Genomic DNA, 65,321 nt, shown 5'->3' with positions numbered 1-65,321 from the left:
TCAATGTTGTGTCAAGTCCACTTGACAGGACAGTAAACATTATTGAACAATTGATTATGGATTGATTACCAGATTATAATGATTGGTTTGTCCCCAAGGCCAAGGCACAAGAACAACAGTTGATAGACTATTAAGCAGACATACAGTTTGGCCATTTAGAAGTACAGTAGGTCACCTCTTTGGTAATAATACATTGATACAATAATAGCCTGAGTGACAGTCTGTGCTATTATGCTCCTTGTCACTCCCGGTCACTCCTTGTCATGCCAAACATGTTTGGTTTGCCAATAAGCAATGGTGATAGCACACAGATCTGGGACCAGGCTAGTAAAATAAGTGTATTCTGTAACTGTTTAGGTAAGTCTGAAGTATAGTGTTTATTCCAGGGTTATACCAATGTAATAACCGTGTTTCGTGTGTGTTCGTATATTAAACTGGAGGATTACATTCTAATCCATAATCCATCCAATCTACATGAACGTCTGTCTGCATCCCAAATGGCACCCTATTCCCTATATAGTGCACTACTTTCGACCAGAGCGCTATGGACCCTGGTAAAAAAAAAACAACGCACTATAAAGGGAACAGGGTGCAATTTGGAAGTCAGCCTGTGTTGTCAATCAGTCTCATTAACCCTATATATACTGAGAGGAGTAATGGACCACTGGAAACTAGGATAAAGTGATATCAGACAGAAACAGTCATGAACACATTCGGCCGTGTACGAAAACTCACACTAAAAGTACTAAACAGTATGCGAACAAAACATGTGTTTTATAGTTTGTGAAATTTTGAAAATAGTACTCAGAATCTATCTAATATACAGTATAATCTATAACTTCGCCTCTCTCCGTGTTGTGTGTGTGTGTGACTCTCTCCGTGTTGTGTGTGTGTGTGACTCTCTCCGTGTTGTGTGTGTGTGACTCTCTCCGTGTTGTGTGTGTGTGACTCTCTCTGTGTTGTGTGTGTGTGTGACTCTCTCCGTGTTGTGTGTGTGTGTGACTCTCTCCGTGTTGTGTGTGTGTGACTCTCTCCGTGTTGTGTGTGTGTGTGACTCTCTCCGTGTTGTGTGTGTGTGACTCTCTCCGTGTTGTGTGTGTGACTCTCTCCGTGTTGTGTGTGTGTGACTCTCTCCGTGTTGTGTGTGTGACTCTCTCCGTGTTGTGTGTGTGTGACTCTCTCCTGTGTTGTGTGTGACTCTCTCCATGTTGTGTGTGTGTGTGACTCTCTCCGTGTTGTGTGTGTGTGTCTCTCTCCGTGTGTGTGTGTACTCTCTCCGTGTTGTGTGTGTGTGTCTCTCTCTGTGTGTGTGTGACTCTCTCCGTGTTGTGTGTGTGTGTCTCTCTCCGTGTGTGTGTGACTCTCTCCGTGTTGTGTGTGTGTGACTCTCTCCGTGTTGTGTGTGTGTGTGACTCTCTCCATGTTGTGTGTGTGTGACTCTCTCCGTGTTGTGTGTGTGTGTGACTCTCTCCGTGTTGTGTGTGTGTGTGACTCTCTCTGTGTTGTGTGTGTGTGACTCTCTCTGTGTTGTGTGTGTGTGACTCTCTCCTGTGTTGTGTGTGTGTGTGACTCTCTCCGTGTTGTGTGTGTGTGACTCTCTCTGTGTTGTGTGTGTGTGACTCTCTCTGTGTTGTGTGTGTGTGTGTGACTCTCTCCGTGTTGTGTGTGTGTGACTCTCTCTGTGTTGTGTGTGACTCTCTCCGTGTTGTGTGTGTGTGACTCTCTCCGTGTTGTGTGTGTGTGACTCTCTCTGTGTTGTGTGTGACTCTCTCCGTGTTGTGTGTGTGTGACTCTCTCCGTGTGTTGTGTGTGTGTGACTCTCTCAGTGTTGTGTGTGTGACTCTCTCTGTGTTGTGTGTGACTCTCTCTGTGTTGTGTGTGTGTGACTCTCTCAGTGTTGTGTGTGACTCTCTCAGTGTTGTGTGTGTGACTCTCTCTGTGTTGTGTGTGTGACTCTCTCCGTGTGTTGTGTGTGTGTGACTCTCTCAGTGTTGTGTGTGTGACTCTCTCTGTGTTGTGTGTGTGACTCTCTCCGTGTGTTGTGTGTGTGTGACTCTCTCAGTGTTGTGTGTGTGACTCTCTCTGTGTTGTGTGTGTGTGACTCTCTCTGTGTTGTGTGTGTGTGACTCTCTCAGTGTTGTGTGTGTGACTCTCTCTGTGTTGTGTGTGTGACTCTCTCTGTGTTGTGTGTTCTCCGTGTGTGTGTGTGTGTGACTCTCTCAGTGTTGTGTGTGTGTGTCTCTCTCCGTGTTGTGTGTGTGTGACTCTCTCAGTGTTGTGTGTGACTCTCTCAGTGTTGTGTGTGTGTGTGTGACTCTCTCCGTGTTTTGTGTGTGTGTCTCTCTCCGTGTTGTGTGTGTGTGTGACTCTCTCAGTGTTGTGTGTGTGTGTGACTCTCTCCGTGTGTGTGTGTGACTCTCTCCGTGTTTTGTGTGTGTGTCTCTCTCCGTGTTGTGTGTGTGTGTGACTCTCTCAGTGTTGTGTGTGTGTGTGACTCTCTCCGTGTGTGTGTGTGACTCTCTCAGTGTTGTGTGTGTGTGTGACTCTCTCAGTGTTGTGTGTGACTCTCTCAGTGTTGTGTGTGTGTGTGTGACTCTCTCAGTGTTGTGTGTGTGTGTGACTCTCTCAGTGTTGTGTGTGACTCTCTCAGTGTTGTGTGTGTGTGAGACTCTCCGTGTTGTGTGTGTGTGACTCTCTCCGTGTTGTGTGTGTGTGACTCTCTCCGTGTTGTGTGTGTGTGACTCTCTCCATGTTGTGTGTGTGTGTGACTCTCTCCGTGTTGTGTGTGTGTGACTCTCTCTGTGTTGTGTGTGACTCTCTCCATGTTGTGTGTGACTCTCTCCGTGTTGTGTGTGACTCTCTCCATGTTGTGTGTGTGTGTGACTCTCTCCATGTTGTGTGTGTGTGTGACTCTCTCCGTGTTGTGTGTATGTGACTCTCTCAGTGTTGCGTGTGTGTGACTCTCTCAATGTTGTGTGTGTGTGACTCTCTCAGTGTTGTGTGTGTGTGACTCTCTCCGTGTTGTGTGTGTGTGTGTGTGTGTGTGTCCGTGTGTGCTGAACTCTCCCACCCCAGCCCACTCTGTCTTGTCTTCACACTTACTTAAGCAGCAATCTGTCACACAGCAGCAGGCCAGGACATTGGGGTCACTGTATTCTTCTCTCTCCACCAATCCCCATTCAGAACCCCCTGACAGGAACTTCCATAGGTAGCATAGTGTATTCAATCCAACATCTAGACAGGATGCCCCCCAGTGTCAGTATCACAATGGGATGTTCCTATCGGACACTGAGGCAGAGACAATAATACGGCAACAAGAAACATTATGAAGTCACATTTATTTTCATTAACAAGTCTTTTAAAACACAAATTGTGTGCTTATCCTCTAAGTAGACTTGAAGAAAGTAGTATGCATTCATCTGAAGACATGAAGCATTAAAGAAGAGCGACGCAAGGAGGGTCCGACCAATAAATAACTGTATAAATATCAAACTAAAACTTTTAAAAAACAGACTCCCCAAATATAAAATGACATTCCTGAGCAACTTAATAAATACTGAACTCTTCTCACACAACTCAGTCAAAATAGCTTGAATAGAAAAACATAAGTCAAATTAACAAACTAACGCCCCAAATAAATACATGAATACATTAATGAGAAACATGGCAACTTCATAAATACTGGTCTTCTCATACAGATCAGTCAACATTTGCTTGAATAGAAATGATGTTCACTCTTGTGAACTACACTGAGTATACCAAACATTAGGAACACCCCCCCTCCCTTTTGACCTCATAACAGCCTTCTTCAGGGCATGGACTCTACCAGGTGTCCACAGGGTTGCTGGCCCATGTTGACTCCAATGCTTCCCACAGTAGTGTCAAGTTGGCTGGATGTCCTTTGGGTGGTGGACCATTCTTGATACACATGGGAAACGGTTGAGCATGGAAAAACCCAGCAGGGTTGCAGTTCTTGACACACTCAAACCGGTGTGCCTGGCACCTACTACCATAACCCATTTAAAGGCACTTCAATCTTTGGTCTTGCCCAGTCACCCTCTGAATGGCACACATACACAATCCATGTCTCAATTATCTCAACTCTTAAAAATCCTTCTTTAACCCGTCTCCTCCCCTTCATCTACACTGATTTGAAGTGGATTTAACAAGTGACATCAATAAGGGATCATAACTTTCACCTGGATTCACCTGGTCAGTCTATATCATGGAAAGAGCAATGTTTTGTCCTCTCTGTGCTTGGTATTGTAGTATATGACAGGATGTTATGTCTGACTCCTACTGGTGGCTCTTCCTGTGTTGACATGTGTTGTTGACCCGGTAGCTGCTGGAAGAAACTAGGTACCACTGGATTGTTGTCAGTAGAGACGACACGCAACAAAACGCTCCCAAACTGACACAAACAGGGAGGGTACTATCTGAACTTGTTTTGTTTTCCACAGTGTACCCTAATAAACATGATGTAGACGTGGCCAGGTTGAACCTCATATCACCTTAGTTGAGCGCCTTCTACTCCTCTCCAAGCTGGGGTTAGTTAGGGTTAGCTACGGATAGCTAGGGTTAGCTAGGGATAGCTAGGGATAGCTAAGGTTAGCTAGGGATAGCTAGGGATAGCTAGGGATAGCTAGGGTTAGTTAGGGTTAGCTATGGATAGCTAGGGTTAGCTAGGGTTAGCTACGGATAGCTAGGGTTAGCTAGGGATAGCTAGGTTAGCTAGGGTTAGCTAGGGATAGCTAGGGATAGCTAGGGTTAGCTACGGATAGCTAGGGTTAGCTAGGGTTAGCTAGGGTTAGCTAGGGATAGCTAGGGTTAGCTAGGGTTAGCTAGGGATAGCTAGGGTTAGCTAGGGATAGCTAGGTTAGCTAGGGTTAGCTAGGGTTAGCTAGGGATAGCTAGGGATAGCTAGGGTTAGCTAGGGTTAGCTAGGGTTAGCTAGGGTTAGCTAGGGATAGCTAGGGTTAGCTAGGGATAGCTAGGGATAGCTAGGCCAGTTTGTCCCAGGAGTCTTGGCTGTAGAGACACACTTGATAGAGGATCGCCATGTCCACCAGTACCTGAGCCAGCCCACATAACAGGAACTGGAGCGGGCTCTCCTTCAGGGTGAAGTAGGCCGTCTTGAAGCTGTCCCCGGCCATCCACAGCAGGACCATGTTCACACTGATGGGAGAAAACATGTCAATAAGAAACATGACCATCACTTTGAATGACACAGTCACTGAGAAGAGGAAACATCGTGCTGCGACTGTTTCCCTCCAGGTGAATCTTGCACCTCAACTTTTAGATCGGTTTGAGCACCGTATTTTTACTGAAGACGTATTTATTGATCATTCATTGTTAAATAGGTCACCACTGACAGGTGTCTGAGGCAGCCCAACCTGGCCCTATAGTCTTATGACACCCAGAAGGTTTATAGGCCAGGCTGCCACAAATATGCCTCCGCAACAGGCGTCACTTCTGCCCAACAGGGTGCAACTGCAGCCGCCCGCAATTCGGGGTGTTCCTGCATGTGGGCATTCCTGCATCTGCAAGAAAGCCACTCCCCCTCCCCTCCTCCCGAGCACTCCATTGGTTCCTGCATGAACGCCCCCCCCCTCGAGCATCCCACTGGTTCCTACAGGAACGCCCCCCCAGTCGAGCAGGACATCTTCATGGTTGTGTGTGACACTGTTGAATGTGGGTCAAAAGGGAAATACAAGTATTATCTGAGTTTTTCGCCCCAGCCTGCTGTGTACCAGAGTCCTCCTTGCTAGCTAGCGGGGGGCCCCAGCCTGCTGTGTACCGGAGTCCTCCTTGCTAGCTAGCGGGGGGCCCCAGCCTGCTGTGTACCGGAGTCCTCCTTGCTAGCTAGCTAGAGGCCCCAGCCTGCTGTGTACCGGAGTCCTCCTTGCTAGCTAGCGGGAGGCCCCAGCCTGCTGTGTACCGGAGTCCTCCTTGCTAGCTAGCGGGGGGCCCCAGCCTGCTGTGTACCGGAGTCCTCCTTGCTAGCTAGCGGGAGGCCCCAGCCTACTGTGTACCGGAGTCCTCCTTGCTAGCTAGCGGGGGGCCCCAGCCTGCTGTGTACCGGAGTCCTCCTTGCTAGCTAGCGGGGGGCCCCAGCCTGCTGTGTACCGGAGTCCTCCTTGCTAGCTAGCGGAGGGCCCCAGCCTGCTGTGTACCGGAGTCCTCCTTGCTAGCTAGCGGGAGGCTCCAGCCTGCTGTGTACCGGAGTCCTCCTTGCTAGCTAGCTAGAGGCCCCAGCCTGCTGTGTACCGGAGTCCTCCTTGCTAGCTAGCTAGAGGCCCCAGCCTGCTGTGTATCAGAGTCCTCCTTGCTAGCTAGCGGGGGGGCCCCAGCCTGCTGTGTACCGGAGTCCTCCTTGCTAGCTAGCGGGGGGGCCCCAGCCTGCTGTGTACTGGAGTCCTCCTTGCTAGCTAGCGGGAAACAGGGGTAACACCGGTATACCGTGTCTTTCCATCTCGCCTGCCGAACACCTGCCCTCTCCGTCGTTAACAGAACTGCGGGAAAACCGTGCCCGACAGGCAGGGGCGAAAGACACTGTTTACCGGTCCCGCCTGCTGTGCTAGCGGGAGGCAGGGGCGACCGGTAAACAGTGTCCTTCGCCCCTGTCTGTCAAGCACGGTTTTCCCGCAGCACAGCAGGCGGGATGCTAGGACAGTTGGGGTCGAAACCGTGTGCTAGCCAACTAGCTAGCTTGGTAGTTCGCAACACCGTGTGCTAGCTTGCTAATTAGCTAGCTAGCACACGGTGCCGGCTCCCGCCTGCTGTGTACTGGAGTCCACTTTAGGACTAGCGAACAAAGCTAGCACACACAGTGTCCTTCGCCTCCGCCTGCCCTCGCCGTCTTTAACAGAACTGTCTTCAATAGTGTCCTTCGCCCCCGCCTGCCGAACACCTGCCCTTGCCGTCTTTAACAGAACTGTCTTCAACAGTGTCCTTCGCCCCCCACCTGCCGAACACCTGCCCTCTCCGTCGTTAACAGAACTGCGGGAAAACCGTGCCCGACAGGCAGGGGCGAAGGACACTGTTTACCGGTCGCCCCCACATCCCGCTAGCACAGCAGGCGGGATGCTAGGGAAATTGGGGTCGAAACCGTGTGCTAGCCAACTAGCTAGCTTGCTAGTTCGCAACACTGTGTGCTAGCTTGCTAATTAGCTAGCTAGCACACGGTGCTGGCTCCCGCCTGCTGTGTACCGAAGTCCTCTTTAGGACTAGCGAGCGAAGCTAGCACACACAGTGTCCTTCGCCTCCGCCTGACCTCGCCGTCTTTAACAGATCTGTCTTCAACAGTGTCCTTCGCCCCCACCTGCCGAACACCTGACCTCGCCGTCTTTAACAGAACTCTCTTCAACAGTGTCCTTTGCCCCCGACAGGCAGGGACGAAGGACACTGTCTACCGGTGTGTACTAGCTATAGCTAGCTACAGTGGGGAAAAAAAGTATTTAGTCAGCCACCAATTGTGCAAGTTCTCCCACTTAAAAAGATGAGAGAGGCCTGTAATTTTCATCATAGGTACACGTCAACTATGACAGACAAATTGAGAAGAAAAAAATCCAGAAAATCACATTGTAGGATTTTTTATGAATTTATTTGCAAATTATGGTGAAAAATAAGTATTTGGTCACCTACAAACAAGCAAGATTTCTGGCTCTCACTGACCTGTAACTTCTTCTTTAAGAGGCTCCTCTGTCCTCCACTCGTTACCTGTATTAATGGCACCTGTTTGAACTTGTTATCAGTATAAAAGACACCTGTCCACAACCTCAAACAGTCACACTCCAAACTCCACTATGGCCAAGACCAAAGAGCTGTCAAAGGACACCAGAAACAAAATTGTAGACCTGCACCAGGCTGGGAAGACTGAGTCTGCAATAGGTAAGCAGCTTGGTTTGAAGAAATCAACTGTGGGAGACATACAAGACCACTGATAATCTCCCTCGATCTGGGGCTCCACGCAAGATCTCACCCTGTGGGGTCAAAATGATCACAAGAACGGTGAGCAAAAATCCCAGAACCACACGGGGGGACCTAGTGAATGACCTGCAGAGAGCTGGGATCAAAGTAACAAAGCCTACCATCAGTAACACACTACGCCGCCAGGGACTCAAATCCTGCAGTGCCAGACGTGTCCCCCTGCTTAAGCCAGTACATGTCCAGGCCCGTCTGAAGTTTGCTAGAGTGCATTTGGATGATACAGAAGAGGATTGGGAGAATGTCATATGGTCAGATGAAACCAAAATATAACTTTTTGGTAAAAACTCAACTCGTCGTGTTTGGAGGACAAAGAATGCTGAGTTGCATCCAAAGAACACCATACCTACTGTGAAGCATGGGGGTGGAAACATCATGCTTTGGGGCTGTTTTTCTGCAAAGGGACCAGGACGACTGATCCGTGTAAAGGAAAGAATGAATGGGGCCATGTATCGTGAGATTTTGAGTGAAAACCTCCTTCCATCAGCAAGGGCATTGAAGATGAAACGTGGCTGGGTATTTCAGCATTGACAATGATCCCAAACACACCGCCCGGGCAACGAAGGAGTGGCTTCGTAAGAAGCATTTCAAGGTCCTGGAGTGGCCTAGCCAGTCTCCAGATCTCAACCCCATAGAAAATCTTTGGAGGGAGTTGAAAGTCAGTGTTGCCCAGCGACAGCCCCAAAACATCACTGCTCTAGAGGAGATCTGCATGGAGGAATGGGCCAAAATACCAGCAACAGTGTGTGAAAACCTTGTGAAGACTTACAGAAAACGTTTGACCTGTGTCATTGCCAACAAAGGGTATATAACAAAGTATTGAGAAACTTTTGTTATTGACCAAATACTTATTTTCCACCATAATTTGCAAATAAATTCATAAAAAATCCTACAATGTGATTTTCTGGATTATTTTTTCTCATTTTGTCTGTCATAATTTACGTGTACCTATGATGAAAATTACAGGCCTCTCTCATCTTTTTAAGTGGGAGAACTTGCACAATTGGTGGCTGACTAAATATTTTTTTCCCCCCTGTACCATTGTCGCCTACGCCTCTTCTTCTTCTTCTGTTGGGTTTATTGGCGGTTGGCATCCAGCATTACCGCCACCTACTGTAATGGAGCGCACCTGCCTCCCGGAGTCATAGCTTAAAAATGGACCAAATGAATGCAGGAACGCCCCGAATCGCGGGCTGCAGTTGCACCTTTCTCCCTCTGCCAAGCCACAAACTGGTATCTGCTTGGCATCTGTTCATGTAGCCTTATCTTTAATGATTATTTACCTTATCCAGTTTAAACAGAGGAGCACGGCTGACAGCCTCACATCACCGTGACCACAACTCTACAATGGATGTTGACTTAATAAAGCTTCTTCATGATCCTAACCAACACGTTTTGGAAGACAGCCTGGTGTCATCGGAGTATTATTAGGATGCATACCAAATGTCACCTTATTCCCTATATAGTGCGCTGTGTAGGTGCAGAGCGTTATATGTAGGGAACATGGTGCCATATGAGACAGAAATGTAGTTATTTTAGTAGGTTAGTGTGTCTCAGGGTACGGCTGGAACGTGTTTGGGAGGATAGCTCTCATCAGAGTGAACACTCATCAGCTTCACCTCGTGATGAGAAACACATTCAGCAACTATTTGCCTTTAAAAAAACACTTATTTCTTATCATAACCTAAACCGGGGACACCTTTTTGTTATAGAAAATTCATCAAGGACCCCCTCAATCAGAAAACAACTGATACAAGGACTATACTAGGAGTAAAACTCCAAGCATACAAGGAGTTGTACTGCTGCAGCTCATGGTCAAGTCTCAGGCCCTGGGAAAGGACATTTTAAAGGCCCCCCCCTCTTCGAATTGGAGAGAGAATTTTGTAGTTTTCATGTTAATTTCCTGCAATTCTACACATTTTGCCATGGGACAGAGAGAACATTTGCAGTTTTAAAGTTCATTTCCTGTAATTGTACAAATGTTTCCATGGGGCAAAGATAATTTTGCAGTTTTAAAGCTTAAATTACAGTACTAAACAAACATTTTAGGGAATACAAGAAGTAATGAGTTGAAAACTGGATAATTGACCTACTGTGGATTCCTGTGAGCCTCCCATGCCCCATTGTGCATCCAAGAGTAGCCTATATTATACAGTGGGGGGAAAAAAAGTATTTAGTCAGCCACCAATTGTGCAAGTTCTCCCACTTAAAAAGATGAGAGAGGCCTGTAATTTTCATCATAGGTACACGTCAACTATGACAGACAAATTGAGAAAAGAATTTCCAGAAAATCACATTGTAGGATTTTTAATGATTTATTTGCAAATTATGGTGGAAAATAAGTATTTGGTCACCTACAAACAAGCAAGATTTCTGGCTCTCACAGACCTGTAACAACTTCTTTAAGAGGCTCCTCTGTCCTCCACTCGTTACCTGTATTAATGGCACCTGTTTGAACTTGTTATCAGTATAAAATACACCTGTCCACAACTTCAAACAGTCACACTCCAAACTCCACTATGGCCAAGACCAAAGAGCTGTCAAAAGACACCAGAAACAAAATTGTAGACCTGCACCAGGCTGGGAAGACTGAATATGCAATAGGTAAGCAGCTTGGTTTGAAGAAATCAACTGTGGGAGCAATTATTAGGAAATGGAAGACATACAAGACCACTGATAATCTCCCTCGATCTGGGGCTCCACGCAAGATCTCACCCCGTGGGGTCAAAATGATCACAAGAACAGTGAGCAAAAATCCCAGAACCACACGGGGGGACCTAGTAAATGACCTGCAGAGAGCTGGGACCAAAGTAACAAAGCCCACCATCAGTAACACACTACGCCGCCAGGGACTCAAATCCTGCAGTGCCAGACGTGTCCCCCTGCTTAAGCCAGTACATGTCCAGGCCCGTTTGAAGTTTGCGAGAGTGCATTTGGATGATCCAGAAGAGGATTGGGAGAATGTCATATGGTCAGATGAAACCAAAATATAACTTTTTGGTAAAAACTCAACTCGTCGTGTTTGGAGGACAAAGAATGCTGAGTTGCATCCAAAGAACACCATACCTACTGTGAAGCATGGGGGTGGAAACATCATGCTTTGGGGCTGTTTTTCTGCAAAGGGACCAGGACGACTGATCCGTGTAAAGGAAAGAATGAATGGGGCCATGTATCGTGAGATTTTGAGTGAAAACCTCCATCCATCAGCAAGGGCATTGAAGATGAAACGTGGCTGGGTCTTTCAGCATGACAATGATCCCAAACACACCGCCCGGGCAACGAAGGAGTGGCTTCGTAAGAAGCATTTCAAGGTCCTGGAGTGGCCTAGCCAGTCTCCAGATCTCAACCCCATAGAAAATCTTTGGAGGGAGTTGAAAATCCGTGTTGCCCAGCGACAGCCCCAATACATCACTGCTCTAGTGGAGATCTGCATGGAGGAATGGGCCAAAATACCAGCAACAGTGTGTGAAAACCTTGTGAAGACTTACAGAAAATGTTTGACCTGTGTCATTGCCAACAAAGGGTATATAACAAAGTATTGAGAAACTTTTGTTATTGAACAAATACTTATTTTCCACCATAATTTGCAAATAAATTCATTAAAAATCCTACAATGTGATTTTCTGGATTGTTCTTTCTCATTTTGTCTGTCATAGTTGACGTGTACCTATGATGAAAATTACAGGCCTCTCTCATCTTTTTAAGTGGGAGAACTTGCACAATTGGTGGCTGACTAAATACATTTTTTCCCCACTGTAGATGAATAATATATGATTGTATTGTATTGCTCCCTCTAAACTTGTTCCACGGAGCCCTTGTCCAAATTCATTTAAATCGGTTGTTGCTTGCAATTATTATTTATTTTTAAATGAAATTAAAGAAACACTTGTTTTTGTTTTCTAAATGTTCTGTGCATAAAACATAAAACTGTCACTGACATTCACACTTCTACTCAATACAACACATATTGATTTAACTTCACACTGTATAACAGAATACTGCATAGAATGGCTGATTTGCTCATATTTCCAAAGGCCTAGCTGTGATTTGGCTGGAGGAATGGGAGAAACACACACCACTCTCTGTCTCCCTCACTCTCAGAAACACACACCACTCTCTGTCTCCCTCACTCTCAGAAACACACACCACTCTCTGTCTCCCTCACTCTCAGAAACACACACCACTCTCTGTCTCCCTCACTCTCAGAAACACACGCCACTCTCTGTCTCCCTCACTCTCAGAAACACACACCACTCTCTGTCTCCCTCACTCTCAGAAACACACACCACTCTCCGTCTCCCTCACTCTCAGAAACACACACCACTCTCCGTCTCCCTCACTCTCAGAAACACACACCACTCTCCGTCTCCCTCACTCTCAGAAACACACACCACTCTCCGTCTCCCTCACTCTCAGAAACACACACCACTCTCCGTCTCCCTCACTCTCAGAAACACACACCACTCTCCGTCTCCCTCACTCTCAGAAACACACACCACTCTCCGTCTCCCTCACTCTCAGAAACACACACCACTCTCTGTCTCCCTCACTCTCAGAAACACACACACACAGTTAGCAGGTTGTTAGCTCGCTAGGTAACATGACTGAACATGACGTTGTTTGTTATCAAACCAAAAACGTTTGACCCGGGATTAAAACCGCCCGCGACATGGTTTGAGAAATAATATAAAATGCGCACGAAATCGCGCAGAAACAAAAGGTAGCTCCGGTAATATGAGTCTGATTTTTTTAGACAAGCCACTTTCTTTGCTGTGCTCCATTTTTCCTCTGGCACTCAGAGGCTGTGTGACAGGCTAGCGAACTTGCAATTGCAAAGCCTACTCAGACTGGCCTGTGCTCTAGGTTATACCAGGTGATTCAATTATACAATGTATCAACTTCGCTCGCTCTGCGCGCTGCTCCAATGTATACAAGTATCAACAGAACACTCATCAGGGTCTGCATCCCCGCTCGCCATCACGGCTAAATGATATTTTATAAACTGAGGGAGAAATAGATGAGCAGGAAGAGCAGATGGAGAGAAGCAGGTGAGTGATGGATGGAAGGGGAAGCAGGTGAGTGATGGATGGAAGGGGAAGCAGGTGAGTGATGGATGGAAGGGGAAGCAGGTGAGTGATGGATGGAAGGGGAAGCAGGTGAGTGATGGACGGAAGGGGAAGCAGATGAGTGATGGATGGAAGGGGAAGCAGGTGAGTGATGGCTGGAAGGGGAAGCAGGTTAGTGATGGATGGAAGGGGAAGCAGGTGAGTGATGGATGGAAGGGGAAGCAGGTGAGTGATGGATGGAAGGGGAAGCAGGTGAGTGATGGATGGAAGGGGAAGCAGGTGAGTGATGGATGGAAGGGGAAGCAGGTGAGTGATGGATGGAAGGGGAAGCAGGTGAGTGATGGCTGGAAGGGGAAGCAGGTGAGTGATGGCTGGAAGGGGAAGCAGGTGAGTGATGGCTGGAAGGGGAAGCAGGTGAGTGATGGCTGGAAGGGGAAGCAGGTGAGTGATGGCTGGAAGGGGAAGCAGGTGAGTGATGGATGGAAGGGGAAGCAGGTGAGTGATGGATGGAAGGGGAAGCAGGTGAGTGATGGATGGAAGGGGAAGCAGGTGAGTGATGGATGGAAGGGGAAGCAGGTGAGTGATGGATGGAAGGGGAAGCAGGTGAGTGATGGATGGAAGGGGAAGCAGGTTAGTGATGGATGGAAGGGGAAGTGGCTGGCTGATCACTGCTGCCACACGTTATATGCGCATGAAAAAAGTGGACATTATTGGACTTCCAAATTCAAGATATTAGTGGCTGCTGTTTAATTTTTAATTTTTTATAAAGAAACATTTTATAACAGCCGCCAGCTGGTTCTTTAGATCGGTAGGGCCAAAACATTTGGTAATGAATCATATGAAACGGTACGACGGTATTCTAAACTGTTGGTATCATAAGGTTTTGGTACTGTGATATTACCTGTGGTATCGGTATACCGTGCAACACTACCCTGCAGTTTGGGAACCCCTGACATAAACCACATTTTCTTCATTTTGGGGGGGGGGGCAAATAACTGTCATCCGAGTAGAACGGGTCAATTTTCTGAAGAAAATGTGTGTGTTTGCTTCCTCAGCCTCACCTCATGCCGGTGGTGGAGTGGTTGCGTTGGTTCTGGAGCAGCTGTGGCAGCCCCAGCATGGCCTCCACCAGCACAGCCAGGGAGCCCAGGGTCTCCACAAACAGAGAGGAGTCCAGGAGGAGAAGGGTGGTGAAGGCACAGGGCAGGGTGAAGGCCAACAGGAAGATGAGGTAGTCCTCGAAGCCGTCCCAGCTCCAGAAGAACCGGGGATCCAGATCTGATAGAGAGATAGAGATAGAGAGAGAGAGAGAGAGAGAGAGAGAGAGAGGCAGACAGAAGAGAAGAGAGAGAAAGAGAGAAGAGAAGAGAGAGAGAGGGAGGGAGAAAGAGAGAAGAGAGAGCGAGAGAGAGAGAGAGAGGGAGGGAGAAAGAGAGAAGAGAGAAGAGAAGAGAGAGAGAAGAGAAGAGAGAGAGAGGGAGGGAGAAAGAGAGAGCGAGAGAGAGAACATAATGGAGGGTATTGTTTCTTCTTTTTACCTCTCCAATATCTCCCTCTAGTGGTAAAACAATGGAACAGCTGCAGAGGTGGCTATGACTTTGGACGTTAGATGCTTGATAGATAGCTGTCTTATGGTTATTAAATGGTTTATAGATGCTTGATAGATAGCTGTCTTATGGTTATTAAATGGTTTATAGATGCTTGATAGATAGCTGTCTTATGGTTATTAAATGGTTGATAGATGCCAAAGCCTGGAGCCGAGTCTAGATGGTTGTTAGATAGTTATTCTATGGGAGCCATATGGTTGCTGTTACCTGTGATGTGGTGCTGTCTGGTGCTGATGCGGTTGGTGTTCTGGACAGAGCAGCAGAGGTTGAGCATCACCAGCATGGTGAGAATCATCACCACACTCTGCAGGACCAGAGTGACCTCAAACTGCTTCCCAAACCTGCAGGTGTGAAAACACACACGCAAGTGCACATACACACAGACAGACACAGAGGCAGACAGACACAGACAGACAGACAGACACATTAGAGGGGAAACTGACACTGCATTAACTCCAGGTAAGCCCCCCCCCAACACCCAAACACACTCGCCAGAAGAGGATGCGAAGGATGTTAGCGACCAGCAGAACCAGGCAGACGCGTGTAGAGAAGCCGTCTGTGTTCTTGGTCCGGAGGATCTGCTGGTACTGTGGGGCGTAGGGCAGAGCCCCTCCAACCACCATCACACAGGACGCCAGCCAGCCCAGAGAGGCCCACAGGGTCCCCACATCTCCCTCCTCATCACCCAGACCCAGTCTGCTGTCCATGGCTCTCACAACTCATGGGACACCACAGCACAGCTTTCCACCAGTAGGCTCTGATCCTATGCACCGAACATAATGTCAGACTTTAGTTCCGTTAGTTAAATTGTGCATATAGACGTGTCATGTGAAGTAGGCCCTAAATAGCATCTGTAAGCTTTTGTTGTTGCTTTGTTCTTTTTCCCCCACCCCTCTTTTTTTTTTTTTACTTCAAATCAGTCAGACAGTAAACTGTAACCAATTTTAAAACAATAAAACCTATTTCAAAGTTGAAACTTCTGCTGAGCTCTTAGTCTGGCATGAATGACAAATCAACACGAGGAGAGAAATAAAACGGACTTTAGCCAACCTACCTAATTGATAGGGAGGCTTTTGTTCATCAAGGCCAGGATAAGATAAAGGCAGTGTTGAGTGAATTCAACCGGCAGAAAATAATATGAATGGCGATTAAATGTGCGTTTCATCAACCAAATCGAGGAGGATGCAGTTTCCTTTCAAATAGATATTTCCTACTAAATGCTTGTTCACCATGCATCATGTTCCGAGTTCTGCTCTATTTCTACCAAATACTCGATAATATTGTTGCATTAATTTATAAAGCATATTAAAAACGCTTCTAATACCGTTTGCTTGTTTCCGGTTTTGGAAAACTCGCGAGATTTAGCATGCGCATGCTTCACTTTTTACCGGTTGGGGGTCTGTAGCTAGTCAGTGAGGGATTCGATTAATCTGCTCGGGCGCCCGTTTATGCGTATTTTGCACCGGCTGGAAGTTGATTGCGTTCGATTTGGAACCGGGCTGCCCAATGGGCATGAGCCAGGTGTCATGCTCTGACCGTCCGACGGCGAAGTCGGCTCAAAACAAACGTTTGGTAATCAAGCACGTGTAGTAATTAGTAAGATTGTGTTTTTCCATGTGATTGCTTTTGATAAAAACGCTTTATCTGCCATCCCAATGAAAACTAGTTTGAAAATTCAAACATGTATTTTATTGGAAAAATATATGTTGTATGTTTCTGGACGATGCACCATGCCGCCTTGTTGACAACATGTCCAAGTGGTGCAGATTACTGTCCGATTTGTGACGAACGCTTCTCCCTCCCCGCTTTCGCCCGATGAGGTGACTGGCCATCGTAAAATAACTCCCTCAGTCATTGACGGTTGTTTCGCTTCGCCTGCAGAGAAGGAAGAAAGACGTCTCTGACTAACCCGCGGTGGTCTCTATCGTACAGCAGCGCCACGAATTTAGTGCAATGTCAGAGATCCAGGATCCGAAATCTGTACAGGACCTGACTGGGGTGGTGAGTCTTATTACCTAGCTAGCTAGCTAACGTTTCCAAATCCTTGCCATATCCTATCCGACTTGAAAACCGTCCGCAGAACAGGCTAGCGTTAGCTAACTTAACTACCAGCAGGCTGGCTAACGTTATCTAAAGTTCTGCTATAACATATTTTTTTCCCCATTCGTTTTTGTAGCTTATCAAACAGTAACTTCCCAGAATGAAATAGTTGCAGTCGAAAATTCTGTTTAGTTACATTACCTTTGTTTTAATCCTGTTTAGCTAGCTAGCTACAGCTATTATTCTTGAAATGGAACTGGAATTAGCTAACTTGCTATCTAACTAAATGTAATTGTGTTCCGACATGTACATTTTACATTTTTGTTTGTTGGGGACAAACTGCAAGTCTCCATGGTTTCCATGGTATCAGCGGTGGAGGCAGCACCCTGTTGAGTAGGCATCGGAAGCAGCTTAACGCCCACAAAGTTCAGTAGTATACATGCATGCACCACGATTCTGCAATGCTACAGGATAGAAACGTGTCTGCCCACACATTGCAACAAACAGTAGTGACAAAATGTTCTGTCCACCTCTCCTCTCTCCTTCTCTGCAGGTCCAGACACTGCTGCAGCAGATGCAGGATAAATTCCAGACCATGTCAGACCAGATCATTGGAAGAAATATCCTGCCTTCACAATTTCAATGCTATTTTTCTATGGTTCAATCAAAGACAGACTTTAAGAATGACACAGTTTTACGTTACAATTTAATTTGATTTCTCATAGCCTCATCTAATGATATCAATGATTGCATGGTTTGATCATTCAGATACATGTAATGCACTCAATCCTGGCAGTCTTGTCAGCCGGTTTGAAGCAATTGTGTAAAATAATCAATCACATTTTTATTTGTCACATGCTTCGTAAACAACAGGTGTAGACTAACAGTGAAATGTACAACTTTTGCTAACATTTCAAAAATACAGAACTGTAAAAAGCAGACAGATTGGGTCAAAGGAATTGGTACTACATAGTTCTATGGATGGGAGTTAGGGATATCTTGTATACTAGGCATGGTACCTGAATGTTGTTCCCACTTCCTTGACGAGAGTACTCGATGAGATGAGTGGCCGCATCGATGACCTGGAGAAGAACATTGGTGACCTGATGACCCAGGCTGGGGTGGAGGAGATGGAGGCAGAGAACAAGGTCAAGGAGGAACAGGGCTCTGCTTAAAGGTAATCAACATGGAGTCCACTGAGCATTCTGCTTGTGTTTGTCATCTATAGATCCCTGTGTGTGTCTGTGTGTTGAAAGGGTTTTCCCAATGAAACTGTCCAATATTTGTCAACAACACTGTATGTTTTCAGATTGTAACTACTGGAGCCTGAACGATATGTTTTTTTTGGGGCCCGATACCGATTTTTGGGGGCAAAACTTACCGATGCCGATTATACTGTTTTAGAGTGGGAAAATGAAAGTCTCATCTTTCTACACTGAATTCTCATAAATATCCATTCAAAAGAGCAATTGTCCAATAACTATGCCTCAAACGTTGATTTCATACATTGTGACATTAATGACATCATGAGAATGGCCGCAGGTGTTCAGATTAGCGTGAGATTACCTTTTTCATCCTATTTATTCAATATTGGTTATCGGTAGAATTATCATCCGATACCGATATAGCGGTAAAAGGTCAATATCGGTGATAGTATTGGTATCCCTTGACTTATTCCACAGTTTGTGTTACAGCCTGAATTCAAAATGGATTCAGTTGATTGTTTTTTCTCTCACCCATCTACACACAATACCCCATAATGACAAAGTGAAAACATGTTTTTAGACATTTTGCGAATATATTGAAAATGATATACAGAAATCTAATTTACATACAGTGCCTTCGGAAAGTATTCAGACCCCTTGACTTTTTCCACATTTTGTTACATTACAGCCTTATTATAAATTGATTATTACCCATAATGACAAAGCAAAAACAGGTTTTTTTAGAATTATTTTGGTAATTTATAAAAAGTTTTAAAAAACTGAAATTACATTTACGTAAGTATTCAGACCTTTTACTCAGTACTTTGTTGAAGCACCTTTGACAGCGTTTACATTATCGATTCTTCTTGGGTATGACACTACAAGCTTGGCACACCTGTATTTGGGGAGTTTCTCCCATTCTTCTCTGCAGATCCTTTCAAGCTCTGTCAGGTTGGATGTGGAGCGTTGCTGCACAGCTATTTTCAGGTCTCTCCAGAGATGTTCGATCAGGTTGAAGTCTGGGCTCTTGCTGGGCCACTCAAGGACATTGAGACTGGTCCCGAAGCCACTCCTGTGTTGTCACGCCTACTTAGGGTCGTTGTCCTGTTGGAAGGTGAACCTTCGCCCCAATCTGAGGACCTAAGCACTCTGGAGCAGGTTTTCCTCAAGGATCTCTCTGTATTTTGCTCTGTTCATCTTTGACTCGATCCTGACTAGTCTCCCAGTACCTGCCGCTGAAAAACATCCCCACAGCATGATGCTGCCACCACTATGCTTCACCGTAGGGATGGTGCCAGGTTTCCTCCAGACGTGAGGCATTCAGGCCAAAGAGTTCAATCTTGGTTTCATCAGACCAGAGAATCTTGTTTCTTATGGTCCGAGAGTCTTTAGCTGCCTTTTGGCAAACTCCAAGCGGGCTGTCATGTGCCTTTTACTGAGGAGTGGACTTTTACCACCCAAAATGACTGCGTTTTTGTCTTTTGAGCTTCTAATCATGAAATCTATGCAGCCTACTCAATCACTTTTTATAGCTACTGTTTACAGGCCTCCTGGGCCGTATACAGAGTTCCTCACTGAGTTCCCTAAATTTCTATCGGACCTTGTAGTCATGGCATATAATATTCAAATTTTTGATGATTTTAATATTCACATGGAAAAGTCCACAGACCCACTCCAAAAGGCTTTTGGAGCCATCATCGACTCAGTGGGTTTTGTCCAACATGTCTCCGGACCTACTCATTGCCACAGTCATATCCTGGGTTCTAGTTTTGTCCCGTGGAATAAATATTGTGGATCTAAATGTTTTTCCTCATAACCCTGCAATCGCAACAAATGATCTGCTCAGACCCCAACCAAGGACCATCAAAAGCCATGCTATAAATTCTCGGACAACCCAAAGATTCCTAGAGGCCCTTCCAGACTCCCTCCACCTACTCAAGGACGTCAGAATACAGAAATCAGTTAACGACCTAACTGAGGATCTAAATGTAACCTTGCGTAATACCCTAGATGCAGTCGCACCCCTAAAAACAAAAAACATTTGTCACAAGAAACTAGCTCCCTGGTATACAGAAAATACCTGAGCCCTGAAGCAAGCCTCCAAAAAAATTGGAACGGAAATGGCGCTCCACCAAACTGGATGTCTTTTTATACTAGCTTGGAAAGACAGTACAGAGCAATATCGAAGAGCCCTCACTGCTGCTCGATCATCCTATTTTTTTCCAACCTAATTGAGGAGAATAAGAACAATCCAAAATGTCTATTTCATACTGTCACAGAGCAAACTAAAAAGCTGCATTCCCCAAGAGAGGATGCCTTTCACTTCAGCAGTGATGAATTCATGAACTTCTTCGACGAAAAGATCATGATCATTGGAAAGCAAATTGCGGACTCCTCTTTTGAATCTGCGTATTTCTCCAAAGCTCAGCTGTCCTGAGTCTGCACAAAACTGCCAGGACCTAGGATCAATGGAGACACTCAAGTTTTTTTTATCCTATATCTCTTGACACATTCATGAAAAATAATGTGTATATATAGATAATAAATAATGCCTCAACCTTGAAGCTGCATACTGGACCCTATTCCAACTAAACTACTGAAAGAGCTACTTCCTGTGCTTGCCCCTCCTATGTTGAAGATAATAAATGTCTTCCTATCCACTGGATGTGAACCAAACTCACCTAAAAGTGGCAGTAACAAAGCCTCTCTTGAAAAAGCCAAACCTTGACCCAGAAAATGTTTTTTTTTAACTATCGGCCTATATCGAATCGCTCATTCCTCTCAAAAGTTTTTTGAAAAAGCTGTTGTGCAGCAACTCACTGCCTTCCTGAAGACAAAAAATGTACACGAAACGCTTCAGTCTTGTTTTAGACCCCATCATAACACTGAGACCGCACTCGTGAAGGTGGTAAATTACCTTTTTAATGGCGTCAGACCAAGGCTCTGCATCTGTCATCGTGCTCCTAGACCTTAGTGCTGCCATTGACGCCATCGATCACCGCATTCTTTTAAGAGAGATTGGAAACCCTAATTGGTCTACACAGACAAGTTCTTGCCTGGTTTAGATCGTATCTGTTGGAAATATATCAGTTTGTCTCTGTGGATGGTTTGTTCCTCAACGTTCCGTTTTAGGACCACTATTGTTTTCACTATATATTTTACCTCTTGGTGATGTCATTTGGTAACACAATGTTAACTTTCATTGCTATGCGGACGACACACAGCTGTACATTTCGATGAAACGTGGTGAAGCCCCAACATTGCCTACCCTGGAAGCCTGTGTTTCAGACAAAAGGAAATGGATGGCGGCAAATGTTTTACTTTTAAACTCGGACAAAACAGAGATGCTAGTTCTAGGTCCCAAGAAACAGAGATATTCTGTTGGATCTGACAATTAATCTTGATGGTTGTACAGTCGTCAGAAAAAAAAAACTGAAGGACCTCGGCGGGACTCTGGACCCTGATCTCTCTCTTGACGAACATATGAAGACTATTTTAAGGACAGCCTTTTTCCATCTTCGTAACGTTGCAAAAATCAGAAACGTTTTGTCCAAAAATGATGCAGAAAAGCTAATCCATGCTTTTGTCACTACTAGATTAGACTACTGCAATGCTCTACTCTCCGGCTACCTGGATAAAGCACTAAATAAACTTCAGTTAGCGCTAAACACGGGCTGCTTGATCATATTACTCCAGTGCTAGCCTCTCTACACTGCCTTCCTGTTAAGGCTAGGGCTGATTTCAAGGTTTTACTGCTAACCTACAAAGCATTACATGGGCTTGCTCCTACCTATCTCTCCGATTTGGTCCTGCCGTACATACCTACACGTACGCTACGGTCACAAGACGCAGGCCTCCTTATTGTCCCTAGAATTTCTAAGCAAACAGCTGGAGGCAGGGCTTTCTCCTATAGAGCTCAATTTTTATGGAATGGTCTGCCTGTCCATGTGAGGAGACGCAGACTCGGTCTCGACCTTTTAAGTCTTTACTGAAGACTCCTCTCTTCAGTAGGTCCTATGATTGAGTGTAGTCTGGCCCAGGGGTGCGAAGGTGAACGGAAAGGCACTGGAGCGACAAACCGTCCTTGCTGTCTCTGCCTGGCCGATTCCTTTCTCTCCATTGGGATTCTCTGCCTCTGACCCTATTACGGGGGGCTGAGTCACTGGCTTACTGGTGCTTTCCATGCCATCCCTAGGAGGGGTGCATCACTTGAGTGGATTGAGTCACTGATGTGATCTTCCTGTCCGGTTTGTCGCTCCCTCTGGCTCGTGTAGTGGAGGAGATCTTCGTGGGCTATACTCAGCCTTGTCTCAGGGTAGTAGGTTGGTGGTCTGTTGATATCCCTCTGGTGGTGTGGGGGCTGTGCTTTGGCAAAGTGGGTGGGGTTGTATTCTGCCTGGTTGGCCCTGTCCGGGGGTATCGTTGGACGGGGCCACAGTGTCTCCCCCCCCTGTCTCAGCCTCCAGTATCTATGCTGCAATAGTCTATGTGCCGGGGGGGCTCGGGTCAGTCTGTTATATCTGGTGTTATTCTCCTGTCTTATCCAGTGTCCTGTGTGAATTTAAGTATGCTCCCTCTAATTCTCCCTCTCTCCCTCCCCTCCCGGAGGACCTGAGCCCTAGGACCATGCCTCAGGACTACCTGGCCTGATGACTCGTAGCTGTCCCCAGTCCACCTGGTCGTGCTGCTGCTTCAGTTTCCACTCTTCTGCCTGCAGCTATGGAACCCTGACCTGTTCACCGGACATGCTACCTTGTCCTGACCTGCTGTTTTCAACTCTCTCTCTCTCTACCACACCTGCTATTTCAACCTCTAAATGCCCGGCTATGAAAAGCCAAGTGATATTTACACCTGATGTACTGACCTGTTGCAGCCTCTACAACCACTGTGATTATTATTTGACCCTGCTGGTCATCTATGAACGCTTGAACATCTTGGAGAAAAATCTGGCCTTAATGGCCATGTACTGTTATAATCTCAACCTGGCACAGCCAGAAGGGGACTGGCCACCCCTCAGAGCCTGGTTCCTCTCTAGGTTTCTTCCTTGATTTCTGCCTTTCTAGGAAGTTTTTCCTGGCCACCGTGCTTCTACATCTGCATTGCTTGAGGTTTGGGGGTTTAGGCTGGGTTTCTGTATAGCACTTTGTGACATCTGCTGATGTAAAAAGGGCTTTATAAATAAAATGTGATTGATTGAAGGACCCCAAGCATACAGCCAAAGCAACGCTGGAATGGCTTCAGAACAAGAATGTGAAAGTCCTTGAGTGGCCCAGCCAAAGCCCAGACTTGAATCCCATTTAAAATATGTGGGAAAACTTGAAGATTGCTGTTCACCGCCGCTCCCCATCTAACTTAACAGACCTTGAGAAAAAAATTAATGTAATCCATTTTGAATTCAGGCTGTAACACAACCAAATGTTGAATACTTTCTGAAGGCACTGTATCGGTCGGGCTCTAGTGATTACTTTTTTTCAATTTATGGTGGTAGGGATAGTAGCCTAATTTTAGGGCTTTTATCTTTGTGATTTGAAAGATATCTGGATAATTTAACATATCCTCTTCTTTCCACCCCCAGGTTGCCAAGTAACAGGATGGTGGTGACTGAAAGGGCAACAGACAGTTTTTCAAGAGTATTGTGTATATATGTTTTGTTTTTTATTTATTACAGTATTTTGATTTGCTGTGTATGTAACATGTTTTATATTTACGGTCATATTAACTCTTGTAATAATGTTGTCTTTACGTTTTTGAATTAAGATTTTACTTAATTTGAGACACTAACCTGAATAATGGCTCACTCAGGTGACTCACTGGGCCAGTAACTGATTATGTCAACTAGCCAATTGAACATCAAGAATATTTCAACACAAAACATTTTACTGCTTTTCAAATGTCCTAAAATGTTGTGTGCTAAGATTTCTTTACTTTCCGTCTTTTCACAATAAACCAGGGCTTGCGTACACTTTGGTCCTCTTCTCTCATACAGGTTGAAAACGGCAGTGCCTCGATGGACATGAGTTGTGCACAAAATGTGAATATTTTTTGCAAGGCACTGTATATTTACCTATTTTCAAAGATGCTGTGAATATCTCTGAATAAAATGCCCCTCGAAGGCTATAATGCTCTGGTTTAGCAACGGTTCAAAAGCAGTGAACACGCTCATCCACCATAATCAAGGAGTAGGGTTTTAAAAATGTAACCGAGCGAAGCGTGAAGTGGAAATGCATACTTTATTCCAACGTTTCAATCGGAAGGTCAGTGTGTGTGTGACACGTTGCAAACCGGTATATGTTACAAATGTGTCATTACATTAACTACCATGGAATTCCCAAAGTTTGGGCACTGATATACACTGTCAAATAAGAAAGAACAACAACCCTGAAATATCTTGCTTCGTTTGAAAACTTCGTGGCAGAATGTCTTGCAAGTCCACCAGGATGGAGCAATTCACCCATTCTTAGCCAAATCGGCCCAGCTGTGTGTGTGTGTGTGTGAGAGAGAGAGAGATAGAACTTCTTACAGCTGATAGTGTTAGCTTTTTATGCTAGCATGTATGGATTTAACTACAACTACCTTACAACCATAGCTACCGCACATCAACTTGTGCCATAGATAGGTCGACCGGTAAACCGGTCTCTGAACAACTGTTGAAATTATACTTGAAAAGAGTAGTGTGAGAGTCAATGTAGTATTGCCGTCCAGAACAGTCCCTTGTGCTCAACTGGCTATCTTTATGCAGGCACGATATGTGCTGCTCTTCTCTTGCTTTCTATCTGAGTGGGACTGCAGAAGAGTGTAGATCCTATCAGCTGTCGTTCAATCCTTAGGAAGCGTTTTTAGTGGTTTGTTTATGCACCACTACTTTTGTGTACATCCGATTATTTTTTTTACAAAGTAAGGAATTAATGGCTTTTTATTTCTCGAAAGCATCAGTTAACTTAATTTCAGTGTAAAAACGACTTAATGTCTGTTTAATCCTAAACTATTGGACAGAATGGCTGGAGTATTCCTTGGGTCTATTTCTTCTGGATGGCAGTGCTGCGCCTTTCTCCTCGCTCCTGTGCTAGCCGCCATCTTGAATTTTAATGTTCATTTCTGAAATGTTTTGTTTCCGACGATATTTTCGGTTACAGTGTCGTGCCAATTCTGGACTTTTTGAAGGATTATCTAATGTTCCTGCTCATCCTGGAATACATATTTAGTGAGTATTTACGTTATTTGTTTAGTCGTGATGGTCGTTGCAAGACATCCTGACACTTTTCTATGGGTGATTTTTTTTCTTTTTTGAGAACGTACCTAGCTTACAACTGTGCAGTTTTGTAGCTAGCTAGCTACTGTAACGTTAGCCAGATAATGTAGCTAGATAGCGCGCTATTAAAAATGCAAACTCGGTTATGATAGCAAGTTAACTAATTATAAAGAAAATGATGAGATATCGATAAGGTAGCCAGTTTGTCTGAACTAGCGTTAGTGATACTAGCTAGCTAGCAAACCTCGATTATTGGGCCTGGGCGAGTATTTGTCTCTGTTGCTTTCAAAACAGTTAGCTATGTGTTTACCGTACATTGTTTGTATATTGAAGGGAGGTTTATTTACGCTCGACTTTGTATTGAAAATAACGTACCACTAGCTATATTGTGTCAGTACCTATCTAACTTGTAGTTAACTAGTAGGTACAAAGCTAGCTTACTTTAGCTAGTCAACATGCGGGTTTTACTTACTGTTATTAACATTAGCTAACTAGCTAGCTAACGTCACTTAACCCTGTAACTTACGACCAATGCATTGAAACGAATGTTAGCATAGTGCCGGTGAGTGAGATGTGTATGTCAACTTTCTGTAAATGGTCAGTCGCTTTCAAGTTAGCCAATATTTGTTAAGCTAATGGACCACCTACATAGCTATGTAACATCGTTAACCGTTCTGTAATGTAACGTTACACCCTCTCTGACAGGCAACTAGGCTATATTAACGGCGAGTTGGCTATCATCAGGCCCCTGTTTGAAATGCAAAGTTGGCTAACATTTATCAGTGGTGTCCTTCCGGGTTCCTCGTTGAACGCTTTTCGCAAAACAGTCAACTAGCTAACTAACGTTAACTCGTGCATGATGTGGTAACGTTTCTGACTGATCTACCTAATGGAGGGTACCCTCAGAATGAGGTGTTGCACTAATTTGCCAGCTGGTTTTTGACAAGGCCCTATCAGTACGACCACTGTGTTGTTGTTAGCTAGCTAGCTGGCTAATGCACAGTACTGCCGTAGCTAGTTAGCTAGCAACACTCCACCGGGGCGTATTGCTAGTGTTTCAGGGTGTAACTAGCTCAAGAAGTGTTAGCCATCCATCGTTCCATAAAATAAATGCATGGCTTCTATTGCCCCTTAGTTTAACTTCCGATCAATATTTAATTATAATGTGTTATCTGGCTGCTAAATAAGACATCATCACGCACGTCTCATACGAACGTCAGCTAAAGCGGCTTCCCTCACTCGACCACTAAGGGGCGCTGCAGGTAAAATCAGAATCTGATGATTCTACACCATTTTAGATTATTATATAGATTTTTTGGGGGGGGAACTCAGTCGTGGTATCAATTTACTGTTGAGAGTTAGAATAATAAAAAATAAATCATATTTTATTTGTCACATGCTTCGTAAACAACAGGTGTAGACTAACAGTGATGTTAACTTATAGCCATTCCCAACAATGAAGAGAGAAAAATAATAGTAGGACAAGTAGAACAGATTTTTTTTCTAACAAGGAACCACTTTACAAAATAAAATGCATTGCTATCTTTCTTCCCGTAGAGCATCAGACAATGTAGGTCTCAAAATACAGCACTGCCCCTTTAAGGCTCTCCTGGAGGTTGGTTGGCCACCCTTGGTAGGCTATGAAATATTGCAATGTTAGAATTACAACCAAATAATTTTTTTATTTTTCTAAAATAATACCCTCCAGGGCTCGAAATTAAGGGTGTCCCGTTGTCCCTGGGACGATAAGTTATATGTCTAGGACGGTTCAAAACAGACTTTGGGACAGTTCTGGGAAGACAGATCCAAAGTTCATACGACCACTGCACATCAAAAATTTACAAAGCAATGAGACTGATGCAACCGATCAGTCCGTTTTTAAAGCTTAAAACGTTGATTGTTTTTTTCCCTCTAATATTATACGTTCAGCAATGCTCACATGGCTGTAGGCTATGCGCGAATGTTCCAAAATGCGGAAAACGCTGTTCTCAAAAGTTTCATGTGACAGAAAATTAAGAAAGAGGGGAGATCTAAAGATGCATCAACTATCATGGGTTACTATTATGACTGGGGTTGTGCCTTTGGCTGCTGGACAATAAAATAAAGTTGATTTTGAAAACCAATAGATAATGTGAGAAATGCTGGTTTCAATGGCATATGAAGTGTTTTTAACTATGCAAAACACTTATTATTAAAGCTCTTATTAAGTTTAAGTTTATGGGTAAATTTAAAGTTTTATGGTCGAATAGTTTCAAAATGCTGACCGCCTCCGCTCAGATTCAAGGTGGGTGATGTGCGGTGCGCAACAGGCATTGTCCTTCGCTCTCCGGTCTTGTGACCATTTGATCCGAATGAACCGTGCCTCGAGTATGTCAACAAAATCTAGCCTTTAAAAGTTAATTATCCTTCATTTTATTTATCAAACATGACTAGCATTTAACCTATATTTATGTAATTAAAAGTGTGTCATTAAAGATTGACTACATTTTGTGGCGCCGCCCTCATGTCAGCATCGGTTTGGACATGAGGCTGTATGCATATTGCCTACACTTTGAGATGTTGGCTTTGACATGTTGGCTTTTTTTATTTACAGTGCATTCGGAAAGTATTCAGACCCCTTCCCTTCCACATTTTTGTTACGTTACAGCCTTATTCTAAAATGGATTAAATAATTCCCCCCCCCTCATCAATCTACACACAATACCCCATAATGACAAAGCGAAAACAGGTTTTGCAAATGTATTAAAAATAAAAAACGTATTTACATAAGTATTCAGACCCTTTGCTATGAGACTCGAAATTGAGCTTAGGTGCATCCTGTTTCCATTGATCATCCATGAGCTGTTTCTACAACTTGATTGGAGTCCACCTGTGGTCAATTCATTTGATTGGACATGATTTGGAAAGGCACACACCTGTCTATATAAGGTCCCACAGTTGACAGTGCATGTCAGAGGAAAAACCAAGCCATAAGGTAAAAGGAATTGTCCGTAGAGCTCTGAGACAGGATTGTGTCGAGGCACAGATCTGGGGAAGGGTACCAAAACATTTCTGCAGCATTGAAGGTCCCCAAGAACACAGTGGCCTCCATTCTTAAATGGAAGAAGTTTGGAACCACCAATACTTTTCCTAGAGCTGGCCGCCCGGCCAAACTGAGCAATCGGGAGAGAAGGGCCTTGGTCAGGGAGGTGACCAAGAACCCGATGGTCACTCTGACAGAGCTCCAGAGTTCCTCTGTGGAGATGGGAGAACCTTCCAGAAGGACAATCAACCCCATCAAACATGTCTGGGGAGACCTGAAAATAGCTGTGCAGCAACGCTCCCCATCCAACCTGACAGAGCTTGAGAGGATCTTCAGAGAAGAATGGGAGAAACTCCCCAAATACAAGTGTGCCAAGCTTGTAGCGTCATACCCAAGAAGAATGGAGGCTGTAATCGCTGCCAAAGGTGCTTCAACAAAGTACTTAGTAAAGGGTCTGAATACTTATGTCAATTTCAGTTTTGTATTTTTTTATAAATGTGCAAAAAACGTTTTGTTTTGTCATTATAGGGTATTGTGTGTAGATTGATGAGGGGAAAAAACGATTTAATCCATTTTTAGAATAAGGCTGTAACGTAACAACATTTGGGGACAAAATTATGGGGTCTGAATACTTTCCGAATGCACTGTAGGTAGGGGTAAAGTAACTAGGCAACAGGATGGATAATAAACAATACCAGCAGCGTATGTGATGAGTCAAAGGGGGGTGGTCAATGCAGATAGACCAGGTAGCTATTTGGTTAACTATTGAGCAGTCTTATGGCTTGGGGGTAGACACTTCAGGGTCCTGTTGGTTCCAGACTAGGCTTGGGCAGTATACCACACGGTCTGCCATCTGCCCGGTACAGTTGAAACCGGGATTAATCCGTGAAGAGCAGACTTGTCCAGCGTGCCAGTGGCCATCGACTGTGATTATTTCCCCACTGAAGTCGGTTACGACGCCGAACTGCAGTCAGGTCAAGACCCTGGTGAGGACGACGAGCACACAGATGAGCTTCCCTGAGATGGTTTCTGACAGTTTGTGCAGAAATTCTTCGGTTGTGCAAACCCACAGTTTCATCAGCTGTTTGGGTGGCTGGTCACAGACGATCCCGATGGTGAAGAAGCTGGATGTGGAGGTGCTGGGCTGGCGTGGTTACAAGTGGTCTGCGGCTGTGAGGCCGGTTGGAAGTAGTGCTAAATTCTCTAAAACGACGTTGTAGGCGGCTTATAGTAGAGAAATTAACATTCACTTCTCTGGCAACAGCTCTGGTGGACATTCCTGCAGTCGGCATGCCAATTGCACGCTCCCTCAAAACATGAGACATCTGTGGCATTGTTGTATGACAAAACAGCACATTTCCGTGGCTTTTTATTGTCTCCAGCACAAGGTGCACCTGTGTAATGATCATGCTGTTTAATCAGCTTCTTGATATGCCACACATGTCGGATGGATTATCTTGGCAAAGGAGAAATTCTCACTAACTGGGATGTAAACACATTTGTGTTCAAATTTGAGCTAAATAAGCTTTCTGTGTATGTGGTACATTTCTATGATCTTTTATTTCAGCTCATGAAACATGGGACCAACACTTAACATGTTGCATTTTATATTTTTGTAAAGTGTAAAGACAAAAAGCACCACCCGGTGGACGAAGTGCACGGAAGCTGTTACCATACACATAGCAAAATACATGTTTTCAATCCACACGGTGGAAAAGAAGGCCTTCAAGGACATGATCCACACATTAGACCCATAGTACAAGCTGCCTGGGAGAAAATACTTATCAAAAACAGCAATTCCAGACCTTTACAACAGAGTCCGACGAGAGGTTGAGGTTTTAGTGTCCGGCGCGGATCACATTTCCTTGCCCACAGACGTGGTCCAACACCGTACATTTCTCTAACAGTACACCTTAATGAAGACCGGAAACTTCATTCTAAATGCCTGCAGACAAGCTTTTTTTCCCCCAGAAAACCACACAGACGACCACCTAGCTGAAACACTCCGTGAGGCACAAAAATAATGGACATTTGAAGAGAGAAAAACTGTCCGCAATAACAACAGACAATACTGCAAACATTGCAGCTGCAATCAGAAAACTGGGCTGGCAATGGTTGAATTGTTTTGGCCACAATTTAAACCTCGCGGTAACAAACTGTTCCAGAGAACAGAGGGAGAGTTGGGAGTCTTGCCACGCTACTACAGGATCTTAAACCTCGCGGTAACAAACTGTTCCAGAGAACAGAGGGAGAGTTGGGAGTCTTGCCACGCTACTACAGGATCTTTAAACCTCGCGGTAACAAACTGTTCCAGAGAACAGAGGGAGCCTTGGGAGTCTTGCCACGCTACTACAGGATCTTAAACCTCGCGGTAACAAACTGTTCCAGGGAACAGAGGGAGAGTTGGGAGTCTTGCCACGCTACTACAGGATCTTAAACCTCGCGGTAACAAACTGTTCCAGAGAACAGAGGGAGAGTTGGGAGTCTTGCCACTCTACTACAGGATCTTAAACCTCGCGGTAACAAACTGTTCCAGAGAACAGAGGGAGAGTTGGGAGTCTTGCCACGCTACTACAGGATCTTAAACCTTGCGGTAACAAACTGTTCCAGAGAACAGAGGGAGAGTTGGGAGTCTTGCCACGCTACTACAGGATCTTAAACCTCGCGGTAACAAACTGTTCCAGAGAACAGAGGGAGAGTTGGGGGTCTTGCCACGCTACTACAGGATCTTTGTCACACAGCTGGCCTAAAAAAACAAGACCTCCTGAAAGCACAGGCTGAGCTCGGCCTCCAAGAGCATTGTCTAGTAATGGTAAATAGAACTACATTTCAAAACAACATATTATAATCTGTGATGCGTAGTAGCCTTGGCCATGCACAAATACATTCACATTTGAACGAATAAATGACCATTTGAACAAATAGTATTATTATTACTGTTTTGTTACGTTATTGTTACAAGCGGTGGTGATTTTAAAACGTTGTAATGTCACATTTTATCCACACAGGACAGTGCGACAGAAAATGATAGAGAATACTAGAGCAGTCTCCAGCAATTCGACAGGTAATGGGGAAAGACCGATGCGCTACCCCCCCCCAATTCGCTATTTTTACTGGCCTATTTTACAGGGCATCTAGGCTACTGGTAATTTCGAAGGCCTATCTTGTTGCTCAAGGTGTAAAATATTCATGCTGCTGAACAAGTCTTATTGTTGTAGTTGGTGTTATTTCTTATTGAATTGTTTTGTTATATTTTGTTTGTGTCGTAGGCTACACTGTTTGTCCTATTTTGGAAGCAGCAACTGCAAGTCATTTCGATTCCAGGAGGCCAAAAGTTTTTCTGACTTAGTTTTTTCGTTATGAAATATTTGCCATCTTATTGCACTCGGAAGTTGTTTGTTTATATTTGAAGAAACGCAATGCTCTTTGTTCATTTGCCGGCATGCGGAGTTGAACGCCTCAATACCCACCCTATCAGCGATTTATTTTATTTTATATAAACATTCGGTAATACCGTAATCCCAAGGATGGTATGAAGGTAGTGGAAAATGGATACCGCCCAAGCCTATTCCAGACTTGGGTGACTGGAGTCTTTGACAATTTTGAGGGCCTTCCTCTGACACCGCCTGGTATAGAAGTCCTGGATGGCAGGAAGCTTGGCCCCAGTGATGTACTGGGCCGTACGCACTACCCTCTGTAGCATCTTGTGGTCGGATGCCAAGCAGTTGCCATACCAAGCGGTGATGCAGCCAGTCATGATGCTCTCAATGGTGCAGCTCTAGAGGATCTGAGGGCCCATGCCAATCTTTTCAGCCTCCTGAGGGGGAAGAGGCGTTGTGGTGCCATCTTCACGACTGTGTTGGTGTGTGTGTGTGGACCATGTTAATTGCTTAGTGAGGTGGACACAGAGGAACTTGAAGCTTTCAACCCGCTCCACTACAGCCCCATCGATGTAGATGGGGGCGTGCTCTGCCCTCCGTTTCCTGTAGTCCACGATCAGCTCCTTTTGTCTTGCTGACGTTGAGGGAGAGGTTGTTGTCCTGGCACCACACTGCCAGGTCACTGATCTCCCTATAGGCTGTCTTATTGTTGTTGGTGATCAGGCCTAACACCGTCGTGTCGTCAGCAATCTTAATGATGGTGTTGGATTCGTGTGCGTGGCTACGCAGTTGTGGGTGAACAGGGAGTACAGGAGGGGACTAACGCCTGGATCAGACCGACCGGTGTCATTGCATCAATGCTGCGTAATAAATTCTACATTTTCATTATGTAATCCAAAAATGTTTACTGCATGTGTGTGCAACAAAAGTTAAACGTTCAGCTTTTGCTACTATATCTGTCAAGTGTACGCATACAATTTGATACATAGGTTGGAAATATCCAATGGATGCCCCACACAGAACGCACTGCAACTGCGTCTGCAATGCAATGCAAGGCAGACGCAGCATTCCATTGGAAATGAATGTACTTCTGGTGTACCAATAACCCAAAGCACACACCCCTGAGCCCCCCATTTTAACAGAAGATGCAAGTTGAGGATGCAGTGACGTGTCCTTACCGCGCACTTTTGAAGCCAATAGGACGAGTAACGAACCGCAAAATCACTAGCCGGTGCGCGAATTTCAATTTTGGGGGAAGGTAACTTACACCATAAAAATTACACCTTTTTTTTACAATAAAGCATTCCATGCGTCATAGAATTTGCAGACTTAAGTAAGAGCCTACTATTCCTAATGTGATGAGTAGATTGGATAGTCGTAATTTAGGATAATAATATAACTCAATCACTGTTCACAAAACAAAGACTGTTCATTGCATGGCTGAGCTCCTATAGCGTAGAGGCCTGGGCTATGGGCTCTATCAGATACGTTGCGTTTTTTTTTGCACGGCAAAAACACATTTCATGCAATTCTACTACACTTTATGATTGGATACATTAGCATAATATGTTTTTAATTACGACAAATGACAGGGTAGCCTACTCTGCTGACACTGACAAACAGATCAATAAAAACAACGTCGTCCATATAATAGGCCTAGGAGAAGGGGAGACGCTAATAGAATGTGACATCCATCTAAAAATGATTGTATTATAGGAAATTATTGTCCAAAAAAACAAACTTTTTTTAAGTGGAACGGACCCAACAACGATGAAGCGTGAATATGCACAGTGCGCACTCACTGGGGTTGTGGCTGATGCTCTCCGCTGCTGCTAATAAGATGGGCTATAGACCTACTGTTGTTGTTCAATTAAGTTGAGCATTTTTATAACTAAAAGACAGTTTAGTCTTTTTCATTTTGTTCTCTTTTTTTAAAAGCAATAGCCGTTTTCCCGCGATTAGAATTTTGAAATATTGCGATATGCCTGACTGGCCCTCTCTACTTTTCACTGACAGTCGCAACTCAACCATAATCTATTTGGTGTTTGTCGCGCGCAGCCTTTCCTTCCATCTGTAGGCGATGCGCGCGCAGCCTTTCCTTCCATCTGTAGGCTGCGAGTTTAAAACAATCCACAACTTATTTCTTTAAGGCTAGGGGAAGCTGTTGATCCTCTGTGGCCAAATCATGCTTTAGGAGCATATTTGAATGACTGTTTTTCATTCTGTATAGACAGGAGTGGGCTAATTTAGGCTATGTAATTTTGGCAATTTATTTACATTTACTTAGGCTAGGGAAAGCTAAGCTTTCCCTATGTCAATCTACTATCCCCCATTTGTAGAAAAGTTGACTTATTCTATGGTCAGCTTGTTGAGAAAGAAATGTCCCAGACAGACTCCGGGACAGTTGTGGGATGATGGATCACATTCATACAACCAGTACGCCTCGGCTACATAAAAATTAAATATTAAAAAGCAATGGATCTGATCCAACAGATCAGAACGTTTAGCTTAACATTTTTGATAAACTATTATTTCTTCACATTATTAGTGCAGCAGCCATTTGGCTACCGGACAATGAAATAAAGTTGAAAACCAATAGAACATGAAAGAAAAAGGCTACAGGTTTCAATGGCAATAAGGAAGTCTTTAGAAAATATTTGCCTCCACGGAGATGGTCGGGTTTTACCCTAGGCTACTTTGAGGCAAGGTAAAAGATGCCTCGTAGTAAAACGTAAAAGGTTTCAAACCATTTTTAAGTAGCTATACGTTTTCAAAATGCATACTGCCTCCAGCTCATTGCAAAGTGGTGTGTGACGCGCTGAAGCCTGCCTTCTGTTGCCGACGCATTTGAATGGCGAATGAGAAGTGCGCTTCAATTACCAGTTGAGAATTATTATTTTTTTTTAGATGTTTTTAATCATGGCCCCAAAACTATTTTTAGCACATGGTTGCATTTAGATCTGTTGTGCAATGATTGGGCTTATGAAAGTGCTGTCCAATAGATTTTCCCTTTATATCTGTATGCTATGCGTGTGTGATTAATTTAATTCCACTAAATGATGTAAATTTACCTATAGACCGATTTTAAACATGACCAGTTAAATGTATTTACATCAACTGGTATTTCAATCTAAAAAGCTTTATTTCGCAATGGAATTACTACTTATTTTTTTGGGATATTTTTATTTAACGGCTTTTCAACAAAATAAATACGGCCAAAAGTCAGCTATTACTGGCTGACGGAAACCCTGGCACTACGGGGCAGTATTCATTTAGACAGGTTACCTTGGTTACCTACAGTCCCCTGTAGCTCAGCTGGTAGAGCATGGCGCTTGCAACGCCAGGGTTGTGGGTTCGTTTCCCACGGGGGGCCAGTATGAAAATGTATGCACTCACTAACTGTAAGTCGCTCTGGATAAGAGTGTCTGCTAAATGACTAAAATGTAAATGTAAAATGTGTTCTTGGGTACAAGGACTATAGTGGTCTGCTTGAAACATGTAGGTATTATAGACAGGGTCAGGAAGAGGTTGAAAATGTCAGTGAAGACACTTGCCAGCTGATCAGCGCATGCTCTGGGTACTCGTCCTGGTAATCCATCTGGCCCCGCGGACTTGTGAATATTAACCTGTTTAAAAGTCTTACTCACATTGGCTACGGAGAGCGAGATCACACAGTCGTCTGGAACAGCTGGTGTTCTCATGCATGGTTCAGTGTTGCTTGTCTCGAAGCGAGCATAGAAGGCATTTAGCTCGTCTGATAGGCTCGCGTCACTGGGCAGCTCGCGGCTGGGTTTCCCTTTTGTAATCAAATTCAATCAATCAATCAAATTGTATTTATAAAGCCCTTTTTACATCAGCAGATGTCACAAAGTGCTATACAGAAACCCAGCCTAAAACCCCAAACAGCAAGCAATGCAAATGTAGAAGCACAGTGGCTAGGAAAAACTCCCTAGAAAGGCAGAAACCTAGGAAGAAACCTAGAGAGGAACCAGGCTCTGAGGGGTGGCCAGTCCCCTTCTGGTTGTGCCGGGTGGAGATTATAACAGTACATGGCCATTAAGGCCAGATTTTTCTCCAAGATGTTCAACCGTTCATAGATGACCAGCAGGGTCAAATAATAATCACAGTGGTTGTAGAGGTTGCAACTGGTCAGTACATCAGGAGTAAATGTCACTTGGCTTTTCATAGCCGGGCATTTAGAGGTTGAAATAGTAGCTGCGGTAGAGAGAGAGAGTTGAAAACAGCAGGTCTGGGACAAGGTAGCACGTCCAGTGAACAGGTGTGGAAACTGGAGCAGCAGCACGACCAGGTGGACTGGGGACAGAAAGGAGTCATCAGGCCAGGTAGTCCTGAGGCATGGTCCTAGGGCTCAGGTCCCAGCGTAGTAGGGTTTGATCCTAGTACTATATTGATGCTTTGCCTGTTTAATGGCTCGTTGGAGGTCGTAGTGGGATTTCTTATAAGAGTCCGGATTAGTGTCCTGCTCCATGAAAGCGGCAGTTTTTGCTCAATACGGTTGTTCCCTGTAATCCATGGCTTTTGTTTGGGATACAGTGGCTTGCGAAAGTATTCACCCCCCTTGGCATTTTTCCTATTTTGTTGCCTTACAACCTGGAATTAAAATGGATTTTGGGGGGGTTTGTATCATTTGATTTACACAACATGCCTACCACTTTGAAGATGCAAAATATTTTTTCTTGTGAAACAAACAAAAAATAAGACAAAAATAACAGAACTTGAGCTTGCATAACTATTAACCCCCAAAGTCAATACTTTGTAGAGCCACCTTTTGCAGCAATTACAGCTGCAAGTCTCTTGGGGTATGTCTCTATAAGCTTGGCACATCTAGCCACTGGGATTTTTGCCCATTCTTCAAGGCAAAACTGCTCCAGCTCCTTCAAGTTGGATGGGTTCCGCTGGTGTACAGCAATCTTTAAGTCATACGACAGATTCTCAATTGGATTGAGATCTGGGCTTTGACTAGGCCATTCCAAGACAGTTAAATGTTTCCCCTTAAACCACTCAAGTGTTGCTTTAGCAGTATGCTTTGGGTCATTGTCCTGCTGGAAGGTGAACCTCCGTCCCAGTCTCAAATCTCTGGAAGACTGAAACGGGATTCCCTCAAGAATTTCCCTGTATTTAGCGCCATCCATCATTCCTTCAATTCTGACCAGTTTCCCAGTCTCTGCCGATGAAAAACATCCCCACAGCATGATGCTGCCACCACCATGCTTCACTGTGGGGATGGTGTTCTCGGGTTGATGAGAGGTGTTGGGTTTGCGCCAGACATAGCGTTTTCCTTGATGGCCAAAAAGCTCAATTTAAGTCTCATCTGACCAGAGTACCTTCTTCCATATGTTTGGGGAGTCTCCCACATGCCTTTTGGCGAACACCTTTTCTTTAAGCAATGGCTTTTTTCTGGCCACTCTTTCGTAAAGCCCAGCTCTGTGGAGTGAACGGCTTAAAGTGGTCCTATGGACAGATACTCCAATCTCCGCTGTGGAGCTTTGCAGCTCCTTCAGGGATATCTTTGGTGTCTTTGTTGCCTCTCTGATTAATGCCCTCCTTGCCTGGTCCGTGAGTTTTGGTGGGCGGCCCTCTCTTGGCAGGTTTGTTTTGGTGCCATATTCTTTCCATTTAATGGTGCTCGTTGGGATGTTCAAAGTGTCGGATATTTTTTTATAACCCAACCCTGATCTGTACTTCTCCACAACTTTGTCCCTGACCTGTTTGGAGAGCTCCTTGGTCTTCATGGTGCCGCTTGCTTGGTGGTGCCCCTTGCTTAGTGGTGTTGCAGACTCTGGGGCCTTTCAGAACAGGTGTATATATACTGAGATCAGGTGACACTTAGATTGCACACAGGTGGACTTTATTTAACTAATTATGTGACTTCTGAAAGTAATTGGTTGCACCAGATCTTATTTAGGGGCTTCATAGCAAAGGGGGTGAATACATATGCACGCACCACTTTTCCGTTATTTATTTTGTATAATATTTTGAAAAATATAATTATTTCATTTCACTTCACCAATTTGGACTATTTTGTGTATGTCCATTACATGAAATCCAAATAAAAATCAATTTAAATTACAGGTTGTAATGCAACAAAATAGGAAAAACGCCAAGGGGGGTGAATACTTTTGCAAGGCACTGTATGTGCGCACGGTCACTGAGGACAACGTCGTCGTTGCACTTATTAATGAAGCCGGTGACTGATGTGGTAAACTCTTCAATATTATCGGATGAATCCCGGAACATATTCCAGTCTGTGCTAGTGAAACAGTCCTGTAGCTTAGCTTAGCATCCGCTTCATCGGACCACTTCCGTCACTGGTACTTTCTGTTTTGAATTTTTCCTTGTAAGCAGGAATCAGGAGGATATCGTTATGGTCATATTTGCCAAATGGAGGGCGAGGGAGAGCTTTGTATGCGTTTCTGTGTGTGGAGTAAAGGTGATCAAGAGTTTTGTCGTCTCTAGTTGCACAGCTGACATGTTGCAGCGCCATCTAGCCAAATACACAAGTTGCAATTTAGAAATGTGGTTGTGCATCGGCAGTTTCTCTCATGTCACTCACTGACAGTCACTCAATTAGCCCATAAAATGGATATTGGTAAGTTAGTCCAGCGGCTAGCTATCTGGGCGAATTACCGACCGGGGGGGGGGGGGGGGGCAACAATTTCTCGTAGGGCCCCCAAAAAGGCTAAAGGCTAAGGGCTATAGGCTAAGGGCTATAGGCTAGGGCTATAGGCTAAAGGCTAAGGGCTAAAGGCTAGGGCTATAGGCTAGAGCCGGCGAAGACTGGATGTGTGGGTATGGATGTGGGTACGCAGACACTGCGGCCCCTCACGATGAGGTCAGATTTTTTGTGGCCCCCACCCGATCAAAGTTGCCATCCCTGTTCTAAACAGTACATCCAAACAGAGTTCAGTGATCTCAGTTTGAGCTTTTTCATACAAGTAGCGGCATCTATGGCTTCGGTCTAGGGTGGAGACCATGTCTTCTCTTCGGTATGACTGGATGATGTAATGAGATGGTGTGTGTGTGTGGTCTCTAACCGGGCATCCATCCATTCCTCTTCCCACCCCAAGGTGACAGCCCCTAGCTTCCAGTCTTCCCCACTCTGAATGCTCCCTCAACTCGGAGACTAAATGCAACTGGACCAGGGGGCTTGTGGGTATGAAGTGGCTGGGCCAATCCAAGAGCATGGTGTTGAATGGCAGCAGGTACTCCACCAGCTCCCAGCAGCCTGTGAGCCATAGCCAGACCCGCTCCCAGCAGCAGCTGCACCCACAGAGGAGCTCTCTACGACCGGGGACTGGCAGCAGGAGATGTAGCCGCCGTGAGTACTGCGACTGGGACTTTATTCTATCAAATGGGTCGTATTCATAAGTGCACACCGTAACAAAACGTTTTGCAATGGAAAACAAGAGTTTCTTATTGGACACGTTGAGGTAATCCCTTCTCCTTTCAGTCCGTTGGCTTCCGTTTGTTTCCTAGTGAGTGACCCTGGGCCTAGTTCAGTTGGTACAAAACATTTTGAAACAGAGCCGTAGGCTTTACTATGTACTTGATATTGTCCAATAACAGCACAGATTTTAGTTTTCTGTTGCAAAATGTTTTGCTATGGATTGGCCAACTGATCCTAACCATTACCAATAGTGGGGAAAATGCAACAAGATTAGCGTCTAGGGAGCAGTTCCCAACCTTTTCCGTTCCGGGGAACACCAAATCACAGTCGAAAGCTCTTGAGGACCACCATTCACCGAACCATTTTAACAGAATATCTTGGAAGTCAAATTTTGTCAATTTTAGTAGTGAATGTAAAAAATTAAAGGCTGTGGTCCTTGAGGGTGATTTGGTGTTCCCCGGAATGTTAAAATGTTGGGAACCGCTGGTCTAGGGGTAACTTCACCCTACTCTGTGCACTCATTTACTCATGTTTTTCCCAGGGTTCAGTGCGGCCATCCTGGAGGCGGAGCGACGCTGTGTCCCATCCTCTGGGATGACCGCCAAGGAGCTGTGTGAGCACGATGACCTCACCACCAGCCTCATCCTCGACCCCTACCTGGGCTTCCAGACACACAAGATGAACACCAGGTCTGTCTGGGGCCTTAACCCTAACCTTAAACCTGACTCTGACCCCTAACCCTCATCCTCGACCCCTACCTGGGCTTCCAGACACACAAGATGAACACCAGGTCTGTCTGGGGCCTTAACCCTAACCTTAAACCTGACTCTGACCCCTAACCCTCATCCTCGACCCCTACCTGGGCTTCCAGACACACAAGATGAACACCAGGTCTGTCTGGGGCCTTAACCCTAACCTTAAACCTGACTCTGACCCCTAACCCTCATCCTCGACCCCTACCTGGGCTTCCAGACACACAAGATGAACACCAGGTCTGTCTGTGGCCTTAACCCTAACCTTAAACCTGACTCTGACCCCTAACCCTCATCCTCGACCCCTACCTGGGCTTCCAGACACACAAGATGAACACCAGGTCTGTCTGTGGCCTTAACCCTAACCTTAAACCTGACTCTGACCCCTAACCCTCATCCTCGACCCCTACCTGGGCTTCCAGACACACAAGATGAACACCAGGTCTGTCTGGGGCCTTAACCCTAACCTTAAACCTGACTCTGACCCCTAACCCTCATCCTCGACCCCTACCTGGGCTTCCAGACACACAAGATGAACACCAGGTCTGTCTGGGGCCTTAACCCTAACCTTAAACCTGACTCTGACCCCTAACCCTCATCCTCGACCCCTACCTGGGCTTCCAGACACACAAGATGAACACCAGGTCTGTCTGGGGCCTTAACCCTAACCTTAAACCTGACTCTGACCCCTAACCCTCATCCTCGACCCCTACCTGGGCTTCCAGACACACAAGATGAACACCAGGTCTGTCTGTGGCCTTAACCCTAACCTTAAACCTGACTCTGACCCCTAACCCTCATCCTCGACCCCTACCTGGGCTTCCAGACACACAAGATGAACACCAGGTCTGTCTGTGGCCTTAACCCTAACCTTAAACCTGACTCTGACCCCTAACCCTCATCCTCGACCCCTACCTGGGCTTCCAGACACACAAGATGAACACCAGGTCTGTCTGTGGCCTTAACCCTAACCTTAAACCTGACTCTGACCCCTAACCCTCATCCTCGACCCCTACCTGGGCTTCCAGACACACAAGATGAACACCAGGTCTGTCTGTGGCCTTAACCCTAACCTTAAACCTGACTCTGACCCCTAACCCTCATCCTCGACCCCTACCTGGGCTTCCAGACACACAAGATGAACACCAGGTCTGTCTGTGGCCTTAACCCTAACCTTAAACCTGACTCTGACCCCTAACCCTCATCCTCGACCCCTACCTGGGCTTCCAGACACACAAGATGAACACCAGGTGTGTCTGGGGCCTTAACCCTAACCTTAAACCTGACTCTGACCCCTAACCCTCATCCTCGACCCCTACCTGGGCTTCCAGACACACAAGATGAACACCAGGTCTGTCTGGGGCCTTAACCCTAACCTTAAACCTGACTTTGATCCCTAACCCTCATCCTCGACCCCTACCTGGGCTTCCAGACACACAAGATGAACACCAGGTGTGTCTGGGGCCTTATACCTAACCTTAAACCTGACTTTGACCCCTAACCCTCATCCTCGACCAATACCTGAACTTCCGCTGCTAAATCGTTGCCCCCACTCCCAAATTGTTATATATATACACAGTACCAGTCAAAAGTTTGGACACACCTACTCATTCAAGGGTTTTTCTTTATTTTTACTATTTTTTACATTGTAGAATAATAGTGAAGACATCAACACTATGAAATAACACACATGGAATCATGTAGTAACCAAAAAAGTGTTAAACAAATCAAAATATACTCTTGGTATTCTCTCAACCAGCTTCACCTGGAATGCTTTTCTAACAGTCTTGAAGGAGTTCCCACATATGCTGAGCACTTGTTGGCTGCTTTTCCTTCACTCTGCCGTCCGACTCATCCCAAACCATCTCAATTGGGTTGAAGTCGGGATTGTGGAGGCCAGGTTTTCTGATGCAGCACTCCATCACGCTCCTTCTTGGTCAAATAGACCTTACACAGCCTGGCGGTGTGTTGGGTCATTGTCCTGTTGAAAAACAAATTATAGTCCCACTAAGCCCAAACCAGATGGGATGGCGTATCGCTGCATAATGCTGTGGTAGCCATGCTGGTTAAGTGTGCCTTGAATTCTAAATAAATCACTGCAGTGTCACCAGCAAAGCATCCCCACACCATCACACCTCCTCCTCCATGCATTACGGTGGGAACCACACATGCGGAGATCATCCGTTCACTCACACCACGTCTCACAAAGACACGGCGGTTGGAACCAAAAATCTCTGTCTAATGCCCATTGCTCGTGTTTCTTGGCCCAAGCAGGTCTCTTCTTATTATTAGTGTCTTTTAGTAGTGGTTTATTTGCAGTAATTCGACCATTAAGGCCTGATTCACAGTTGATGTTGAGATGTGTCTGTGACTTGAACTCTGTGAAGCATTTATTTGGGCTGCAGTTTCTGAGGCTGGTAACTCTAATTAACTTATCCTATCCTCTGCAGCAGAGGTAACTCTGGGTCTTCCATTCCTGTGGCGGTCCTCATGAGCGCCAGTTTCATCAAAGTGCTTGATGGTTTTTGCGACTGCACTTGAAGAAACTTTAAAAGTTATTGAAATGTTCTGGATTGACTGACCTTCATGTCTTAAAGTAATGATGGACTGTCGTTTCTCTTTGCTTATTTGAGCTGTTCTTGCCATAATTTAGTATTTTACCAAATAGGGCTATCTTCTGTATACCCCCCCACCTTGTCACAACACAACTGATTGGCTCAAACGCATTAAGGAGGAAAGAAATTCCACAAATTAACTTTTAAGAAGGCACACCTGTTAATTGAAATGCATTCCAGGTGACTACCTCATGAAGCTGGTTGAGAGAATGCCAAGAGTGTGCAAAGCTGTCATCAAGGCAAAGTGTGGCTATTTGAAGAATCTCGAATATAAAATATATTTTGATTTGTTTAACACTTTTTTGGTTACTACATGATTCCATATGTGTTATTTCATAGTTTTGATGTCTTCACTATTGTAAAATTGTAATTGTAAAAAATAAAGAAAATCCCTTCAATGAGTAGGTGTGTCCAAACTTTTGACTGGTAGTGTGTGTGTGTGTGTGTGTGTATATATGTATATATATATATATATATATATATATATATATATATATATATATATATATATATATATATATATATATATATATATATATATATATATATATATATATATATATATATATATATATATATATATATATATATATATATACACATTATATATACAAAAGTATGTGGACACCCTTTCAAATTAGTGGATTCAGCTATTTCAGCCACACCCATTGCTGACGTGTATAAAATCGAGCGCACAGCCATGCAATCTCCATAGACAAACATTGGCAGTAGAATGGCCTTACTGAAGAGCTCAGTGACTTTTAACATGGCACCGTCATAGGATGCCACCTTTCCAAGAAGTCGGTTCATAACATTTCTGCCCTGCTAGAGCTGCCCCGGTCAACTGTAAGTGCTGTTATTGTGAAGTGTAAATGTCTAGGAGCAACAACGAATCAGCCTCGAAGTGGTAGGCCACACAAGCTCACAGAACGGGACCGCCGAGTGCTGAAGCGCATAGCGCGTAAAAATCGCCTGTCCTCGGTTGCAACACTCACTACCGAGTTCCAAACTGCTTCTGGAAGCAACATCAGCACAAGAACTGTTCGTCAGGAGCTTCATGAAATGGGTTTCCATGGCCGAGCAGCACACAAGCCTAAGATCACCATGCGCAATGCCAAGCGTCGGCTGGAGTGGTGTAAAGCTCGCCGCCATTGGACTCTGGAGCAGTGGAAACGCGTTCTCTAGAGGGATGAATCATGCTTCACCATCTGGCAGTCGGACGGACAAATCTGGGTTACCTGCCCCAATGCATAGTGCCAACTGTAAAGTTTGGTGGAGGAGGAATAATGGTCTGGGGCTGTTTTTCATGGTTCGGACTAGGCCCCTTAGTTCCAGTGAAGGGAAATCTTAACGCTACAACATACAATGACATTCTAGACGATTCTGTGCTTCCAACTTTGTGGCAACAGTTTGGGGAAGGTCCTTTCCTGTTTCAGCATGACAATGCCCCCGTGCACAAAGCAAGGTCCATATAGAAACGGTTTGTCGAGATCGGTGTGGAAAAACTTGACTGGCCCGCACAGAGCCCTGACCTCAACCCCATCGAACACCTTTGGGATGAATTGGAACGCCGACTGCGAGCCAGGCCTAATCGCCCAACATCAGTGCTCGACCTCACTAATGTTCTTGTGGCTGAATGGAAGCAAGTCCCCTCAGCAATGTTCCAACATCTAGTGGAAAGCCTTCCCAGAAGAGTGGAGGCTGTTATAGCAGCAAAGGGGGGACCAACTCCATATTAATGCCCATGATTTTGGTATGAGATGTTCGATTAGCAGGTGTCCACATACAGTGTATTTTTGCCTAGACTGATTTTAAAGAGAGATTTGGGCAATTAAGCCCTTTTTCTACATACCCAGAATCAGATGAACCATTTTTATGTCTGCGTGCAGTTTGAAGGAAGTTGCTAACTAGCGTTAGTACAATTGCTAACTAGTCATTGCGCTAACGCTAATTAGCCACAGCTCCCTTCCTTTAAACTGCACACAGAGACATATAAATGGTTATCCATGACGAGTTCATCTGACTCTGGGTAAGTAGAAAAAAATGGTAATTGCCAAAATCTCACACTGTCCCTTTAAGATCAGAGTGACAAGTTAGTTTACAGACAACGCTTGCGCCTCATTGTCTCACTACAGTGCAGTGGCGCGCATCACATATTCCAGATAGTGTCAACAGAATTACATTTCTGTGTTTTTAAGTAGAATGTCCTTTTTTTAAAAAGTCACCAGAAGAGACGTTCTCAGTTGCATCATTTTTGTGAAGCTGTCAGGCAACCTGTCTATAACCCTAACTCTGGGCTTCCAGACATACACAGGAACACCAGGGCCTGTATTTACAAAGCATCTCAAAGTAGGAGTGCTGATCTCGGATCAGGTCCCCCCCCTCTTATTCAATATGATTTAAAAGGCTAAACGGATCCTAGATCAGCACTCGGAGACACTTTGTGAATATGGGCCCAGGTCTAGACCTCCTCTCTCATCACGGAGCCAGGTCTAGACCTCCTCTCTCATCACGGAGCCAGGTCTAGACCTCCTCTCTCATCACTGAGCCAGGTCTAGACCTCCTCTCTCATCACTGAGCCAGGTCTAGACCTCCTCTCTCATCACTGAGCCAGGTCTAGACCTCCTCTCTCATCACTGAGCCAGGTCTAGACCTCCTCTCTCATCACTGAGCCAGGTCTAGACCTCCTCTCTCATCACTGAGCCAGGTCTAGACCTCCTCTCTCATCACTGAGCCAGGTCTAGACCTCCTCTCTCATCACTGAGCCAGGTCTAGACCTCCTCTCTCATCACTGAGCCAGGTCTAGACCTCCTCTCTCATCACTGAGCCAGGTCTAGACCTCCTCTCTCATCACTGAGCCAGGTCTAGACCTCCTCTCTCATCACTGAGCCAGGTCTAGACCTCCTCTCTCATCACTGAGCCAGGTCTAGACCTCCTCTCTCATCACTGAGCCAGGTCTAGACCTCCTCTCTCATCACTGAGCCAGGTCTAGACCTCCTCTCTCATCACTGAGCCAGGTCTAGACCACCTCTCTCATCACTGAGCCAGGTCTAGACCTCCTCTCTCATCACTGAGCCAGGTCTAGACCTCCTCTCTCATCACTGAGCCAGGTCTAGACCTCCTCTCTCATCACTGAGCCAGGTCTAGACCTCCCCTCTCATCACTGAGCCAGGTCTAGACCTCCTCTCTCATCACTGAGCCAGGTCTAGACCTCCTCTCTCATCACTGAGCCAGGTCTAGACCTCCTCTCTCATCACGGAGCCAGGTCTAGACCTCCTCTCTCATCACGGAGCCAGGTCTAGACCTCCTCTCTCATCACTGAGCCAGGTCTAGACCTCCTCTCTCATCACTGAGCCAGGTCTAGACCTCCTCTCTCATCACTGAGCCAGGTCTAGACCTCCAGTCTCATCACTGAGCCAGGTCTAGACCTCCTCTCTCATCACTGAGCCAGGTCTAGACCTCCTCTCTCATCACTGAGCCAGGTCTAGACCTCCTCTCTCATCACGGAGCCAGGTCTAGACCTCCTCTCTCATCACTGAGCCAGGTCTAGACCTCCTCTCTCATCACTGAGCCAGGTCTAGACCTCCTCTCTCATCACTGAGCCAGGTCTAGACCTCCAGTCTCATCACTGAGCCAGGTCTAGACCTCCTCTCTCATCACTGAGCCAGGTCTAGACCTCCTCTCTCATCACTGAGCCAGGTCTAGACCTCCTCTCTCATCACTGAGCCAGGTCTAGACCTCCTCTCTCATCACTGAGCCAGGTCTAGACCTCCTCTCTCATCACTGAGCCAGGTCTAGACCTCCTCTCTCATCACTGAGCCAGGTCTAGACCTCCTCTCTCATCACTGAGCCAGGTCTAGACCTCCTCTCTCATCACTGAGCCAGGTCTAGACCTCCTCTCTCATCACTGAGCCAGGTCTAGACCTCCTCTCTCATCACTGAGCCAGGTCTAGACCTCCAGTCTCATCACTGAGCCAGGTCTAGACCTCCTCTCTCATCACTGAGCCAGGTCTAGACCTCCTCTCTCATCACTGAGCCAGGTCTAGACCTTCAGTCTCATCACTGAGCCAGGTCTAGACCTCCTCTCTCATCACTGAGCCAGGTCTAGACCTCCTCTCTCATCACTGAGCCAAGTCTAGACCTCCTCTCTCATCACTGAGCCAGGTCTAGACCTCCTCTCTCATCACTGAGCCAGGTCTAGACCTCCTCTCTCATCACGGAGCCAGGTCTAGACCTCCTCTCTCATCACTGAGCCAGGTCTAGACCTCCTCTCTCATCACGGAGCCAGGTCTAGACCTTCAGTCTCATCACGGAGCCAGGTCTAGACCTTCAGTCTCATCACTGAGCCAGGTCTAGACCTCCTCTCTCATCACTGAGCCAGGTCTAGACCTCCTCTCTCATCACTGAGCCAGGTCTAGACCACCAGTCTCATCACTGAGCCAGGTCTAGACCTCCAGTCTCATCACTGAGCCAGGTCTAGACCTCCTCTCTCATCACGGAGCCAGGTCTAGACCTTCAGTCTCATCACTGTCAGAGTGCTACTGTCTGGGAAAAGCACTACAGAAATCCAATCAATTGCAGTCACTGACAATGAGCACTTTAGAACGCATCGAGAAATGTTTTTGTGAAATGTCTCTTATCCACTTATAGTCTTCCTTCTAGATCTTTCGCTAGATCATTTGAATTGTATTTGGTCACCTTGGAAACCGGAATGTTTTTGTTGTTATTGATGACACTGGTGATGTTCGTGACAGGTTTCGACCAATTAAGGGAAGACAGGAGGAGCTGAAGGAGATTATTGAGCGGTTCAAGAAGCATGACAACCTGGAGAAGGCTTTCAGAGCGCTGACCTCTGGAGACTGGTCCAGACACCACTTCCTACACAAGTCTAAAGCCCAGGAGAAGCTCTTCAAACAGCATGTGAGATTACAACACCGCAGAGTCACAAATGACACCCTATGCCAGGTCACATAGGACTCTGGTCAAAAGTAGTGCACTATATCATTTGGGAAGCACCCCCACAAGTAGCACTGTTGATAGTGAAACACACATCTCTTATTGATGTGGTGCTGGGCCGATAAACAGTCATTATGAAGTAGGACCTGCACCAGTCAACTGATCCAACACATACCTTTTTATTAGGTTGGTGAACCACAAGAGCAAGTCACTTCTTTCCTTGTAACTTTTTTGTTTTCCCATTTGTACAGGTATTTGTGTATCTCCGGATGTTTGCGACTGACAGTGGGTTTGAGATTCTCCCGTGTAACCGCTACTCCTCTGAGCAAAACGGAGCCAAGATCGTGGCAACGAAGGAATGGTGAGGAACGTATTTCACACTTCATGCTGTTCTGACAGCATTATCATGGAAATGGACCGACCTTCTCTCAAACCACTAAAACCACTATGCCCTTTAGTCCTTGATTTTCTGTGTCGTAGTGATCACGTCCCTTATTTGGATCGCCTTTTCTCTCTGTCTCTCTCTCTCTCACTTTCTTTCTTTCTCTTGGTCTTCAGGAAAAGGAATGATAAGATTGAGTACTTGGTGGGCTGCATCGCTGAGCTGTCGGAGAGTGAGGAGAACATGCTGCTGCGGCACGGGGAGAACGACTTCAGTGTCATGTACTCGACACGCAAGAACTGTGCTCAGCTGTGGCTGGGGCCTGCAGCCTTCATCAACCACGGTACTACAGTCTCCACTGCCCACACCATATGGGTTGGCATTGGATCTTAATTCATTTACCTGTAGAATAAGGTTGAATAAATCAATCAAAATACAACAAGTAAACCCAACTTACATGAAAAAATACGGCCAGCACTCCCAAATAAAGTTTACAGATAGATTTATTCTGGGCAGTTACAATGGATGTTTTTGCGTCTGTCTCCAACACAGGAACAGATAATAGGTGTTTTAATATCAGACGGCTGAGAAGCTCTGGTCAAAAGTAGTGCACTAAATAGTGAATAGGGGGCCAGTTAGGGTGAGTCCTTTGTCAGTGTTCCAGAAGGTCAGATGGGGTGAGTCCTTTGTCAGTGTTCCAGAAGTCCATTTAGGGTGAGTCCTTTGTCAGTGTTCCAGAAGGTCAGATAGGGTGAGTCCTTTGTCAGTGTTCCAGAAGGTCAGATAGGGTGAGTCCTTTGTCAGTGTTCCAGAAGTCCATTTAGGGTGAGTCCTTTGTCAGTGTTCCAGAAGGTCAGATAGGGTGAGTCCTTTGTCAGTGTTCCAGAAGGTCAGATAGGGTGAGTCCTTTGTCAGTGTTCCAGAAGGCCATTTAGGGTGAGTCCTTTGTCAGTGTTCCAGAAGGCCAGATAGGGTGAGTCCTTTGTCAGTGTTCCAGAAGGCCAGATAGGGTGAGTCCTTTGTCAGTGTTCCAGAAGGCCAGTTAGGGCGAGTCCTTTGTCAGTGTTCCAGAAGGCCAGTTAGGGTGAGTCCTTTGTCAGTGTTCCAGAAGGCCATTTAGGGTGAGTCCTTTGCCAGTGTTCCAGAAGGCCAGATAGGGTGAGTCCTTTGTCAGTGTTCCAGAAGGTCAGATGGGGTGAGTCCTTTGTCAGTGTTCCAGAAGTCTATTTAGGGTGAGTCCTTTGTCAGTGTTCCAGAAGGCCATTTAGGGTGAGTCCTTTGTCAGTGTTCCAGAAGGCCAGATAGGGTGAGTCCTTTGTCAGTGTTCCAGAAGGTCAGATAGGGTGAGTCCTTTGTCAGTGTTCCAGAAGGTCAGATAGGGTGAGTCCTTTGTCAGTGTTCCAGAAGGTCAGATAGGGTGAGTCCTTTGTCAGTGTTCCAGAAGGCCATTTAGGGTGAGTCCTTTGTCAGTGTTCCAGAAGGCCATTTAGGGTGAGTCCTTTGTCAGTGTTCCAGAAGGCCATTTAGGGTGAGTCCTTTGTCAGTGTTCCGGAAGGTCAGATAGGGTGAGTCCTTTGTCAGTGTTCCAGAAGGTCAGATAGGGTGAGTCCTTTGTCAGTGTTCCAGAAGGCCATTTAGGGTGAGTCCTTTGTCAGTGTTCCAGAAGGCCATTTAGGGTGAGTCCTTTGGCAGTGTTCCAGAAGGCCAGATAGGGTGAGTCCTTTGTCAGTGTTCCAGAAGGCCAGATAGGGTGAGTCCTTTGCCAGTGTTCCAGAAGGTCAGATAGGGTGAGTCCTTTGTCAGTGTTCCAGAAGGCCATTTAGGGTGAGTCCTTTGTCATTGTTCCAGAAGGTCATTTAGGGTGAGTCCTTTGTCAGTGTTCCAGAAGGCCAGATAGGGTGAGTCCTTTGTCAGTGTTCCAGAAGGTCATATAGGGTGAGTCCTTTGTCAGTGTTCCAGAAGGTCATTTAGGGTGAGTCCTTTGTCAGTGTTCCAGCAGGTCAGATAGGGTGAGTCCTTTGTCAGTGTTCCAGAAGGTCAGATAGGGTGAGTCCTTTGTCAGTGTTCCAGAAGGCCATTTAGGGTGAGTCCTTTGTCATTGTTCCAGAAGGTCATTTAGGGTGAGTCCTTTGTCAGTGTTCCAGAAGGCCAGATAGGGTGAGTCCTTTGTCAGTGTTCCAGAAGGTCAGATAGGGTGAGTCCTTTGTCAGTGTTCCAGAAGGTCATTTAGGGTGAGTCCTTTGTCAGTGTTCCAGAAGGCCAGATAGGGTGAGTCCTTTGTCAGTGTTCCAGAAGGCCATTTAGGGTGAGTCCTTTGTCAGTGTTCCAGCAGGTCAGATAGGGTGAGTCCTTTGTCAGTGTTCCAGAAGGTCAGATAGGGTGAGTCCTTTGTCAGTGTTCCAGAAGGCCATTTAGGGTGAGTCCTTTGTCAGTGTTCCAGAAGGTCAGATAGGGTGAGTCCTTTGTCAGTGTTCCAGAAGGTCAGATAGGGTGAGTCCTTTGTCAGTGTTCCAGAAGGTCAGATAGGGTGAGTCCTTTGTCAGTGTTCCAGAAGGTCAGATAGGGTGAGTCCTTTGCCAGTGTTCCAGAAGGCCATTTAGGGTGAGTCCTTTGTCAGTGTTCCAGAAGGTCAGATAGGGTGGGTCCTTTGTCAGTGTTCCAGAAGGTCAGATAGGGTGAGTCCTTTGTCAGTGTTCCAGAAGGTCAGATAGGGTGAGTCCTTTGTCAGTGTTCCAGAAGGCCAGTTAGGGTGAGTCCTTTGTCAGTGTTCCAGAAGGCCAGATAGGGTGAGTCCTTTGTCAGTGTTCCAGAAGACCATTTAGGGTGAGTCCTTTGTCAGTGTTCCAGAAGGCCAGTTAGGGTGAGTCCTTTGTCAGTGTTCCAGAAGGCCATTTAGGGTGAGTCCTTTGTCAGTGTTCCAGAAGGTCAGATAGGGTGAGTCCTTTGTCAGTGTTCCAGAAGGCCAGATAGGGTGAGTCCTTTGTCAGTGTTCCAGAAGGCCATTTAGGGTGAGTCCTTTGTCAGTGTTCCAGAAGGTCAGATAGGGTGAGTCCTTTGTCAGTGTTCCAGAAGGCCAGATAGGGTGAGTCCATTGTCAGTGTTCCAGAAGGCCAGTTAGGGTGAGTCCTTTGTCAGTGTTCCAGAAGGCCAGTTAGGGTGAGTCCTTTGTCAGTGTTCCAGAAGGCCATTTAGGGTGAGTCCTTTGTCAGTGTTCCAGAAGGCCATTTAGGGTGAGTCCTTTGTCAGTGTTCCAGAAGGCCAGATAGGGTGAGTCCTTTGTCAGTGTTCCAGAAGGCCAGTTAGGGTGAGTCCTTTGTCAGTGTTCCAGAAGGTCAGATAGGGTGAGTCCTTTGTCAGTGTTCCAGAAGGCCATTTAGGGTGAGTCCTTTGCCAGTGTTCCAGAAGGTCAGATAGGGTGAGTCCTTTGTCAGTGTTCCAGAAGGTCAGATAGGGCGAGTCCTTTGTCAGTGTTCCAGAAGGCCAGATAGGGTGAGTCCTTTGTCAGTGTTCCAGAAGGCCAGTTAGGGTGAGTCCTTTGTCAGTGTTCCAGAAGGCCAGATAGGGTGAGTCCTTTGTCAGTGTTCCAGAAGGCCAGTTAGGGTGAGTCCTTTGTCAGTGTTCCAGAAGGTCAGATAGGGTGAGTCCTTTGTCAGTGTTCCAGAAGGCCATTTAGGGTGAGTCCTTTGCCAGTGTTCCAGAAGGTCAGATAGGGTGAGTCCTTTGTCAGTGTTCCAGAAGGTCAGATAGGGTGAGTCCTTTGTCAGTGTTCCAGAAGGTCAGATAGGGTGAGTCCTTTGTCAGTGTTCCAGAAGGCCAGATAGGGCGAGTCCTTTGTCAGTGTTCCAGAAGGTCAGATAGGGTGAGTGATTTGTCAGTGTTCCAGAAGGCCAGATAGGGTGAGTCCTTTGTCAGTGTTCCAGAAGGCCATTTAGGGTGAGTCCTTTGCCAGTGTTCCAGAAGGTCAGATAGGGTGAGTCCTTTGTCAGTGTTCCAGAAGGTCTGATAGGGTGAGTCCTTTGTCAGTGTTCCAGAAGGTCAGATAGGGTGAGTCCTTTGTCAGTGTTCCAGAAGGCCATTTAGGGTGAGTCCTTTGTCAGTGTTCCAGAAGGTCAGATAAGGTGAGTCCTTTGTCAGTGTTCCAGAAGGTCAGATAGGGTGGGTCCTTTGTCAGTGTTCCAGAAGGCCAGATAGGGCGAGTCCTTTGTCAGTGTTCCAGAAGGTCAGATAGGGTGAGTGATTTGTCAGTGTTCCAGAAGGCCAGATAGGGTGAGTCCTTTGTCAGTGTTCCAGAAGGCCATTTAGGGTGAGTCCTTTGCCAGTGTTCCAGAAGGTCAGATAGGGTGAGTCCTTTGTCAGTGTTCCAGAAGGTCTGATAGGGTGAGTCCTTTGTCAGTGTTCCAGAAGGTCAGATAGGGTGAGTCCTTTGTCAGTGTTCCAGAAGGCCATTTAGGGTGAGTCCTTTGTCAGTGTTCCAGAAGGTCAGATAAGGTGAGTCCTTTGTCAGTGTTCCAGAAGGTCAGATAGGGTGAGTCTGAGGAAATTGTGATCCTAATCTTTTGTGTTGTTTTGTATTTTCAGATTGCCGGCCAAATTGCAAGGTGAGTGTGATATCGCCCAGGGATCAGTACCATAGCCTGCTACCCTTTGTGTGGAATGAGGTTAACGCAATACACATGGTATATCGATTAAGATGGCAGAAAGAGGCTGGTTCACACATAGACAATAAAATATACTATTATTTTTAATGTATCGTTTTATTTCTTGCAACAAAAGATTGGTGAAACATGCCTTAACAAAGTTGTGACTGAAAAGTTTCACTTCATTAAAAGTTTATTTCTTTACTTTGAATTGTTCACTTCAGTTTTTGATTCTCCTACCCACCTGTGATAAAGGTTACCTCAGGGCCCATATTTATAAAGTGCTGATTTAGGATCATGTCCTTCCCCTCCATATAATCGAATTCATCAAATCAAATGTTATTTGTCACATGCGCCGAATACAACCGGTGTGTAGACCTTATCGTGAAATGCTTACTTACAAGCCCTTAACCAACAATGCAGTTAAAAAGAAAATATTTGCTAAATAAACGAAAGTGAAAAAATATAAAAGTAACACAATAAAATAACAACAACGAGGCTATATACAGGGGGTACCGGTACCGAGTCAGTGTGCTGGGGTACAGGTTAGTCGAGGTAATTTGTACATGTAGGTAGGGGTAAAGTGACCATGCATAGATAATAAACAGCGAGTAGCAGCAGTGATCTATAAGGCCAAACTGATCCTAAATCAGCACGTCTACTCAGAGACTCTCTGTAAACACGGTCCCTGGTGGGTAACGGTTGTAGTCTACTCAGAGACTCTCTGTAAACACGGTCCCTGGTGTGTAACGGTTGTAGTTGTGTGGCTTAGATGGCTGAAGGTGTAACATGAATGTCGTGGTGTGTGTTCCAGTTTGTGTCGACGGGTCGCGACACGGCCTGTGTCAAGGTGCTGAGGGACATCGAACCAGGAGAAGAGATCTCCTGTTACTACGGTGACGGATTCTTTGGGGAGAACAATGAATATTGTGAATGCTATACGTGTGAACGGTACGAATTGGTCTTGACATCCCATTTTTCTATTGATTGAATAACAACAAAATCTGCTTTGGATTTCCATCTCTTTTGTTGACATAATTTGAGGTAATGCGAAGCAATGGCACAATTAATACAAATACATAAATGCACATTAATAAGCAGGGTTTATTCATGTGGATGAAGGAATATGAAGACGAGGTATTACAATTTAAGACGTATTTGTGAACTTCACCGGTCCTTGTTTATTGTTTTTTGCAGACGTCTCACTGGTGCTTTCAAATCCAAAGCCGGGCTGCCGGCGGAGGCTCCGGTGATCAACAGCAAGTACGGGTTACGGGAGACGGACAAGCGTCTGAACCGGCTGAAGAAGATGGAGCTGGGAGAGGGCAGCAGGAACTCCGACAGCCACTCTGTGGAATCCCACACCGACATAGACTCTCAGGACATGCCAAACACACACACATGTAAGAACAGGTCAAAAACCAGGGTTGAAATTAGGGCTGAGGTTGGGGTCCATTGTTTCCAATTGGGGTTTTAGTTGGATCACCTCCACCGCTTGTATTGTTAGTTTTTCCCCTATGCTGAATTTGTAGATTTTTTTTTTTAAATGTGTAAAATAAAGAAACACAATTTTAACAGTTACTTCAAGAATTACGTTTAAAATTCAATTTAGGAATGATTTGATGTTTAGTTTCCCACTCTTCTCCCCCCTCAGCTGGAAGGAAAAGGACTTCCTCCAGTATGAAGTTCAGCAAAACCAGGACTCAAACCAGACAGTCTCTTTCCAGAGCTCTAACCTCTACCTCACCTTCTAAACAAAGTCATAGAAACACTAACAGGGTACCAAAGAGACTCAAATCCAAACCCGCCAAGCCTTCGCTCTCCAAGGTGCGGTTGCGGAGTCGAAGCAGCAGGGGCAGAGGTTCGGAGCCCAAGGCGGCAGCATCGTTGGGGGCCCGAGGGGAGGTGCTGGGTCCGGGGCCTGGTCGCCTGGGTCTCCGGGAGTCGAGGACGTTGTCGCTATGTAAGGCGGGCGTTTCGTTGAAGAAGGAGAAGGATTCACAGGGACCAGTCCAGACAGCCCTGACCCGCCATGCGGTCAAGGAGAACAACACCCCGGCAGTCTGCCAGGGCAGCCAGAGCCAGCCTTGCACTTACAGGACTCGCAGGTCCACCAGGACCCTGGTAAAGGTCCAGGAGGCTGTAGCCGGGTCAGCTGGGGTTAAACTGGAGCCTGGGGGGCTGGAGGGCCACAGCACCGTCCCTGGAGGGGTGGTGATTAAAACGGAGCCTGCTGACCTGGAACAGTACCTGGGCCACGGGCTGGAGCTGGGTGGAGGCCTGGATGCTGGCTACACAAGCAGAGGGGTCTGTACCAGGCGCAGCCAGCTCACCCAGCTCCGGCCCGAACGGACGATAAAGCGCGAGGACTCGTCATACGGCGAGCTGTTAACGCCGATAGCGGCGGCCCCGGTGGCGGCCTCCCAACACCCCCGTCACCACCACAGTACTGCCGACACGGCGGACTGCGACAAGAGGCTGCTGGGCCTCTCTGTCCCGGAGCACCACTGGGACTACAATGGGAGCAAGCCCCTCCGCAGGGAGCGGAGGAAGGACAGGAACAGGGACAAGGGGAGGGAGAAGGACAGGAGGCATAAGGGGAAGGGGGGTTACCGGAGCCACAGGGGGGACAGGTCGCAGAGCAAAGGGAAGAAGAAGCAGCGGATCACGCGCTACGATGCCCAGCTGATCCTGGAGAACAGCGGAGGGATCCCCAAACTGACGCTCCGCCGGCGACGAGACAGCAGCAGTAGCAAGACCAACGAGCCCAGCGAGCCAATCAGCACGCAGCAGCAGGCGAGCAGCACCACGACCACACCGCAGCCTACCGCCCAACCCCCGGTCAACTCCTCATCATCATCATCATCTTCATCCTCATCAACCTCCAAGATCAGCATCATGTTCAGGAAGGACCAGTCTCAGGACAGGCAGAATGGCAGCTCATGCAGCTCCTACCACGTGTCCAAGCTGAACGGGTTCGGGCCTCCCGGTCCCCACAGCACCAGCAGCTCCACCAAGCTGAAGATCCAGCTGAAGAGGGAGGACGATGGCCGGACCCAGACGCACCCCGACGACAGCACCTTCAACAGGGGGGACACGGGGGGGTGTGGCCTGGGTGGTGGGGGCTTCGGCCTGGAGGCCAGGAACGGTGGGAGCCACGGGGGGCACAGGATGCAAAACGTTGTGGTAGATGATTCTTCGTCTGATGAGGAGGAGGAAGAGGAGGATGACGATGATGATGATTACTTTGACGATGAGTTTGAGGACGATTTCATTCCACTCCCGCCGGCGAAACGGTTGCGTCTCATCGTGGGGAAAGACTCAATAGACATCGATATCTCCTCCCGGAGGAGAGAAGACCAGTCTCTGAGGCTCAACGCCTGATAAGCTCTCTGAATGGAGGTCATCCCTGCGTTCCAAAATGGCACACTATTCCCTATGCAGTGCACTACTTTGGGCTCTGGTCAAAAGTAGTGCGCTATGTAGGGAATAGGGTGCCATTTGGGATGCAGGCCTGTCCTTCCACCTTTACATGTACAGAAAACACTTGACTCACTAATCAACTGTCCTGTTGATGATGTTAAAGAAGTTCAGTAATTTAAAAAAAGTAAATTTAAAAATCAAATAAAAAGAGAATCGGAAGGAAAAGTTGTTTCTGTAAATGAAAGTGAATGCACTTCTGTCTTCTTCTTCCTCTTATTATTATTATTCATAATGAACATGAATATTGTAGAAGGTGTACAGTTGTTATGGTGACTATCCTCTGTCCTGTAGACAGACTTATTCAACTTTATCTTTGTCTCACAGTACGCAATTCTAAATTCTGTTGGCAAACCAGACTCTTTTTATTTTATTTTAATTTTTTAGTTTGTGTAAAACCCATATTATATGGGTCCAGTAATGTTCTGATGGGATCAATCTGTTCAGTTGTAGAATAATGACAGGTTTCCATTGTTCTAAACCATTCAACTCATGAATGAACTCAGTCCCACCAACACACTGGAATCACAGTGGACTTCTATCAGCTGCTCATCAGGGTTGAGCTCTATTCCAATTTCAATTCAGGACACAAACCCGGAATTCTGAATTGGAATTTCAGTTTGCTTCCTTGTCTGAATTGAAATGGAATTGGGCCCCAACCGTGCTTCTCCTCTCCAAACAAACCCTGTGTTTTGTGTTCTCTAAGAGAATGTTTGGCCTAGCTGCACTATCCCAACGTGTTAAAGCTCACACAGGACTGTTTACAGCATGACGGGTAATAGGTCATTGACAAGTGAAGAAATGTACCAACGTTTTGGTAGTTTAACCTTCATTTCAGTAGCGTCTGATGGTTTTGACTAGATCGTATACCGCTACGGACAGAATTTGACTTCCTGGCAGGTTAGGAGAATTAGGTTAGGGTTAGCTGAAATGCTAATATTCTCCCCGACTCGAACGTGCAACTTTTTTTTACCTTTGCTGGATACCAGGGGTGTCAAACTCATTCCATGGAGGGCCTAGTGTCTGTTTGGTTTTTAGTTGTTCCTTTCAATTAAGACCTAGACAACCAGGTGAGGGGAGTTCCTTACTAATTAGTGACCTTGATTCATCGATCAAGTACAAGGGAGGACATTCTGCCCTCCGTGGAATGAGTTTGACACATGCTGTATACCGTCTAGCCACAACACTCTGATCAATGGAAACATGGCATTTAATGGTGGTTTAATGTTTTAAACACTAATCGGTGAAATACATGATGTGTAGGGACGTCTGTATGCTGTTTTAAACACGTCATCACGAAGTAAGATGGAGAGGAGAAGAAGGAATGTACAGAAAGACTGAATCGTGTTCTGGAAATGAGTTAAAACTCGCTGAAGTATTAGTAGTTGTTTCTCAGATCCCCTGCAGAACCAATCATTCATAGTGAACACATGAGAACTAAATAGAACATTATACCAACTAAATAGTCAATCATTTTCAAAACAGTATTAGGTGCCTTACGAACGACTCCTGGGATATCTGTTTTAGGCCTAATTTTAGAAAAAAATAATTAACAGAAGGTGAAGAACAGTAGGTAGTCCCTCGGTAACTGTAACTATGGGAACACTTTCTTGCCCCACAACCCCAGTCTTTCTGTATAGTCTTTTATTTGAGTTATCTTAGGGCTGGTTTCTCAAGACACATTCAGACTAGCCCTGAACTACCAAGCTATTTCAATAGAGATTCTCCGTGCTCTTTAGTCTTAATCCTTGTCTGGGAAACAGGTCTTTTAGTGTGGAAGTACTGAACTGCCAAATGTAATCAAGGGATCAACTGAGATGAATGTTAACCCCTATTTCTTTTCTCCTGTACTGTTCATATCACCAGCAAGCAGCTAATCACAGTTATTAACCAGGGTTGTGTTCATTTAGGCACAAAAAGGGGGGGAAAAAGCTTAACTGAAATGAGAGCGGACTTCCTAAGAAATTGTCACTTTTTTTATTTTATTTTATTTTATTGCAAAACTTTTTCCGTTGTGTTCCCTAATGAACGCAACCCTGGCTATACGTGTACCTCCCCTGTATGGACGTCAGTCACCCTCCATTCTTCACTGTATACTGTTCCAGGTGCACTGTCTGTGTGGTCTTTCTTCAATAGCCAGCTGTCAACATTTCCGATTTGATGAAATTCAACAAAAAAAAGAAAAAGAAATGTGAATAGTTTGCAGACATTTTAGTGTTGCGTGGGGTCGTGGGAAAACACTTCCAACAGAACATTAAATTGGAGCAGTGCTTATATGTCCAATATGTAAAATCACGTGAACACACCCCCTGTACTTATTTAACAGTTTTGGAATACTTGAAAACAACATAAAAGTTTATTTGTGAGAATAAACTATTTTTCTGTGTAGTGTCTTGCTTCTGACATGTAGAATAAGGGATCATTCAGCTCTATTAATGGCATTTTTGTCTGCAACGTTTCCAATACTTCAGCCAACTGAGCGCGGGGCCCTGGGTCTTATTCACTAGGAAACCACAAACGGCAGGGACCTACCGGAATTTGTCCAATAAGAAATGTGTTTTCGTTGCAAAAAAAATGTTTTTCCCTATGGTGTGCACTAATGAATACTACCCGAGTGAATGCACTCCCCAGCCAATCAATAAATACGATCACTTAACCACCAGGTAGATTTGAAAACAAGCAGAACTGTAGAAGTGGACTGTCTTAAGTTGTACAGTGCACCCTGTCATACATAACAGGTGTTGTTTTTTTAAAAGTCTTGCGGTAAATGTATTTTTCACTAGGCTCTGTTAGTTGCCTGGATACAGCGGTTAAGCAGGAAGTTGTTTTATATGTAGTGAGTAGAGATGTTTATCTGGTCTGACCTATTCCATTACATAAGCCCATTACACAGCCCCTGGCAGGATTTTAGATGACTAATGTATCAACTAAAACCAGGCAGAACATGGACCAACCACCACCTGGCACTGACCATGTCGTGGCTACAAATCAAAACTAGGCCCCAAATTAGTATTTCACAGCCCCGGCCTAAACAAACTACTTTAAAAAATAAATAAAATCCTTACTGTTGTACTTTTCTTTGCACTAACACTGGGACACTGTGTTTTCTTACTAGTACTAATTTAGCTGTTGGCTGCTTTATTGAGGAAAGTGTTTCGCTTGCAATGACTGTGATTATGTGGTTGTCTTGCCTAGCTTAGTTTAATGCACCGACTGTTAGACACTCTGGATAAGAACATACGCTAAATGACTAAAATGTTTAATGTCCCGGAACAGAGAACATCTTTAATCTGAATCTCAAAACTGGATCCCTCAATCAGTCTTTGTGCCTCAACCCTCCCTGTCTCTTAACCCTCCCTGTCTCTTAACCCTCCCTGTCTCTTAACCCTCCTGTCTCTTAACCCTCCTGTCTCTTAACCCTCCTGTCTCTTAACCCTCCCTGTCTCTTAACCCTCCTGTCTCTTAACCCTCCCTCCCTGTCTCTTAGCCCTCCCTCCCTGTCTGTTAACCCTCCTGTCTCTTAACCCTCCCTGTCTCTTAGCCCTCCCTCCCTGTCTGTTAACCCTCCTGTCTCTTAACCCTCCCTGTCTCTTAACCCTCCTGTCTCTTAACCCTCCTGTCTCTTAACCCTCCCTGTCTCTTAGCCCTCCCTCCCTGTCTCTTAGCCCTCCCTGTCTCTTAACCCTCCTGTCTCTTAACCCTCCTGTCTGTTAACCCTCCTGTCTCTTAACCCTCCCTGTCTCTTAGCCCTCCCTCCCTGTCTGTTAACCCTCCTGTCTCTTAACCCTCCCTGTCTCTTAACCCTCCCTGTCTCTTAACCCTCCTGTCTCTTAACCCTCCCTGTCTCTTAGCCCTCCCTCCCTGTCTCTTAGCCCTCCCTGTCTCTTAACCCTCCTGTCTCTTAACCCTCCTGTCTCTTAACCCTCCTGTCTCTTAACCCTCCTGTCTCTTAACCCTCCTGTCTCTTAGCCCTCCCTCCCTGTCTCTTAGCCCTCCCTCCCTGTCTCTTAGCCCTCCCTCCCTGTCTCTTAGCCCTCCCTCCCTGTCTCTTAGCCCTCCCTCCCTGTCTCTTAACCCTCCTGTCTCTTATCCCTCCCTGTCTCTTATCCCTCCCTGTCTCTTAACCCTCCCTGTCTCTTAACCCTCCCTCCCTGTCTCTTAACCCTCCTGTCTCTTAACCCTCCCTGTCTCTTAACCCTCCCTGTCTCTTAACCCTCCCTGTCTCTTAACCCTTCCTCCCTGTCTCTTAACCCTCCCTCCCTGTCTCTTAACCCTCCTGTCTCTTAACCCTCCCTGTCTCTTAACCCTCCCTGTCTCTTAACCCTCCCTGTCTCTTAACCCTTCCTCCCTGTCTCTTAACCCTCCCTCCCTGTCTCTTAACCCTCCCTCCCTGTCTCTTAGCCCTCCCTCCCTGTCTCTTAGCCCTCCCTCCCTGTCTCTTAGCCCTCCCTCCCTGTCTCTTAGCCCTCCCTCCCTGTCTCTTAGCCCTCCCTCCCTGTCTCTTATCCCTCCCTGTCTCTTATCCCTCCCTGTCTCTTAACCCTCCCTGTCTCTTAACCCTCCTGTCTCTTAACCCTCCTGTCTCTTAACCCTCCCTGTCTCTTAACCCTCCCTGTCTCTTAACCCTCCCTGTCTCTTAACCCTTCCTCCCTGTCTCTTAACCCTTCCTCCCTGTCTCTTAGCCCTCCCTCCCTGTCTCTTAGCCCTCCCTCCCTGTCTCTTAACCCTCCTGTCTCTTATCCCTCCCTGTCTCTTATCCCTCCCTGTCTCTTAACCCTCCCTGTCTCTTAACCCTCCCTCCCTGTCTCTTAACCCTCCTGTCTCTTAACCCTCCCTGTCTCTTAACCCTCCCTGTCTCTTAACCCTCCCTGTCTCTTAACCCTTCCTCCCTGTCTCTTAGCCCTCCCTGTCTCTTAGCCCTCCCTCCCTGTCTCTTAACCCTCCCTGTCTCTTAACCCTCCCTCCCTGTCTCTTAACCCTCCCTCCCTGTCTCTTAACCCTCCCTCCCTGTCTCTTAACCCTCCCTCCCTGTCTCTTAACCCTCCCTCCCTGTCTCTTAACCCTCCTGTCTCTTAACCCTCCTGTCTCTTAACCCTCCTGTCTCTTAACCCTCCTGTCTCTTAACCCTCCTGTCTCTTATCCCTCCCTGTCTCTTATCCCTCCCTGTCTCTTAACCCTCCCTCCCTGTCTCTTAACCCTCCCTCCCTGTCTCTTAACCCTCCCTCCCTGTCTCTTAACCCTCCCTCCCTGTCTCTTAACCCTCCCTCCCTGTCTCTTAACCCTCCCTCCCTGTCTCTTAACCCTCCCTCCCTGTCTCTTAACCCTCCCTCCCTGTCTCTTAACCCTCCCTCCCTGTCTCTTAACCCTCCCTCCCTGTCTCTTTACCCTCCCTGTCTCTTAACCCTCCCTGTCTCTTAACAGCATGGGATAAAATCAGTTGTTCCTCTTCAAACATGCCAAGGCTAAGTGACATATGACACCCTATTCCCTTTACTATAGTGCACTACTTCTTACCAGGGCCCGTAGGCAAACAGACAACACATACATCTCACCATCAACTTAACTTCATGCATAATATGTAATATTGTCTTGTGTTATTCTTGTCTGTAACTGTTCTGTACTGTGTCATGTATTTGATGTTTTGTGTGACAGTGGACCCCATGTAAATGCAGCCATGTTGCATTTTTCATGAAGTCGATGAATATGCCCTCTGTATAATCTATCAGTCTACACAGCGGTCTTCCAAGTGCATCATAACTCAGAGTAGGGGTTTTATGTAATCAATGTGTATGTCCCAAATGGCTCCCTATTCCCTATATAGTGCACTACTTTAGACCAGAGCCCTATGGGGATCTGGTCAAAAGTAGTGCACTATGTAGAGAATAAAGTGCCATTTGAGACGCATGGTATATTTCTGCTAGACAAGGGCGTCATGCACCTTATTTTCTGAGTGGTAACTGACTGATGGCCGAATTCAATATCTTCCATGTTGTGTAAAATTAACTATACACAGTACCAGTCAAAAGTTTGGACACACCAACTCATTCAAGGGTTTTTCTTTATTTAATACTATTTTTTTACATTGTAGAATAATAGTGAAGACATCAAAACTATGAAATAGCACATATGGAATCATGTAGTAAACAAAAAAAGTGTTAAACAAATCCAAATATATTTTATATTTGAGATTCTTCAAATAGCCACACTTTGCCTTGATGACAGCTTTGCACACTCTTGGCATTCTCTCAACCAGCTTCATGAGGTAGTCACCTGGAATGCATTTCAATTAACAGGTGTGCCTTGTTAAAAGTTAATTTGTGGAATTTCTTTCCTTCTTAATGCGTTTGAGCCAATCAGCTGTGTTGTGACAAGGTAGGGGGGGGTATACAGAAGATAGCCCTATTTGGTAAAAGACCAAGTCCATATTATGGCAAGAACATCTCAAATAAGCAAAGAGAAACGACAGTCCATCATTACTTTAAGACATGAAGGTCAGTCAATACGGAACATTTCAAGAACTTCAAGTGCAGTCGCAAAAACCTATGTATGTGCGTGAGTGAGTGAGTGCATGTGTGCTAAGGTGCGTAGAATCAGAGCAGGTGGTCAGCCCAGTTCAACTGTTCAGCAGTCTGATGGGTTGTAGATAGAAATTGTCTCTGAGCCTGTTTGTATCAGACCTCCTGCTCCGATACCATCTGCTCGACGGTAAGGGAGAGAACAGCTCGTGGCTGGGGGGTGTCTGGGGTCCTTGATGATGCTGCTGGCCTTCCTCAGGCACCGTTTGGAGTAGATGTCCTGGATGGGTGGGAGCACCGGTCCCAGTGATGTCCTGGATGGGTGGGAGCACGGTCCCAGTGATGTCCTGGATGGGTGGGAGCACGGTCCCAGTGATGTCCTGGATGGGTGGGAGCACGGTCCCAGTGATGTCCTGGATGGGTGGGAGCACGGTCCCAGTGATGTCCTGGATGGGTGGGAGCACGGTCCCAGTGATGTCCTGGATGGGTGGGAGCACGGTCCCAGTGATGTCCTGGATGGGTGGGAGCACGGTCTCAGTGATGTCCTGGATGGGTGGGAGCACGGTCCCAGTGATGTCCTGGATGGGTGGGAGCACGGTCTCAGTGATGTCCTGGATGGGTGGGAGCACGGTCCCAGTGATGTCCTGGATGGGTGGGAGCACGGTCCCAGTGATGTCCTGGATGGGTGGGAGCACGGTCCCTGTGATGTCCTGGATGGGTGGGAGCACGGTCCCAGTGATGTCCTGGATGGGTGGGAGCACGGTCCCAGTGATGTCCTGGATGGGTGGGAGCACGGTCCCAGTGATGTCCTGGATGGGTGGGAGCACGGTCCCAGTGATGTCCTGGACGGGTGGGAGCACGGTCCCAGTGATGTCCTGGACGGGTGGGAGCACGGTCCCAGTGATGTCCTGGATGGGTGGGAGCACGGTCCCAGTGATGTCCTGGACGGGTGGGAGCACGGTCCCAGTGATGTCCTGGATAGGTGGGAGCACGGTCCCAGTGATGTCCTGGATGGGTGGGAGCACGGTCCCAGTGATGTCCTGGATGGGTGGGAGCACGGTCCCAGTGATGTCCTGGACGGGTGGGAGCACGGTCCCAGTGATGTCCTGGACGGGTGGGAGCACGGTCCCAGTGATGTCCTGGACGGGTGGGAGCACGGTCCCAGTGATGTCCTGGACGGGTGGGAGCACGGTCCCAGTGATATCCTGGGCCGTCTTCACCACCCGCTGGAGGGCCTTGCGGTCGTTGACGGAGCAATTCCCATACCAGGCCGTGATGCAACCGGTCAGGACATATATATTTTAGATAAAGTATATCCTACAAATGGGTGCGACTGAAGGGGCCAGTTTCAATGGGCATTATACTTCTGGTAGCCTGAAATAGCGCCATGATCTCACGCTCACATTCGGTTACACTACGCGTATGATAGGTGTACTTCTGGTGCTACAGACTAAAGCCCTATCTGTATGGTGAATCATCAGCACTGGTAGTGAGATAATGGAAGGAACAGCAGCTGTTTTACGGCTCCTGACCAATTGAGCCTTTTTATTTTTTTTATTTCTTTGCTGATCTTAACTTGTTTTTTTACATAATGTTTCCGCCATAATTTCCTAATGACCAAAAAGAGCATCTGGACCTCAGAACAGCAATCACTAACTTGATGAAGATTTCTACTTCAACGAGTCAGTGGCGAGAAACATACTGCTCATCCCCGGACCAGGCCCAAATCCCTGACACTCTAAGAAGGAAGAGGTGGCGTTATAGAGACCGGCATGCGGGACACCTGACGAGACTACATCAGTGAGTGGATAAACCGCCTCTACCCTCCGTTATGTTGGTCACTGGAGAATAAACTGGACGAGCTCCGTTCGAGACTATCCTATCAATGTGATCTGAAGAACTGTAACATCCTATGTTTCTCTGAGTCGTCGCTGAACAAGGACATGAAAAAACATACATCTAGCTGTTTTTTTTCCTATACATCGGCAGGACAGAACAGCAGCGTCGGGCAAACTCAGTGGTGTGAGTGTCTCTTTGTTAACAACAGCTGGCGCGTGTTTCTCTGATATTAAGGAAGTCTCAAGGTTCTGCTCACCTGAGTTAGAATACCTCATCTATATTTTTTTTCGTAGCCGTCTACTCACCACCACAAATCGATGCTGGCACTAAGACCGAACTCAATGAGCTGTATAGGGCCATAAACAAACAGGAAAACACTCATCCAGAGGCAGCGCTCCTAGTGAGCGGTGATTTTGATGCAGGAAAACTGAAATCTATTTGACCTAATTCCTACCAGTATGTCACCTGTGCCACTAGAGGGATAAAAACTCTAGATCACTTTTACACCACACACAGAGAGGCATTCAAAGCTCTCCCTCGCCCTCCATTTGGCAAATCTGACCATAACTATATCCTCCTGATTTTCTGCTTATAAGCAAAAACTCAAACAGCAAGTACCAGTGACGCGCTCAATATGGAAGTGGTCCGATGAAGCGGATGCTAAGCTACAGGACTGTTTCGCTAGCACAGACTGGAATATGTTCCGGGATTCATCCGATGGCATTGAGGAGTTTACCACATCAGTCACCGGCTTCATTAATAAGTGCATCGATGACGCCATCCCCACAGTGACCGTACGTACATACACCAACCAGAAGCCATGGATTACAGGCAACATCCGCACTGAGCTAAAGGCTAGAGCTGCCACTTCGAAGGAGCGGGACACTAGTCCGGACGATTATAAGAAAACACGCTACGCCCTCCGACGAACCATCAAACAGGCAAATCGTCAATACAGGACTAAGATAGAATCCTACCACACCGGCTGTGGCAGGGCTTGCAAAATATCACGGATTACAAAGGGAACCTGCCGCGAGCTGTTCAGTGACGCGAGCCTACCAGATGAGCTAAATGCCTTCTATGCTCGCTCTGAGGCTAGCAACACTGAACCATGCATACGAGCACCAGCTGTTCTGGGCGACTGTGTGATCACGCTCTCCGTAGCCGATGTGAGTAAGACCT

At 46.1% G+C, this 65,321-nt stretch overlaps 3 protein-coding genes across 4 annotated transcripts; 2 read left to right on the top strand and 1 right to left on the bottom strand.

The window, feature by feature from the left end:
• Positions 1–5,000: 5,000 nt before the first annotated feature.
• On the bottom strand, positions 5,001–15,998 carry LOC311121681 (solute carrier family 66 member 2-like; the record flags this gene model as incomplete). The annotated part of the gene is made up of 5 exons (XM_084196139.1): positions 15,714–15,998; positions 15,146–15,422; positions 14,867–15,000; positions 14,114–14,330; positions 5,001–5,175 (listed from the first exon to the last, which is right to left on the bottom strand). Exons 2-5 carry the CDS (start codon positions 15,364–15,366, stop codon positions 5,001–5,003), a joined length of 747 nt encoding a protein of 248 aa, XP_084052265.1. The 5' UTR covers positions 15,367–15,422; positions 15,714–15,998.
• A 514-nt stretch (positions 15,999–16,512) lies between these two features.
• LOC311121682 (heat shock factor-binding protein 1-like) lies at positions 16,513–23,864 on the top strand. The gene is made up of 4 exons (XM_084196140.1): positions 16,513–16,660; positions 17,253–17,319; positions 17,753–17,876; positions 23,480–23,864. The coding sequence occupies exons 1-3, from the start codon at positions 16,613–16,615 to the stop codon at positions 17,872–17,874; spliced, it is 237 nt and encodes a 78-aa protein (XP_084052266.1). The 5' UTR covers positions 16,513–16,612; the 3' UTR covers positions 17,875–17,876; positions 23,480–23,864.
• Positions 23,865–24,948: 1,084 nt separating this feature from the next.
• LOC311121683 (histone-lysine N-methyltransferase KMT5B-like) lies at positions 24,949–58,171 on the top strand. Of its 2 annotated transcripts, XM_084196141.1 has the most exons (10): positions 24,949–25,105; positions 38,644–38,894; positions 39,505–39,652; positions 47,085–47,250; positions 47,538–47,647; positions 47,845–48,011; positions 52,247–52,266; positions 53,120–53,256; positions 53,503–53,708; positions 53,960–58,171. In XM_084196141.1, the coding sequence occupies exons 2-10, from the start codon at positions 38,732–38,734 to the stop codon at positions 55,687–55,689; spliced, it is 2,847 nt and encodes a 948-aa protein (XP_084052267.1). In that variant the 5' UTR covers positions 24,949–25,105; positions 38,644–38,731; the 3' UTR covers positions 55,690–58,171. The 2 variants fall into 2 exon arrangements, with proteins under 2 accessions (XP_084052267.1, XP_084052268.1); XM_084196142.1 differs by lacking the exons at positions 24,949–25,105; positions 38,644–38,894; positions 39,505–39,652 and adding an exon at positions 41,123–41,167.
• The last annotated feature ends 7,150 nt before the right edge of the window (positions 58,172–65,321 follow it).

Source organism: Coregonus lavaretus, assembly GCF_964263955.1.
Source record: "Coregonus lavaretus genome assembly, contig: HAP1_SCAFFOLD_2827, whole genome shotgun sequence".
NCBI lineage: Eukaryota > Metazoa > Chordata > Actinopteri > Salmoniformes > Salmonidae > Coregonus > Coregonus lavaretus.
This window is presented reverse-complemented; position numbering and strand designations above follow the sequence as displayed.

What these genes read in the sequence shown, in the direction of transcription:
- LOC311121682 (XM_084196140.1), top strand. Translation starts at nt 16,613, where the DNA reads ATGTCAGAGATCCAGGATCCGAAATCTGTACAGGACCTGACTGGGGTG. An exon ending in TACAGGACCTGACTGGGGTG is followed by an intron (nt 16,661 to 17,252) that starts GTGAGTCTTATT and finishes CCTTCTCTGCAG; the next exon opens with GTCCAGACACTGCTGCAGCA. An exon ending in AGACCAGATCATTGGAAGAA is followed by an intron (nt 17,320 to 17,752) that starts ATATCCTGCCTT and finishes TGACGAGAGTAC; the next exon opens with TCGATGAGATGAGTGGCCGC.
- LOC311121683 (XM_084196141.1), top strand. Translation starts at nt 38,732, where the DNA reads ATGAAGTGGCTGGGCCAATCCAAGAGCATGGTGTTGAATGGCAGCAGG. An exon ending in ACACACAAGATGAACACCAG is followed by an intron (nt 39,653 to 47,084) that starts GTCTGTCTGGGG and finishes TGTTCGTGACAG; the next exon opens with GTTTCGACCAATTAAGGGAA. An exon ending in ATTGCCGGCCAAATTGCAAG is followed by an intron (nt 52,267 to 53,119) that starts GTGAGTGTGATA and finishes TGTGTGTTCCAG; the next exon opens with TTTGTGTCGACGGGTCGCGA.